This window comes from Mytilus trossulus, chromosome 9 (genome assembly GCF_036588685.1).
Source record: "Mytilus trossulus isolate FHL-02 chromosome 9, PNRI_Mtr1.1.1.hap1, whole genome shotgun sequence".
NCBI lineage: Eukaryota > Metazoa > Mollusca > Bivalvia > Mytilida > Mytilidae > Mytilus > Mytilus trossulus.
This window is the reverse complement of record NC_086381.1, coordinates 65,194,174-65,266,262: the sequence shown is the minus strand read 5'-3', so window position 1 is coordinate 65,266,262 and position 72,089 is coordinate 65,194,174. Positions and strand designations below refer to the sequence as shown.

At 31.4% G+C, this 72,089-nt stretch overlaps 3 protein-coding genes across 5 annotated transcripts; 1 reads left to right on the top strand and 2 right to left on the bottom strand.

Moving 5' to 3' along the window:
* Positions 1-12,635: 12,635 nt before the first annotated feature.
* On the bottom strand, positions 12,636-15,176 carry LOC134684857 (toll-like receptor 4). The gene is made up of 2 exons (XM_063544168.1): positions 14,612-15,176; positions 12,636-14,534 (listed from the first exon to the last, which is right to left on the bottom strand). Exons 1-2 carry the CDS (start codon positions 14,969-14,971, stop codon positions 12,648-12,650), a joined length of 2,247 nt encoding a protein of 748 aa, XP_063400238.1. The 5' UTR covers positions 14,972-15,176; the 3' UTR covers positions 12,636-12,647.
* A 7,294-nt stretch (positions 15,177-22,470) lies between these two features.
* On the bottom strand, positions 22,471-49,630 carry LOC134683250 (MOB kinase activator 3B-like). 3 transcript variants are annotated; one of them, XM_063542427.1, is made up of 7 exons: positions 49,525-49,614; positions 33,960-34,110; positions 31,968-32,061; positions 31,330-31,469; positions 29,259-29,374; positions 25,726-25,812; positions 22,471-24,572 (listed from the first exon to the last, which is right to left on the bottom strand). In XM_063542427.1, exons 1-7 carry the CDS (start codon positions 49,573-49,575, stop codon positions 24,543-24,545), a joined length of 669 nt encoding a protein of 222 aa, XP_063398497.1. In that variant the 5' UTR covers positions 49,576-49,614; the 3' UTR covers positions 22,471-24,542. The 3 variants fall into 3 exon arrangements, with proteins under 3 accessions (XP_063398497.1, XP_063398495.1, XP_063398496.1); XM_063542425.1 differs by lacking the exon at positions 33,960-34,110 and adding an exon at positions 34,281-34,431 and having other exon boundaries at positions 22,536-24,651; positions 49,525-49,630; XM_063542426.1 differs by lacking the exon at positions 33,960-34,110 and adding an exon at positions 34,281-34,431 and having other exon boundaries at positions 22,536-24,572; positions 49,525-49,630.
* Positions 49,631-49,896: 266 nt separating this feature from the next.
* On the top strand, positions 49,897-62,581 carry LOC134683249 (uridine 5'-monophosphate synthase-like). The gene is made up of 11 exons (XM_063542424.1): positions 49,897-50,070; positions 54,916-55,014; positions 56,106-56,267; positions 56,718-56,821; positions 57,877-58,015; positions 58,476-58,610; positions 59,322-59,455; positions 60,028-60,157; positions 60,711-60,795; positions 61,657-61,755; positions 62,370-62,581. The coding sequence occupies exons 1-11, from the start codon at positions 49,912-49,914 to the stop codon at positions 62,558-62,560; spliced, it is 1,437 nt and encodes a 478-aa protein (XP_063398494.1). The 5' UTR covers positions 49,897-49,911; the 3' UTR covers positions 62,561-62,581.
* Positions 62,582-72,089: the final 9,508 nt, after the last annotated feature.

Here is a 72,089-nt window from a genome sequence, read left to right as displayed (position 1 = left end):
TTCGCCAGTTCGGACACAGAACATTTAAAGTAGTTGACGATGATAGAAACATGTGATAATGATTACCGTCTGAAATGTTAGATGGTGATCCCTTCGGATAATGTTCATACACAATTTCAATCGAATAAAATATTTCAAATTATACTAGCATTCCCAGTTGACTTAACCAATTTCCAAATACATGCACATTTGATATTATAAGTGTAAATTATTCGTAGATGTTACTTTCAATCATTGATTATCAATTTGATTCCCTTCGCGTATGTAAATATATTTCCATGCAATAATCAAGGTTTAAATGGTAAAATTCATCGAAATAAATGACTTTCAATAACTGTTATTCAAAGGACTTATAAAGGTCGATTGACTTCCTGTCTTAGATATCGTACTTCACACAAATCAACAGATCCAATGACATCTAGCCACCTAACAATTTTGGTTGAGCTGACGTTGTGACTAATCTTTAGTCAATTCAATGATAATTAACTGGCTACTATAAAGCATTGACGTTAAATAGAAAAAATATTTCTAGTTAAAACACTATCAGTCTTATAATTATGCACTATACATTAAGAATGGAAAACAAGCTGATGAAGGCAATGGAATCCGGAAATTTCAAATTGGCAACCATTTTGATACAATGAGGACACGACGTGAACTTATCGTCTAACAAGGGTATTTCGCCACTGATGCTGGCGTGTAAATTTGAAGCACGCGAAGATGATATCAGCACAAAGCTTGATATAATTCAAACTACTGGAGAACAAAGCTAATATATATGCAACAGACAACGAAGGAAGAACAGCGCTAGTTTATGCCATGCATTCAAAATGTAAAGCAACAATCACAATGTTAAAAAAGCAAGGACTTGTGATAACAATAGATTCCAAGACGAAGAAGATCAGAGGTCGCAACAAAATGCTGTGGGATAGTTTTGATTTGGACGTGGAGTAACTCATATCGACATATAATGAGAATATGGAGACTTACTACTTTGTATCTGTCAGAAATGAGTTGGACAGAAAGTAAAGACTATAGTCACCGAATTGTTTTAAAACATTTCTAAACGTGAGTTAGTTGAGGCGTTTTAGTCCTTCACAACGACGCACTGGGAAGGATGGGAACAAAAGACATAGATTTCATGACAGTGAAATTATTTTAGTTTTTTTCATCAAGTATTTATCTGCACGAGTGGTGTATACACATTAGAAGTTGGAGGTACACAGGTTCTTTTAACGAAACAAGTCTTGATAAGATATACGTTTGAAGACTATAGATGCAGTGTGAGAAAGTAAAATGTCCCGAACTGTGAGACCGACAAACAAGTGATGAAAACAGTTTGTCTTTTTTTTTACCAATAAAATTATTCATTGAAATGTGATGAAATTGTTATTTTCTTTTCATATTATATTTGTTATCCTATCAATAATAATCCTTTTGCTTTTTTGTTTGTTTCTAGACGTTCAATATAGCTCAAGTTCTATCTAGATATTGCCCTTATTTAGTGTTTGAATTGTAATCAGATATCGCCATTACAAAAAAAATATGTTAAATATGTATGTAACAAAGGAAACATGATGTTTTGAACCTCGATATGATTTTGTCCAGCTTTTATATAACCAATAGTTACCATCATTTTGCCAAGTTTAGATTGTTGTAAATATATTTTCTGAGATAAAATGAAAAAAAAAAAAAACCCAAAAAGAAAAATCTGCATTGATTTTAAAAACGCCACAAGAGGATGCCTTGGTACAACAAAAAACACCAAAAACGAGACAAAAGATTAAAGACCAGAGGGAGTATTGGCGAGACAAAAAGAAAGAGCAGAGAAAAAACATCACAGCTCAAAAACGAAGGAGAGTTAATGAAAAAAGAAGATTAAATAATGCCGAAAAGAGAGTTAAAAAACTAACAACAAAAGAAAAAGAAAAGGAAGCAAGAACAATTTCCCCAGGGTACAATACCAAAGAGGCAGAAAAGAAAGCAGTATACCGCGCTAAACAATCTCTGCCATCTTCACCTAACAAGTTCGCAAGTGTTCTCGCTGGTATTGCCACATCGGCCACCCCAAGAAAAAGGGCAGCATTGCAAAATGATGGAATCATATTAACACCATCAAAACGACGACGACTGGAAATGTGTAGTCAATCCCTTGCAAAAATAACGGATGAAATTCAAAGTAAAAAATATAAAAGGTCGAAGTTGGCATTGAGTAGGAGACGCATTTTAGCATCAAGCATAGTTTGGTCCAGTAACACACACATGAGAAAAAACTATGGTATGTCGTGGGCTTTTGCATACAAATGTTCAAAACTTAAGGGAGTATGGACTGACAAGAAAAGAAGTGACGCCTTGGACGAAGATACAATAAAAAAAAAAGTGGAAGATTTTTTCAGGAAACCGTGTAATTCAAGATGCCTACCGGATAAAAAAACATGTGTCAAAGAAGACTATGGAACCAAAAAGAATAATGGAAGTGAGCATTGTAGATACATATGAAAAGTTTAGAGAACAGAATGCAGAATGCTACGGAAGCGTATTAGCGCCACACGTTTTTTTTTTTATTTTTCTTCCTATGTTTACGTTATAACGCAAACCTTTGCGTTATAACGCAAACATTTGCGTTATAACGCAAACCTTTGCGATATAACGCAAACCTTTTGCGTTATAATGCAAACCTTTGCGTTATAACGCAAACCTTTGCGATATAACGCAAACCTTTGCGATATAACGCAAACCTTTGCGATATAACGCAAACCTTTGCGATATAACGCAAACATTTGTTTTATCTTATTTCTTATTTAAGATTCAAAGGAAACAGTAGTTATTAATGGAGGAGGCTGGATATAATAAAATTTATCACCTTTGTAGTAATTGCAAAGTAAACTACTTGAATAATTAGATCATATCAATGACTAATAATGAGCATAATAATATAAGAAGATGTGGTATGAGTGCCAATAAGAAAACTCTCCATCTAAGTCACTATTCGTAAAAGTAAACCATCATAGGCCGAATTACGGTCTTCAACACGGAGCATTGGCTCACACTAAACAACAAACTATAAGGTCCCCAAAAACGATATCCAAGTTACTACTAGTATATATATTACAAAGAACATTGAGTAAATTGAGGTTATACCTAAGAAAAAAATCAACCCTGCTAATATAGCTATAACCGAATATAAATATACTTCCAAAGTAAGCTCTCGTTTGAGAACTGTGTAAAGTAGGTTACATTCAAACAAGCTACCCTTTGGCAATAAATGTATAGAATGAAGACGTTTCATTAATAAAATTATGTTCTCTCTATTCAAATTGCTACCCAAGCATCTTAAAAATACTTCATTATATTGAAATGAAAATTCAATGACTTTCTATCAAAGAATCTTGATCATAATCTGAGATTTAAAAAAAATGTTTCCTTATTAATAATTCATTTTAAAGCAGAAAGATCATTTTGTCTATTTGACTTGGAGGTTTCACAATTGTATGACATTATTTTTGATCTTTCAATTTTAATAGGACTATATACTATATCTTTTTTCTTGTTAAATTATATACTTTTCTGATGCACAAATCAGTCTTAATTTATGTATAATTGCACTTCAATTATTCCATTATTCCTATGAATATTTATTATAATGATTTAGCCTTGTATGTATGTTTCTTTTTTTTATCTACTAGTAAATCACATCCGAAATGAATGACAGACGGACATATATACAAAACTTAATGAATAATTGAAATAAAGATGTTTGCGTTAACGCAAACTTTTGCGATATAACGCAAACCTTTGCGTTATAACGCAAACCTTTGCGTTATAACGCAAACCTTTTGCGTTATAACGCAAACCTTTGCGATATAACGCAAACCTTTGCGTTATAACGCAAACCTTTGCGATATAACGCAAACCTTTGCGTTATAACGCAAACCTTTGCGTTATAACGCAAACCTTTGCGATATTACGCAAACCTTTGCGATATAACGCAAACCTTTGCGATATAACGCAAACCTTTGCGTTATAACGCAAACCTTTGCGATATAACGCAAACCTTTGCGATATAACGCAAACCTTTGCGTTATAACGCAAACCTTTGCGATATAACGCAAACCTTTGCGTTATAACGCAAACATCTTTATTTCAATTATTCATTAAGTTTTGTATATATGTCCGTCTGTCATTCATTTCGGATGTGATTTACTAGTAGATAAAAAAAAGAAACATACATACAAGGCTAAATCATTATAATAAATATTCATAGGAATAATGGAATAATTGAAGTGCAATTATACATAAATTAAGACTGATTTGTGCATCAGAAAAGTATATAATTTAACAAGAAAAAAGATATAGTATATAGTCCTATTAAAATTGAAAGATCAAAAATAATGTCATACAATTGTGAAACCTCCAAGTCAAATAGACAAAATGATCTTTCTGCTTTAAAATGAATTATTAATAAGGAAACATTTTTTTTAAATCTCAGAATATGATCAAGATTCTTTGATAGAAAGTCATTGCATTTTCATTTCAATATAATGAAGTATTTTTAAGATGCTTGGGTAGCAATTTGAATAGAGAGAACATAATTTTATTAATGAAACATCTTCATTCTATACATGTATTGCCAAAGGGTAGCTTGTTTGAATGTAAACTACTTTACACAGTTCTCAAACGAGAGCTTACTTTGGAAGTATATTTATATTCGGTTATAGCTATATTAGCAGGGTTGATTTTTTTCTTAGGTATAACCTCAATTTACTCAATTTTCTTTGTAATATATATACTAGTAGTAACTTGGATATCGTTTTTGGGGACCTTATAGTTTGTTGTTAAGTGTGAGCCCATGCTCCGTGTTGAAGACCGTAATTCGGCCTATGATGGTTTACTTTTACGAATAGTGACTTAGATGGAGAGTTTTCTTATTGGCACTCATACCACATCTTCTTATATTATTATGCTCATTATTAGTCATTGATATGATCTAATTATTCAAGTAGTTTACTTTGTAATTACTACAAAGGTGATAAATTTTATTATATCCAGCCTCCTCCATTAATAACTACTGTTTCCTTTGAATCTAAAATAAGAAATAAGATAAAACAAATGTTTGCGTTATATCGCAAAGGTTTGCGTTATAACGCAAAGGTTTGCGTTATATCGCAAAGGTTTGCGTTATATCGCAAAGGTTTGCGTTATAACGCAAAGGTTTGCGTTATACCGCAAAGGTTTGCGTAAGGTTTGCGTTATAACGCAAACATAGGAAGAAAAAAAAAATGTGTGGCGCTAATACGCTTCCGTAGAATGCAACATCAGTTTCAGTAAATTTTCTTCCCTTCGACCATGCAACTTTAAAACAATGAACAAGAATGCTTTCAACAATTGTTTGTGTGAATACTGCACAAACATTGAACTTAAAGTCAAAGCCATTGAAAAAGTAGTTGGAAACAGAAGCATTGTCAGGAATCGCAATGATATATCTGAAGAAACCCTTTGTTCAAAGGCGCTTAACTCACAGTTCTACCATAAAAATGTTTGGAAAGAAGGTGAGATAAATGTGGCCCTGAAAAATTTACAAAATCCCTAACTGATGTTTTAAACAAAAAAATCAACTACTCTACAGTGGCACAGATGGGAGAACCAAACTATAATAGACAGAGGGGTGAAAAGACAAGAAAGATGCTACAGATGAAAAAGGATAACGTTACTCTTTTCATGGCAGAATTTGCAGCCGAAATTGGTCCTTTTAGTGTTCATTTGCATAATGCAGCTTGGCAATACGAGCAATTCAGCATACTTATAAAGAATGTACCTGAGAAGTGGGTTGTTTTTTGCATGGATTTCGCCGAAAATTATACATGTTTGTATCAAGACGAGGCTCAGAGCGCGCACTGGAATCATGGCCAAGTTACCTTGTTTTCAATAGTAGCATACTACCATTGTCAATCGTGTTCAGCTAATATGAATGAAAGTTTGATTTTCATCACTCCAGATATGAAACATGATAGCCATGCTGTTCATTGTTTCAATACAATAACAAACGAGTATTTGAAAAGAACGAACATTGTCATCGACAGACAAATACACTTCTCAGATGGAGCTGCAAGTCAATTCAAATCTAAAACGCCTTTTGAGGATTTGAGAAAAGGATCAGACGACTTTGGATTCCACATCGAATAGCTCTTTTTTGGGTCGAGACATGGAAAAGGTCCATGCGATGGAGAATTTGGGGTTGTAAAAAGAACAGTAGCAAATGCTGTTAAATCTAGAAATACAATAGTTAAAACCGCAGAGGAATTTTATATGTATGCAAAGGGTGCTTTGACAAAACCAAAAGACACCGATGAAAAATGTTGCCACACACAACGTGCCTTTTTTCTTGTTGAGGAAAAAGACATTCAACGACAAAGACCAGACCGAATTAACGTCAAAGCTATTATAGATACAAGAAAGAAGCATGGTGTCCAATCTCTAGCTGACGGAACATTGGCAACACGTTTACTTAGCTGCGTTTGTAGAGAATGCACTACACACAATGGCACGTGTATTAACCTACAACATGTTGATGATTGGGAAAGCACATCAAAGAAAAATAAGAGTGTTCCCTTAAACAAAAGGGACGTTGGAAGCAAAAATACAGACAAGACCCAAAAGAGAAATATGATAAAAAAAAGATGAGAAACAAGGGATAGAATCCAAAAAAAAGAATGACAGCCTCCTTAGGTCTGCTAGTGTCGCCTGCTTTGGCAATGAAACTGCCCACAAAGAAATAAGAGCGCGTATCGTGGTGGAAATATGTTTGTATAAGCACCAATATGTTGATAACGAATACCTAAATAAAGGTGTTGATTTACCTCAAAAAGAAGCTAAGAATCTTGTAAAAACATATGCAATGTTTTCAGAAAAATACACACCCGGCGAAAAACTTACCAATGAAGTCATTAGCAGAATTTATGACACTGAAGTTTCTGAGATTGTCAAATGTGGCATATTTATGGGAATTTGGCAGTTATTTGCATTGTCATCATGTGCAAATACTAGTATGTATTCTGTATACCCAGATTTAGGAGCCCAATTACCAAGGCTTACACTCAACAGACAAATTTTGCCGAGAAATAACCTGATACAAATCTCAAGTAAAGAAACTCCTTTTGTCATCATGTGGAGCTCTACAAGAACCGATATGACCAGACAAAACTGGGTTCCAAATCACTTTGTTCCCCTAATACCTTCATATCATCTAAAAACTCCAGAAGTTGACATAGACTTTCTTGAGGATGGAGACGAAGCGTTCTCTTTGGATGACAGTGTTATGATGACACTATTGCAGACTGTTACCAAGTAAGTAGATTGCATTGCTGTTAGTTTGGAAAATGTCAAAAATGAATCAAAACACTCAATTATATCGTAAACTGCCTTTTATATTATTATATCAAACCAATGATTCAAAAAATGGCATGTTTCCTAACACACATGTACAGTCACTTAAATTGATACTATGCATTATAAGGGACGACATCAAAAGATCGATGTCGGATAAAAAACTTTATTCAAATAGTTTGGGGGTGGGGGGGGGGGGGGGGTAAAAATCGCTGCAAGTTTTATTTATCCGACATCGATTTTCGGAATGAAAAATACAAGTTCAAATTCGCCCCTAACATATACATGGGCTTTCAAACTAAATAAAAGTCGTCAAATCGTACCGGAAAACAATTTTATGGCCGAAAGTATAGGGACGATATTGACTCCATTTATCTATGTCGCTCAAACGCTTAATCGATCGTGAATTTTGAACGATATGAAATCATATACAGATCAACACAGATTGTTTTGGTTACACGGCATGGTGAGTTGACGGATTAAATAAGATTTGCTTATAAAATCATTGGTTTTATGCAACACAACATGGAAGAAAAAATAATAAAGAATCCTACAAATGATTATGAAAAACTTGTCAATAAACTTCAGCAAATAAATGTCCGAAAAATGTATTGCAAGTCGAAGCAAAAAATCACAGAAGAGGCTACTTCTCTGGAAAAGTATTTATAAAAATGACCGCCAGAAACTGGCGGAATTTCTAAACAAAGACATCATGAAGAGGTCAATAACTTCTTTCTTTCCTTTGGCAACACATTTTACATAAAGGAAAGGTTTTTGAATATGATCATTTCAAATACATTTTTGTGTATATATATATGTACACCCTGGAAAATATTCATATGATTAATATTACAGTAAAAATTCTCTTTTTTTAGAGGAACGACCTACTACCAGTTGAGGAAACACAAGCAGAATTCTCAGCACTTCACCACACAGAAGAAGAAGAAAGAGTGAAAGAACACTAAATAAAAACTAACATTTTTCTTTGAATTTTGTTTGAACAAAATAGAAATAAAATAAAAAGATTTAAAGTTTATATATGGATTGTTTATAATGAGATAACATAGTAAAATCTGACAGTGTTCTACAGACATTAAATAGAAATAACACAAACCCTATCACAGGCACTGCATTCATTTTGAATTGTGCTTTTTCCTCTCTCCGCTGTTGGCACAATATTTGTTTCAAAGCTATATATTATATGAAATATTGAGCTGTTTAAAGAGAAAAAACAGTGGACAGATGAAAAATGCAGAAATTATGATTTAGCCGTATCTTTCTCAATGCATAAATTAACACCCACACTTTTTTCCAACATTTTTAATAAAAGAGATGTTGAAGTCAATATACAAAACAAAAATACGTTGTTGAGGAGAAAACAACATCCGATACAAAAGGTATACTCTAAGCATATACGCCCTTTATTGGTCAATCAATTTTTCCCAAATTAAGTTAGGAGGGGGGTTGGGGGTGGGGGGGGTAAAACCCGTCATAAACTTCGTTATCTCAAATAGCATGAATAAAGGATAAAAAGTTCATTTAATTACTCATGTTTATAATCAGTTTTAAGATAGATATGTGGCGGCGTAGCATTTATATGTTCTTCTAAAGAAATATGGAATGAAACATGATCAGTCATTTATACATGATCTGTATAAAATAACATGAAATCCGTCAGAAAATCACCTGTCTTTTGTAATTTTTAAGTTTCGGCGCTCTTTTTCATACATTTCGTGACTTATATTAATTACCTAATCAAGGATGAATTTTACAGCAATAATTGCCGTTGATAGTTTCGGTGTCATGGTGTTATAGAACATTAATCTGTATAATAGAGTTTTACAATTCTTATCATTGATTCTGATGATATATGAATTTATAAGAAGCAGAAACTTCGGATTTAAAACATACATTACGGTTTAAATCGGGGGAGAGAGTGAGGATTCCTTTTAATTAGCCGGATTTAACTTACAACGTTGCATTTTGTTAAACTATTTTCTATAATTTCTGCATATAATTTCATACAGTCAAATACGGCTAATTCTTGTTTTTGCATTAAAGCCACCAACATAACTATATTAAAAACACAAAATACCAGATACACATCTTCAAGTTCTATAGAAGTAATTTTGAAGATATGTTCAATGTGAGAAGGCCGTCTAGAAACAGAAAAAAAATAATCAGAACATACAAATTCACTCAGGCTCAGAACATTTTAAACTAAATAAAGGCAACAGTAGTATGCCGTTAATCGAAACTCATAAATCGATAGAACTAAACCGTTATCCGGGTTACAAACTAAAACGCAGTACATTAAGAGGAGAATAACGGGGGGTCAGCGAAAAAACTATGTGAATTAAGTTTTTTATCCTTCATTGAACTTTTGATGTCGTCCCTTATATTACATAATTTCGATTAGATACTATTTTTCTTACAATAAATTTATTTTAATTTGAACAAGGGTTGAACAAAGGATCAATGATTTGTATTCACAATTGTGTAATGGTTCGTGTTCGATGATTCAATACTCCCATATATAGATGTATTGATAAATATATCAAGTGGTCATACGCCTAAAATTATATATTATCGATAAAACCCGTCATAAACTTCGTTATCTCAAATAGCATGAATAAAGGATAGAAAGTTCATTTAATTACTCATGTTTATAATCAGTTTTAAGATAGATATGTGGCGGCGTAGCATTTATATGTTCTTCTAAAGAAATATGGAATGAAACATGATCAGTCATTTATACATGATCTGTATAAAATAACATGAAATCCGTCAGAAAATCACCTGTCTTTTGTAATTTTTAAGTTTCGGCGCTCTTTTTCATACATTTCGTGACTTATATTAATTACCTAATCAAGGATGAATTTTACAGCAATAATTGCCGTTGATAGTTTCGGTGTCATGGTGTTATAGAACATTAATCTGTATAATAGAGTTTTACAATTCTTATCATTGATTCTGATGATATATGAATTTATAAGAAGCAGAAACTTCGGATTTAAAACATACATTACGGTTTAAATCGGGGGAGAGAGTGAGGATTCCTTTTAATTAGCCGGATTTAACTTACAACGTTGCATTTTGTTAAACTATTTTCTATAATTTCTGCATATAATTTCATACAGTCAAATACGGCTAATTCTTGTTTTTGCATTAAAGCCACCAACATAACTATATTAAAAACACAAAATACCAGATACACATCTTCAAGTTCTATAGAAGTAATTTTGAAGATATGTTCAATGTGAGAAGGCCGTCTAGAAACAGAAAAAAAATAATCAGAACATACAAATTCACTCAGGCTCAGAACATTTTAAACTAAATAAAGGCAACAGTAGTATGCCGTTAATCGAAACTCATAAATCGATAGAACTAAACCGTTATCCGGGTTACAAACTAAAACGCAGTACATTAAGAGGAGAATAACGACACAACAGAAACACAACATTAAAATGTAACACACACAAAAACGAACTAAGCATTAGACAAAATCCGATGAGAATAACAAATAAAACATGAAAACTAAATACATAAATTTAGGATAGAAAAGTATCGTGACACGGCTTATGGCAATGCGAATTCACACTCAAATATAAAAGGAAACAAACGACACAACAGAAACACAACGTTAACTTGTAACTCACACAAAAACGAACTATAATATAACAATAGCCATTTTTCTGACTTGGTACAGGAATTTTTTAAAGAAAAAAAAGGTGGGTTGAACCTGTTTTGTTTTTTTTAGGAAAATAACGACACAACAGAAACACAACATTAAAATGTAACACACACAGAAACGAACTAAGCATTAGGCAAAATCCGATAAGAATAACAAATAAAACATGAAAACAAAATACATGAATATGGAATAGAAAAGTACCGTGACACGGCTTATAGCAATGCGAGTTCACACTCAAATATAAGAAGAAACAAACGACACAACAGAAACACAACGCTAACCTGTAACTTACACAAAAACGAACTAGAATATAACAATGGCCATTTTTCTGACTTGGTACAGGAATTTTTAAAGGAAAAAAAGGTGGGTTGAACTTCTTTTTTTTTTGGAATGCCAAACCTCCTGCTTGTATGGCAATGTTAAATTTAACATTTAAATGATAACATAACATTACAAGACTACAATACAAATTAATAAATGCTTTACTAAATGATTCTTTAATAGAAACGTACACAAACACAAACTTTTTAAAAATTTAAAGATTTAAAAGTAAAAATATATAAAACAGAAAAACAAGTATTTTTGTATCATAAGTGTATCATGAAGAGTTTAATTTTCCATTAAACATATGAATCACGGACATCCAGTTTATTTATAAATCTCTAAAATTTATATTTTAACATTATATATGTGTGATAAAAGTCGACAAATATAAATTAATTTACTAACAAAAAAACCCAGCAGGCATGCAAAAAATTTACATTTTTATTATTTGAAGACAACATTGCATCTCTAATTTTATAAATTCAAAACAACATAAGGAATAAAGACCCCATTTACACCCTCTTTTTTATGCTTAATTGACATGTGTTTAGTTCGACCTTGTGTCATACAGCTTGACCGAAGAGTTGCATGTCCTCTACTCACCGGATTGGCCATGATAGGTGGGTCAAAATAGGAAAGTGGCTAAATAATTTCATGTCAAAAATCTGTTTGAATCATTTTTATTTTAAATTTTTATGTCAGAAAACTCTATCCTTTTGATAGTATAAGGTTCAAATTGCTGTGATGTTTAACAGCTGATAAACAGTTTAGAATATTTGTATACCAGTTTCATTCGACAAGACCCTCATTTCTCTTGGATATTCACAGAAAGTTTAGCATAACCTTGAATTCCTTTTTCAGTTTTGAACTGGGGACCGGTAACATGTCTGTTGGTGACTTTCTGCTGTTGTTTGTTCTATGGTCGGGTTGTTGTCTCTTTGACACATTCCCCATTTTTATTCTCAATTTTAAATCTACTTGTGCTAGAAGCTTTAACAGATACGGTTTACAGAAAACAGTGGGAAGGAAAAAAAGACAAACATTTAAAACAGCAAGTTATTCAAATACAATTTAACATGTACATTCTGAAGTTAAATAACAGACGGGCCACACAATATTATCTATCGTCCTTATAATGCAATCGGCCTATACCCGTACCAATAATATACGTATACATTCATTGGTAAACACAAGTGTACCTTTCTTACGTTAACATGTATGTTGCGTTAAATCCAAAACGAACTCATTAGCAAGATTGAATAGCTCTTTTTAGCTGTTCCCAAAAGACAACATCTCCATACTCATCATTTGGATACTCAATGTAAGATTGACACTGAACCAGTTCGAGTATTTGAAGTGGCAGATCGCAAGTTGAAATTTGCTTGTAAAATACTAGAAAAAGAATGTTTTCATAATCGCGCTCATATATACCCTCCATCCTTGCCATATTATATTCAAACATACACCAGTATGAGGCTAAATAATATGGAGACATTATGACCATTGTTTTTCGACTATTGTGAATTGCGGATGTGATATTTGTGGCGATATCATTCCCAGGTAAGAAGTTACGCTTGTGCAAACATAACTGAATTCCACCATCTTTCTCTAATTTTTTAACAAGAATATTGTGGACAAATGTTTGATCTTCGTCTGCGTATGACACGAAAACATCATACATATACACTCTCTCATCTTTATTGTCCGATTCCTTGTCGGTTTGATGCCATTTGACCTTGACCATGTAGTATAAATAACGTAGCTTCCATTTAAATCTGTAGCTGATTCCACCACAAAGAATAAAAATAAAAATCAATATTCCTGTCGTTATTCCAATTATAATCCCTTCATATGACATACATTCCTTTTGAAGCGTTTTGAAAATTTGTCTAGGGTTGTGAATGAAAATTTGTGTGTTGTTCGGCATTTTACATTCATATTTTTTCAAACCATGAAGATGGGTTGGTGTGTTTACCATCCATTTGACGAACGATATGGAATCGCAGTTGCAGAAAATGTTATTGCCACGAAGATCGATTGTAAAATTTACACTTGTTTTGGCAACCGAGTCCAATGCGTTCAAAGCATATTTACTGAGCTTCGATATGTGATTATTTCTTAAGTTCAAAAACACGAGTTTATTCATATGAGAAACTTTAAATGTGATATCCTTGATCATGTTTTCATTGAGGTCTAAATGTTTTAAATTGTGTTGCTTTTTAAAAAACAAATTTGGTATGTTCTTAATTTTGTTTTTAGACAGATTAATGTAAACGACGTTGTTCAGATTCTTCAATATTTCACCATTATTATCTTGCGCTATGACTTGCCCTAAATTGTTGTCATGTAATAGCAAGTTTTTTAACATACTGAAATCCTTACTGAAAAATAATTTTGAAACATTCGAACAAGTGTTCGATGATAGGTCTAAAGAAGTCAATTGTTTAACATTACGTATGGGTCCTGTCCACCTGTGTAAGGTATTGTCACTGAAACTAAGATTGTTCAGTTCATTTTTAGTAAACCTTACATAAGGTATTTCATATTTCAGTCTGCTTGATCTAAATAGAAATGTTCTCAATTTTGGTGGAACTGGAATTATTAATCTTTTTTTCATACTTTCAAAAAATGTAATCTTCTTATACAACCAGTTGCTTTGAGAATTAATTGTAACAGTATATTCTCGAGGAATGCACATCTCTAAGTAGGTTGTTAGCATGTTGTGAGTGGAATAAGTATGAGAAATATCAATAGAAGTGATATGTATCGTCTTTAAGTCATTCAAATATTGGCCAACAGAAAAAACGTTGTCCCTCAAGTCTACACTTTCAAGGGACTTAGGAAGATATCTTAATGCACCAGATTCGATGCTTTTGATTCGATTTCCAGCTGCTTCGAACCTGATAAGTGACGTATTTTGCAAATTCCTTATGTGAGAATATTTGAGTACTGAAGTCATTTCGAATATACCATAAATATAGTTAACTTTAAGAACTTTTATTGCTGATTGCATAATATCAGTGGTTATATTTTCAAGCGCTGGAAATCCCAAACATGTATTTAAAGAAACATCAAGTTCGGACATGTTTCTCATATTCGTAAGCGTTCCATTGTAAATGTATTGTATTTTGCACTTTGATATGATTAAATGAGTTATTTGAGGCAAGAACACGAATGTTTTCTTCGTAAGTATATTCATTTTGCAATTACCGGTGTATTCATTTTGCAATTACCGGTAACACCAGATAGATCTATAAATGTTAGGTTTTTCAAGCACACAAATTTTTCATCGAGAATTGCAATGTTGTCCGAAATGAAATCCATTGACAACGTTTCAAGTGATTGAAGTTTCGATAAATCTGGAACGAAAGAACTGTTGACATTTCTTTTCAAATTCAAGCTTTTCAGTTTCTCCAAGAAATAAAAGGCTGCTGATTCAAACGAAATGTGTTCATAATTCAAATCGTTGTTGCTGAGATCTAAAAAGAGTAAATTGTTTAGTCCTTTGAACGAGTTTTTCCTTATGTGTTTTATTCTATTAAAAGATAAATCTAAGGACTTCATGAACATGTTTTCCTCGAAAATGCCATCGTCTATTATACTGATGTTATTCGTTCGGAAAGATAATTCTACAAGAACGTTTGGTAGCCGAGGTATACGGTGCAGATTCGTATCAGAACAGTTTGCTATTAGAAGTTCTGAACCGGGATCTTTTCTACAAACACACAAAGTATCAAACTGGCATGTCTTAATTCCATTGCATCTTGAATTTTGGAAACATACTAGTATTACAAAAGTTGTAACTATGCTATGACACAGGTTGATGTGCCCTGCAAAGATAATGTAAACTTTCATTATTTTTTTTCTTTATAATTTCAGCTTTTTTATCTCAATTTTACCCATAGTATATCATTTTCCCAATTTTTAGAATACTGTGAAAGTACTTTTATTCGTCGGGTACCAATTTTTCGTGGATGACTTTATTTAAATTATAATCCTGGTACCTTTGATAACTATTTATCCACGAATTTAAATGTCCAATGAAATAAAACAACCATTGTCTAAATCAAGACATGGAAAGATACCCATGTATGTTTGACTACCAATATGATTTAGAGAATATATTGAATGACGCCAAATCTGATAATACTATAATAGTAGTTACAGGCCAAATGCACTATGTACTACAACTGCATGCAGAATTATATCCATTCAATCTTTAATAACCTAAACTGTACATCTTTTGATCTTTTAATTCTCATAAAAATATTTTTAATCCATGAAAGTCAGATTTCCGATATTGATATGCTAGTATGATAAAGTGTTTATTTTATATCCTAATAGCACTCGTACATATGGGAAGTAATAATTTCATGCTGGGATTGATTTTGATAAGAATTATTTTACAATTCAAGATATGTTTATCATGTTTATAGCATTTGTTTTATTTTACTGTTTTCTTTAGGTGACATGTTTATGGCCTGATTAACACATATGATAGTCTTTAATCTGTTGATCGCTTTATCTTGGAGTTAAATAGTGTTGTCACTACGATTTATACGGGTTAATGTATACTTAGCAATTTCTTTCAATCCAGACTAAATGTAACTGTAGTTTTTAAAGGCTTCAACTTTTCATTTTTTCTTTCCAGAAAATTTTAAATCCACGATTTAAAAACCCACGAAGAGGTATATTGCTCAAACCACGAAAATTGATACCCCGAATTAAAGTACTTTCACAATACCCGGTGAAGGAATGATTAAGGAAAACTTATATATATTTAATAGTATGTTTTATCTTAATTTAGTTTAATTCACCCTTCACGTTATTCGTGAAATAATATCAATTCCTGTGTTACTTAAGTTATCTAAATTAGATTAAGATAATATAAATTAGAATGAAACAAACAATGATATTTCTGCAATTTGCATTCACAAAAATTTCAGAGACAAAGATTCATTTCGAAATAGCACTGACTACTATCATATTGTAAAAAAAAAATTGGAAAAAAGTTTACAGCAAATCAATTTTTTTTACTGTGGATTCATTTATTTTCGTGCGTAACAATTTTCGTGGTATGAGGAAAACTTACATATTCGTGAATATTTAATTTCGTGGTTTTGGCAAAGTCTACACTCATTCCCGTACAAAATTTGTAATTCGTTGAACATTTGAATTCGTGGTTCTCCTGTACCCACAAAATCCACGAAAATTGGTATCCAACGAATATTAATGAATTCACAGTAACACAGAAAAAAAATGCATACCTGTATACATACCTATTTCAGTCAATTTTTAAGCATGAACTTGCTAGAAACAAAACAAATCTTCCGGATTTAAATTGTAAATGGTGTGGAAAGTTCAAATTGCGTCATTAAAAAGCACAGAACAAAATCAAAAGTCTAAAAATTGAGCGAATAAAAAATATAGTACTAAGTGTTTTGTACTTGATAATTATCATTGAAAATGATGAGTAATAGAACAAAATCGAAGATCAACAATATAAACGAAACTGAAAGTTCAAAATAACTCAGACGGAAGATTTGAAAATAGGTTGAATAACAACAGGAAACTTTTTTGAAAAAATATAAATGTATTATAACCATAAAACTTCAGTTTAAAAGATGGTTTTTCTTGAACCATGTGCATTTCGGATGTGTATAGTTTTAAAAAAAATTAAAAAGAAATTTGATTTTATTGATTTAAATGTTTGTTGGTGATGCAATTTACTTCAATTGAAAATGAAAAACTATTAATCGTAGGTAAAGTTCAAAGTTATACAAGGCTTCCTTAGCTGTTTATGATATATATATATAATAAATGAAATATAGTGAATAAAGGTGATCAAAGATACAACCAAAAGATTTAGTGCACGTTTCGTCAGCATACATCTCATTGGTTACGGTCGAATCTTTTTTAATTTAAAAAATGAAAAATATTGAAAATAATTGAAAATAATTATTCTAAAGGAGGATGCAGGAAATACCACTTGTTGGTCCCTTGAATTCGAAAATTTAAAAAAAAGTATTATAAATCTTCCAAATAACATCCAGCAGGTGTTCAATAGCTATCACTTTATTTATAGTTTTGAAATATATGTCTCAAATGTTTTTATTAAGGCTTCAAACTTCATCAAACTAGTTCCAAACCACCAAAACATCATAATTACATTTTTACACAAAACCAAATTAGGAGAATTTTGTTATCAAATCAGGTTTATAAACAAGTCAATGAGTATCTATTTATGGACAGCCCTTGTTCATATATATTTTGTCAAAACCTATGTGTGAAATTGTCAGTCATTTTTTTCAGCATATGTATGACATGATATTGACATTACAAATGACACTCCTTCACTAGAGATTATTTCAACCTGTTACTGTATCAAAAGTTAAAGAGAGGGGCGCTGAAAATAGTATATTGAAAACTGTACCGTACTGACTATAGACCTATTGACACTTTCTTGGACAAAACGTTCCCCGGCAGATCCATTGACCTTATGGTTGTAAAACTTTGAATACTACATTTTACTAGTTGGAGCTATAGTTTGGGTTACTTCTACTTTGTTTAGCCTATCAGCAATTTAACACTCTGTTATAATTATTTGAAAACTCAATACATCTAAATATTTTCCATTTAACAAATATATACTTAATAAACTTCATGTAAATCATTAAATAAAGAAATATGAAATTAATAATTCTAAACAAGCTCTAGGAATAACAATTACATAATAATTCTGTAACAGTAACAAAAAGACAACAACCAGACCAATGAAAGTCTGACTTTACTTTTATTGTCCCCTTGTTGAAAAGACCACTTTCATCAGGTCGGGCTATTTACATTTTGTCCTTCTGTCTGTAATACGTTTATTCATTCCTATTGGAAAAATTATGTTACAGGTCTTCAATTAAACTTGATTCAATGAGACATTTGTTATTTAGATATGGACAGTTGAAACTTATGTTTTTTATGTAACGAAAATTGCAAAGAACAGAGTTATGTTTTGATTAGAGTAAAACAGAGTATTTGAAACACTTTTACTCCTTTCGGAAAATGTCAGTTTTATCTAGTGCTGGACTTTTTTGGACAACACTTTGCAACTAAATTAAGAATAAGCAGTTATATAGATAACTTATGAAAATCATCCCTGCAGAGGTTAAATCTATTCGTGATGATTTATATATATATTACTTGCGTTCTATAAATATCGTGTAAAATGTTTTGTACGCCTTTTGTGACTTTAATTACTAGTTCTCTATGTTGAATATTAATTCTTCTTTGGCAATAGCCGGTTCATCGGCTGTTGGTTTTTTTACCTCTAGTTGTTCTTTTCCTTTGGTTGTTGTTTTTCTTCTATCTCTTCAACCTCTTTAAAAGGCGAACAGTGTTATAAATACGGTTTAATATATTTTAAGAAAAATATTTTTAGAAAAATATACAAATTGGCAATCTTTCTAGCTTGTGTATACACTTAGCAGTGCTCTTTTGTATATTTTATATAAGCTCCAAAATAATGCATGTTCATATTTGAAGCAGGACGGACCAGAACCATAAGTTGCACTTTCTAGAACTATATGATCAGAAAATTAAAATCAACGAAACATTTATAAAACTTTAAAATTTTAATAAAGTTATTAAATGTAATGGGGAACATTCGAGTTAAATTTAGATCTATATTTTTAAATTTAGATCTATATTTTTTCATTTAAATGCTCATTTTGTCTTTTTTTCTTCTTGCATGTGTCAGAATTCGTGTTTCAGAAAAAAATCTGAAAAAAAATTCGATGTGATATTTCATGTATTCACGCTAGTTTTTTCAAAGTAGAATTAAACTGAAAAATATATTAACCAAAATCAGTTTCATCAGCTTCAAAACAAAGAACATGGAAGGTCATGATGAACATCAAGGGAATATCAAATTAGTATTTTACCTTATAGTTTTTTGCTTTCTCCAATAAAAATATATGAAAATAGTTAGAGAATATCAGTTATTAATTAGCTTATAATTGTAGAATGCGCTATAAAAAATCAGTCCAAAATCAAAGAAAATGACTGCAATCAGAGAAAATCTTTCTGCCATGCGTACTCTGAGCAGATAGTGTCAATGCAAACATTCTTGTGATAGTTATTTGTCCACTGTTAATTAATAGGGACTTTTTTTTAGTTAGGGGGGTCAGACTTATGAAACATAATTTTTAGAGGGGGTCATTATGTGGTTCATAAAAATTATGACAAAACAAAACTTTTTGATGTGAAAATTTGAACCGACCCCCTCAACTGATAAATAATGACCATTCCCCAAATATGAAGTCGTTGTATCAGTTTACTGGCGTACTAAATTATAATCCTGGGACCTTCGATAACTATTTACTAGTTATAAAAAATAGTTGCAAAAGATACAAAATTTCAAACTCATAATGAAAAATTTAAGATTGTACTTAGGTGATCCAAGGTAAAATTATATAAATCAAGTATTCAGAATTGATACTTTGTACAGGAGGAGGATCAAAATAAGCCAAAAAAATTGATAGCTCATCGAGCTGATTTTCAAGATATTTGGTTTATAAAATATGGCGGGAAAAGGCTGACTCTGTCTTTTACCTTACATTTGCAATGATATTTTTGGGGTCTCAAATCAAAAGAAAGAAATTTGTAAGGGTTCTGCAGAACCCAGTGTCTCGCCTACTTTTGCTGCAAATCGCAGGCTCAACAAAAAATGAAGAAAAAAAATCAATAAAATTATTCCTCTTGATACTATCTTTTGATTGTAAGAAGCTTCTGTCCATTTTGGATTATAGCTTTTCGTCTTTTATATAAGTTTTGGGTTTCAAATACTTTGGCCACGAGCATCACTGAAGAGACATGTATTGTTGAAATGCACATCTGGTGAAGGAAAATTGGTACCGTTAATGTTATTACAATTATGTGTCAATTAAGCAATTTGGTCCTTCCTTTAGTGAGACAAATGTTCTTGTGATGGCATTAAATAGATAAGAATCATGCAGATATTTGTTTTATTTTATATAACATGAGCATAAATGATAATGAGATATCCTTTACAAATATAAATGTCTGGATGGAATAAGAAGTTAATGAAATAAATGTACAAATGTCCTATTTACAAATGTAAAAGACGATAAACTTAAACATTTTCTCCAATAAAACAATGCATGGTTATCTAGTCAAAATTAAAGATAGTATGTTATTCATTCAACACATAGTAAAACCTGAACAGATTTGAAACTTTTCTATAAACTTTCCCCTTTAAACATTTAGTACTTTTTTCATAAATTCTAAATAAAGAATAATTATAATTTTTGTTCATTTTTTATCCCTCTCATGATAGTTTTGTCATTGTCATTCACTAGCATTGGAATTGAACAACTATTCAATAGATATAGAAAGATGTGGTGTGAGTGCCAATGAGACAACTCTCCATCCAAATAACAATTTAAAAAGTAAACCATTATAGGTTAAAGTACGGCCTTCAACAAGGAGCCTTGGCTCACACCGAACAACAAGCATTTATTTAACCATCTCCCATAAATTTAGATATCCATGCATTGCATTTTCAGCACTATAAAATGTTAGCAATTTCAACTTCCCAAAACTTCAACACTCCTTATGCAATATCAAAAGTACTAGTACACAATGTGTGATTCAGTGAAAATTCACTCTGGCTGGTGTAGAGATTCAGTGAAAATTCACTCTGGCTGGTGTAGAGATTCAGTGAAAATTCACCCTGGCTGGTGTAGAGGGATTCACTTGTCAAATCCCTAGCAACCATAGTGGAATATCACCAGGAGAGTGATTTTTTTAATAAATCACATTGTGTGTACTGTATTTTCGTTATCATTCTGTTGTTCATTTTACATCTACCTATTAAAAGCAATTCCTAATCTATTTCAGTAATAAAAATTATTTTACATCTTTTTCTATTCTTAACTAGAAAAACTTCAAAAATTAAAATACTCTGACTTCTTGCCATGAAACTAAATAATTCAATTGTCTACTTTTAAAAAAAGAAATGAAGAAATTTATTATTGATTACTTTCAATTTTTTTATCTTTATATTAGTTTGTAAATCCAACTACATTTTTATATTACAAATCTGTTGAGTGCTACAATTTGTTTTTTTCCTTTTGTCTAAAAATTGTAATCTTTTTTTCTTTTTTTTCCTCATTTTTAGATCCTTCACCAATATTGCTTTAATACTTTATGCTATACCTCAGCTATTCTAACAAAATAGTATTATGTAAATATGTTTCAGTCCAATTTATTATAAGTTGGCTTTATTACAATTGGAAAACAAAAATGTACTTTTAATTTACCAATAATTTTTTTTTATAGGAAACAATACAAATGATATTTTATCAGGTACAAAAGATTTTTCTTTCTTGAACAAAAGTAAGAAATATTTCAATGGTCTAGATTAAATTATTTAATATATCAATATTCTCTGAATGCAATCTTTCAATTAAACAAATACCATAACATTCTCTATCTGAGTTATAAATTCAAGAAAAACAAATTAAGAAAAAAAGAAAAATTTACACCAGATATTATTAGAAAAAAGTTCTACAAGCCATTCAACAAAAAAAAAAATTAGTCTATATAACACAAAAAGATAACATAATAATGATGACTGTTTTGAAAATGGAAGTCAACTCCATTTTTCAAATCTTGTTAACATTAAATTCACACACCAAGTATAAAAATACATATGGAAGTTTGTTCATTTGATAAAAGAATGTCTTCAAATTTTATTGGATTCATTGTTTTATCATCAGTAATTGGTGGTATTTCAACAGCAGTGGCTTGTAAAACAATGCCAAAAAATCAATGAGATAAAAAGGTAAAACCATTTAAATTCAAAAAATTTCAGGAAATTATCATAATTTCACTCAAGACTGTTTTAAATCTTATATGTATGCATTTTTAGAACATAAGATAATACATTTTTTCTTCCTCTGAGAAAATATCTTGTTTATTAAGTCTATTCTTGTAAAATCTATGAAATTCTCACAACACGTTGATGCAAAAAATAGATCATCATAGAACACTGCATAGGATTGAGATCTCTAAATTAAATAAATTCAAAGATTAAAATACACATGAAATCATGGTTTCAAACTTTCTTATAATGTCAAAAGATTTTTTACATATACATTTGATACATTTGTCATTTTACTAAAAAATGTTTGACATGCATTTGTAATTACAATAGCAGGTCTTTAAGCAACATAAAAAACCTGAACCCAAAAAGCAGTAGCACTACCTACATTTTATTCCCTATTTGAGAAAACTAAAATAACTTAAAAAAGAAATATACCGGTAAATAAATTAATCTCATCTTAATGGCAAGGAATTAATCATGTATATGCAAGAGAAAATGTATGCTAAAGAACCATTCCTTTCTCACATAAAAAATATAAATTGAACAAAATTATATGATTCAGAGGAGAGATTTAGATATATTTGTTAGTGTTTCCTCTTTTAATTCCTACAAGTAAAGTATCAGAATAATTGTTTGTATAAATGTATAAGGACAAATACTGTAGTTGACAAATTAAGATTATGTGATCTATATTTGGGGTAAAAAAAAAACACTTGAAAATAAAAATGAAATGTATTTTTTATCAAAATGTGTATAAGTGACTTTTTTTTATCATGTCATAGATACATTTATTGTTTAAATTTTTAAACAAACTTGAATTCTTTCTTTTGTTCATATCCTTTATTCTACTGTTCACTTCACTAGTTTTTATAGCAAGGAATATGAATCATATATCAGTCTTTTGTTGCTCTCAATAATTTTTGAAAGTGAGTTTCAAACAAACAAAAAGAAATTACCCTATCATTTATTCCAACAGGACACATGATTACCCATTTATAAAATGTCAAGTTCATTTTAAATTTCTACTCTTTGGAAATTTAGTATCTAAATACTTCATTATGATTGATACAATTTTTTATCAATCATTTAAACTAAGTTTCTAAAAAATCTGGTTGAAACCATCGAAATAGAGATTCATATAGACATTAAATAATAACTTAAATCTATAAATAGCTTAATCATTAATAAATAAACTCATACATAGTACATGTAGTGTAGATTTCTTTCTTCTTTTAGAGACAATAAGAACATTGGGACATATAAACACATACAAACAATATAACACATGAAAAATTATGAAATATGCATATAAATTATACATGTGAACACTACATGAAACTCTTCATTGACAAAAAAAGATACTAGAAGGATATGCATGAATGATTTAAGACAGATTAAAAACTGGCACAAACTGGAAACAAAATGATAGCAGAACAAAATATTTTTTTTTTAAATTTCAAGTTAAATAACAGCAACAAAAATAATTTACATCAACAAATTTCTAAGAAAAAACATAACATAAAAAAGTTTTAAAAAGTTAAAAACTTAAGGATAATTAATCAATGAGTTTTTTAATAGTGTTTAATAGAATTTTGTACTTCAATATTTTATCAATTATCTCCCTTTGACCATACAGAGATATTTCCTATTGCAAATTCAATAAGCAAAAGTCATGAAATTGTCAAGATGATTTTTTTGCTAGAACATAAAATGTGTTAAAAAATAAACTTAAATACTGAACATGTCCATATTCTACCTTATACATATCTTTAAGTTTACAAGTTGCATGTCAAGGAGATATAAATACAGAAAATTACAATATTTCCCTGACTAGTCCTAATACGAGCATCTCTTCAACAAATGAACAGTTCAAACCAGACAATCATGTATGCTGCCTTTCAATTTTGAAACTCTATTTTTAGCACCCAAAAAATATTTACATAACTTCCCAGAATACTTTACTAAAAAAGTACTATAACTCAATTCAAAATTGAGAGATAAATTATTGAAAATAATCTAATGTAAATCTAAAAGAATTGTCCTATAATCTCCCTTTTTAAAATTGTTCCCAAGAATACAATAATTTCACAGATATCCCGTTTTAAAAATACAAAAAAAACCTTTTTTTTTTTACTCTCTTCTTTTTCTACATGATTGCCTGGTTCGATGCATCTTCATAATCAACGTAACATTATTATTGTTATTCTTAACAATCAATTATTAACAAACTGATAAAATCTGTTAGTGACATATCCTTGCCGTCATGTCTTTCTGTAAAGATAAAGGATGTAAAAGGCCATCAGAGGGAGGTTAATGACCATCAGAGGCACATCTTCTCGGTCATTTCTCGCTGAGAAGTAAACAACAATAATTTAATTTAATTTGTGATCAATTCGAAGTGTTGATCCATTACATGCCATGCCGTCAAGCAAGAATTGATGGTGTTACCTTGTGGTCAGCAGATTTGGTAAGTCATGTGCAATAGTTCTAAGCTCCCATAATGCATTAGAAAAGCCATTTCTATATGTCTCTAATTTTATATCAGTTGTAAAAAAACAATTTCAATATGTTTCTTATTTTATGTCAGATAAACCATAGAGTAATAAATATGTATTGTAAGAAATAGAGTAAGAGGTACACTGGTATTATATTTGTTTGTGAATATACAATACTGTTGATCTGAATTAGGTCATACACCACAAAAGAGTTCCAATACCAATATGTGCTGAGAGTTTAGAAAGCAGCGATTATACAACAGCAGAAAAAGTTTTCCTAATTGCTACAGTTTTTTGTGTCAAATTCATTAGTAATAATGTGAAGTGAATTATATATTGAAGATACTTGAAAAAAACCCATGTTTTATATAAAATTATAATGGTCTTTTTCTAGCTTAATACTGGTCCATTACTTACACATGAATTGTAAGATAATTTTTTGTATTTGTTTCAGAGTAACTGATAAGCACTTGAATAACACTTCAAAGGTGATCAAGAGCCTCACTTCAATTGGTTGTTGATGATTGCTGTATTGCATAATTTGCTTTCTGCTTAATGAAGAATATCGGAGCAGTGGTTTTTTTTTAATTAATAATTCAAAATTGATGTCATCTCATTGACCTTCATAGCTTACTACATCATGTACATGTATAATGCGCGAGTATTTCTCATTGATGAAGGTCATATGGTTACTTGTTAATTTTCACATCTTTGGCGCTCATTGTCCGTATAGTTAGCGGACTCATTGGCAATCATCATATACCTTATTTTTTATCCTCATTTTATAAAATATTGACAATCATTTATTTTCATAGCTTTGGCATATACATCTTACTTAAAGCAGGATTTCCTGTTTCAATATTTTTGAGTTTTTTTTTTTTATGCGTCATATACATTCGACCGATTTGCATAAAATGATGACTACTTACTAAAGGCTCCAGTTCCTTCTTATCTACTAAGCTGTATTCCACCACAAAGTAATAGAAATGTTTATAGCACGTGTTCACATGAGCTTCCTACAAAACATGCCGTATTGGATTAGTTATAACAGAAGAATTTTGTTAAAATGTCATAACTTCTTATCCATTTAAATAAATACTTTTCCTAAACGTTTTTTTCTTTGTCATGTTTGTATTAATTTTTAAGCCAATATTTTGAGTTTCTACTTTATGATGTTTAACCTGTTCAGAATGATTTTTAGAGAACAAGAGTGTTAAACTTTATTTTTTATGTGTTTCCTTATCATTCCTATTGAACTTTTTGATGGTACACATTGTTTTTGGTATTTTCATATGTATAACATCTGATAGTATGTATGTTGTGTGTGTTTTTCTCTTTGGGAATGTACCCTATTGGTATACAGGCCCTTAAGGGCATACGATACAGTTTTGATCCTGTATTTACAAGTTCGTGAAAATTTGCATATAGGCTATTTTTTACCTGATTAAATCAAATATGTAATAAAAAATATACCTTCATGTGCTACTTTTTGCGTAAAATGAGGTCGAAATTTTGTATGTTTGCTCGAAATTCAGATTTGTGGCCGTAATTTCTTTTTCGAAAGAAAGACATAACTTTTTTGTTATAAAAGATAAAAACAAATTGTTTTTTGTTAAATAATCGATAATTTCTGTATTTTACAAATATCTTTAAAAAATATGCATTTTTTTATTCAGAAATGACTCAAATTTATCAAATGTTCATGAATTGAGGAAAAAACGTAATTTTTTACTGCATGTTTATCACAATAAAAAAAAATCCTCTATTTACAGTTTTATAAAATTTGGGTCACATAATCTCCCTGCAAAATGAAACCAAATGCCGTTTTGAAAAATAGGGGTCCATGAACTCGTTTTCAAATTGAATCAGTTAGAATGATAAAAATCAGTCGAAAAACGCATCTTTTCCCGGTATGTCACAGTTTGACGTCGCGAAAATAACAAATTACGTTAGCAACGTCATTACCTTCCCTGTAACTGTATCGTATGCCCTTAAGTCTTCTATAGGATTTTGGTTACATATTTTAAAGTCAAATGAAAATGAGTCTTTATTATATAATGTTTATAAAGCTAACAAGCAGTTAAATGATGGATTTGCTTCAAAAGTTAAAATGCTACTTTCAAAATTAAATTTCACTCATGTTTGGGAAAATCAATGTACCTTCTCTAAAAAACGATTACTATTAGCGGTCGTGAAGAAGCTCAATGAAAATTACATTATATTTTGGAAAAATTGTCTCTTTAATGATAATTCAATAAATGGAAATAAACTAAGAACCTACAGAAAATTTAATGTTAAGTATGAACTAGAAAAGTACCTTTTATTGAATTTAGATAAAAATGTTACAAAAAATTATGCTAAAATAAGAATAAGTAATAGTATGTTGGCTGTTGAACGTGGAAGATACAACAAAACAGCTCTAGAAAATAGAATATGTCCTTTATGCCATAAAGAGTTGTAAGATGAATTTCATTTCATCATTACATGTTCAGAAATTAATAAAACTAGGATAAAAACGTTTAATGAAATTTCTAATATTGTCCCCTGTTTTAATTCCATGAGTGAAGAAAATAAATTTGATTTTATATTTTCCTGCGAAGAATGTGATATTTTACTTATCATTATTAACTACATAAGTGAAATGTATAATGAGAGAAACAATTATAATGTCAATATATGAACTGTGTAATGTATATTATAACATATTTTTTGATACATAAGCATAATATTTTAATACATAACTTTAAAGAGGAGGCATGCTGTCAAAAATAGTATTATAATTAATACTATTAATCTATGTTTTTGTTTTTCTTTCAATGCTACATGTTTGTAGTGTAACTGTTTATTGACTATCGTTTTGTAATTTAATATGCCTGTTTGTTTGTTTTTTTGTTGTGTATTTTAGTAACAATCCTATTGTTTGGATTTCAAACTAATAAAATTCTTATTCTTATTCTTTGATTTTGTTTAAACAACCATGCTGCATGTACAGGTCCTTAAAATTGTTTTTGTTTTTTAAAAAGAGCCAAAAGTGAAGAGAGTTATAAATACTATAGATTTACTATAGATTTGCTTTTTTTTTTTTTTTTTAGATTTTTGGTCACAAGACAGAAGATTTTATATACAGTTAACTCTCGTTGTCTCGAACTCGGTTGACTCGAAATTTCGGATGAATCGAAGTTTTCACGTGGTCCCGAACTTTGTTCCATATAAATGTATGTAATTCGACTCCTGATGAGTCGAAATTGGATGAGTCGAAATTTCGGTTGAGTCAAACTAAATTAACGATCCCAAGGTTAACAAAAGCATTCAAAATTCATAATTTATCTCGAACTAATACACATATGTCAAAACATGACCTCCGGCATTTAAATGGATTGAAGAGGTAATCTGACAATACACGTGTAATTATATTTCCAGTCACTGACCATTGTATTCATTTATGACATGCTATTTCCACGAGTGTTTACTGGAGATTATCTTTTATAGAATTTTTATAAATAATTAGTGATACATTGTAAATGTTCAAGAAAAAGAATTTAAAATGTTTACAAAACAATTAATTGTGATTTAAACTCATGAGCTTGGGTGTGTATAAAGTAAGGATTATGACTTCCGTTGATGATCACCTAAAAACTACGCAATCGGCATCTTTAATCTTGTTGTGTTTTCTTTTGAAAAGAAAGAGTGAGATAAAACAAAATGAAGAGAAATTTAAATTATCTAAAATCTCTTGTATCCGAGAATAAACCTTTTTGTCAACTATAAACTACCCGAATAACGAAACTATCGATTAGAAATTACTAACTCGGATAAAAGCCATAGCAAAAAAAATGTAACTGAAACAATTGAATAAGTACAAATAATGTTATTATAATAATGAAAGACCATGACATACAAATACATAGATCGATCTGATACCAGAATATCGATCCCCTTCCCATATTCAATCGGATTTATTTTAGCTTTACCAAGCTAAGCAAGAGTTGTGTCCCTTGTTCTGTCAATCTTCCGGTTTTTGTTTGAGTCGAACTACGTGTATCTCGAAATATTTCTCTGGTCCGGCTGACTTCGAGATAACGAGAGTCGACTGTATTTACAAAGCCTGAATCATAAGCATTTTGAAAAATTGCTATGAAGGTGGTCTCATTGGGAGTTCTAGAACCCAGATCCCACTTATTGTTTTGTCAGATTTCTGTATGTATCCTGCTTATAATATAATATTATTTATTTATTTGTTGTAATTTCATGTGTTCTGCGTGTGCCTAACTTGTTTGGTATTTTCACACACAATAATTTGACTTTCATGTGTCATTCTTACAAAATATCTTCTAATCTAGCATCATGCTAAGCCCAATTCAAATATGAAAACAGTGACATTGAGACAGTATCTGTTTGAGATGACCTTTAACATATCTCCAAAAAAGAGAGCAGCACAAGGGAAATAATCCCATATACTTACAGCACCTAAGGCAACTAATGTATCAAAATGATGTATATACACATGTACAAAAACTCTGTATAGTCGGGTCAGTAATTTCTTTACCACTTGTAAGTAATTCTTTGGGAATGGTACTCCTGTAAGAGAAGAATATAAAACAAATCATTTTTTGTTATTCAGTGTTGATAGAAAATCTTTGATATTATTTTATCACATGTTTGTTTATTCACAATAAAAACTCACATGAGGCTAGGAACAGTATTTCTGTGTTAACTAAGCTAAGGAGCCCAACAACATAAACTGGGAAAATATTTTAATCTCAATCAAATGGTAAACAAGGGACATAACTCACCAACTTTAACAGTGAATATATTTTAGTCAAGAGTTTGATACTTCACTCGAACAAAAATTTCTAAGTAAACAACGGAAAGTAATTTAAAAACTATTTCAGGGAATAATTTTTCATCACCAATAAGTGACTCCATCCAACAATGTCCAATTGGTATTTTTGTGGTAAACAAGAGAACATAATTTACTAAGATGCTACCTCATCAGTATTTATGTTGGTAATAATACCTATCAAATTTTTCAAGGAATATGTTTTTATCAATATCAGTAATCCCATCTAATCAATATTATTCTGGTAAACAAAGGGAAATAACGCTCCAGCTTAAACCGTGAATATGTTTTCATCATTAGTTTGAAGCATCCATAGTTTTGAGGTATTTATGTAATTAACCAACTTTTTCTGGGAATATCTTAATAAATAATCAGCAACTTCATCTGATGGATAACAATTTGGTAAACAAGGGATATAACTCAGCATAGTTCAGAGTGAATAAGTTCTCATCATTAGTTTAATGCTCCATTGGAACAGTATTTCTGTGGTAAACAAAAAACATATCTCGTCAATCGTCTAAAATCAGTGTATCCATCCAGCTGATTATTGCAGTGTAGGACAGTCGGGCCAGCCTTTGGCTGGCCCGAAATTTTTTTTTGGGCCAGTTAAAAAATTACTTCACAGGCCCAAAATGCCAATTGGTAGCCCAATTATTTTACCCAAATTTTTTTCCGTGTTGAGTCATAAAAAATGAAAAAAAAACCATGAAACCTCACTGTCTAGTGCCTATAATATAGATCAATATAGGGTTTTGAAGAGGAAAAGGTGACCTCTCATTCCATGAGAGTAGCGAGAAGTGAAGTTCAATTACCGGTTTCGGTTGCATAGTGATGTAGTACGTGCTCATCATTGGAAGATTTTGTTGTTCCGTTTAAAATTTAACATGTACAGTTTGCTGCGAAATTTATATATTAAAATTAGTACTGATAATTTCCGCGATATTCTATCCGGTCAGTCATTTCAAAGTTTGTATTTCAGTACAAAATGTCAGTGCAAAACAAAATCAAAAGACATTTGATAAACGTAATATTTTCTTATCACTTGTTTCTGTCCTTGGGGGTTCCGTGAAAATATTTTGACAGCTTCTCATTTGTATCCGTGATTGGAGTTCTTTTCATAATTCCCTTGTACTTGTTTGGTTTAGTTGGTTTTCCGAGATTTTATTGTCAAGGACTATCATTATCATTTATAAAACACAATTTGTTTAGCGACCACCATTGCCAGTAAAGCCTCATTTGACCCACTAAACAAGCAATATCACACACGACGTGTTTGTCATCCGCCATGTTAATATTCTATTGCATTTATTCTTCTTATATATGTATATCCTTCCAATTATGGAACACCTCCTCAACTTGTACGTTTCAACGATGTGACCAGAGGATATCCGAAAATGATTGTTCCGAAGTTGGGATGTTTTATTTATAGGAGTAATTACGATTTTGAGAATAATAATGCACTCGCCCAATGATTTATTTTTGGGTCAGTAACTATCTATCTTTTTACAGTTTCTAATCGCCCAAGCAAGGTTTTGGTCGCATTTGGCGACCAGGCGACCGGCTGTGTCCTACACTGTATTGTGAGATTAGGAAAGGAATTAACTCACCAATTTCTGTAAGAAATAAATGATCATTGTTAGTTAGAAACTCCATCAGATTGATTTTTAAATGGTGACCAAGGGACATAACTCACCAACTTTTACTGGGAATATATTTTCATCATTAATCTGGGATTCTACCCAGTCCATCAACAATGATATATATTTAGGAGCTGGTAATGCTGTTGGTTTTTTGTATTTCACACTGTCTGTGTCACACCACTGATATTCATATCTGAAACGAAATAAATCATGAATTTTAAATAAAATTTGAATTTTGTTTAATCCATGATAGGGTAAAATCAGTTTGATGGATATGAGAGACTTATTTTTTTTATATATATTGTAAATTAAGAAAGTGTTGAATGCATTTATTGTTGTTATATTACCATTTTGAGAAAGCTGCAAACAGACATGCATGTATCAAATATCACTTATCGGAATGTGAATTCTAATTATCTGGAAACTCACCTTGTCACATTATTCCCATTAACAAACACCATGCAATTATTTCTGTATTTCATAATACAGATACTCTGCAAAATTGACAATACAAAATTCAGATTTAAACATATTTATGTTTACGACTTAAACAAAACTCAAAAAGACTGAATGACTATAATTTGTTTTTGGTGCAAAGGGAGATAACTTACAAATGTAAGTTGGTATTGACACTAAAGGGAGATAACTTACAAATGTAAGTTGGTATTGACTCTAAAGGGAGATAACTTACCTAGGACCACCAGACATTGTGGTACATGTTTCTTCAGTGCAGTATTCACATATAGTACCATATAACAGGTTAATTCTGTTGAAAAAATCTACAACTGTAAAATAAGAGAAGGCATTATTATTCTAGAAAAAGTCATATACATCATGTACATAATTAATTAATCGGCATGTTGATCAATAGTTTAGCCTTATCATTAATACAATAAGGATAAGTTACCTGTTGTGTTCACTAACTGACTTTCAGGAGTATGTTGCGCAGTACATGAGTCTTGAATCAGAAAAATACCCAAATAAACATGAAAATAAAATGTTGCAAAATAGCCAATTTTGAATCTTCTATATAAAATTCTGTATCTTTCAGCTAATATAAACTCCCCACCCCTTTCCCAACCATTCTGTCCGTAGCTAAGATGAAATGAATGTCACAAAAAATATAAAAAATATGTAAAACTACTAACTGATAGATACATGTAGAACAAACATGACAAAATTAAGTCTAAGTCTAATAACAAGATCATGTTTTACAAAACTAAGTATGCTACAACATTAACACAATATTTGGTATTCAGACATTGTCAAAGGATTTCTGGATCATGGTGTAACAATAAAAGCATGTGTAAACTTATTCCTGTAGATTCTTTCATTTTTTCGTGGGTGCCAATTGTCATGGTTTTGGCAAGGTCTGCATATTTGTACTTTATTGATTATATATTAAAATTTGTAGTTTACAAATACCTAATTAATGGTAAGAAAATTGGTATCTCACAAATTATTAAAATGAATCCATGGTCATGACAGTATATCTCTAATTCTGTGATGAGTGAATGCATTTAAAAAAGTTCTGATGAGTTTTACAATTCTTGATAAATTTTCAGTATTTCAAAAGGTGTGATACAGGCGCTAGGGATCATACAACTTGCACTCAAAATAAATATTTCCTAATGGGCGATTGAACTAGGTTCAGTGATTTCTATGGTTCTGTTTTTCTTGCTACAAATTCAATAACCCCATTTACCTTTCAATAAAAAAAAATATTAATACATTATAAATGTTATAAACATGATAAAGAAAGTTAAACATTTGTTAAAATCAGATTGTTAATTAACAATTGATTATTAGTTGACAGCATCTGTTCTAAACTCTCAAAGATATTATATACTAACTGCTAACTTAATTTGGCTTTAACAATATGATCATGATAGTTGGTGATTTTACCATGGTAACAATGTTAATAGCAATCTCAACTGAAGAATTATCATGATTATTTACCCAAATAAGGTAAAATAAGCCTGAAATTACTAGGAAATTTGGTAATCAATTTGCAAGGAATGAAAAGATAAACATCACTTCGTTAAAAATAGTTTGTTTGTCAACATTTAGAAAACAACTTCCCCATACCTCAGAAATCACTTCCCCATGTATAGTTGTACAATGAAGGTTAATTCTCTGATTGGTGACAAAAGGATAAATAACATCTCATGCTAAAAATTGGATGTGAATAAATTCAATGTTTTATTTATTTTTTTCATTTTCATATAACAATACATTCATGTGTGCATGTGCAATCTATAAGCCTAGTTTATTCTAAATCTAACAGTCTGTGTACTCGAACATTAAATGATATATATATACATTTTTAGTTGTACACTTAAAAAAAACAAAAAAAAACAATATCATGATACATGTACAAATGTGTGTGCATGATGTGCATTCAAGGTGTTCAACAATAAAATTTACATGCCAGTTTCTGATGTCTACGTACACATGCAAGTTTACTACATGTATTTAGCAGTTTGTCCGACACCAATTAAGAGTATACATCAAAAGCTCGTTAAAAAGTTTACTGAAGCGTATGTATGCAGAGGTCAGACTTGAATCATTCTGATCGCATATTTTAATTTTCAATCCAAGATACACAATGATCAGTCTGATGGATTGTGGCCATTCCAATACAAGCACTACTTTGATGCGGAATGTAGTTTTTTGTACCCACCATGAACAGCCAACCAGTCATTTAAATCCTCGTTAGACGGTAGCTTAACAACTTCCCTCAAATCAATTCCAGAATTAAGAGAAGCATTTGCTTGCTTATGTAAATTATACTTTAAGCTACCAGGATCAAACCGCTTCTTGGGCTTAAAAGTCTGCAAAGAAATGAATTATACATTTTTGTATAAATACGTATATAATGATATATGAAGCTACAGATGTTTGTATCGGTATAAACATGCAAGCTGTCAGACTCCACTGCCATAGATGTAGTTTTGAAATCTGAAATGGAAGTGGTTTATACATGTATAATTATTGTACCAACCATGCACGGCAATCCAATCATTTAAATCTTCTTGTGGCGGCAACCTGACAACCTCCTTCAGATCTATACCGGAGCTCAGTGATGCATTGGCCTGCTTATGGAGGTTAAATTTGAGAGTACCCTGTTCAAACTTCTTCTTTGGTTTAAATGTCTAAAACATACATGCACATTAAAATATATAATAAAATACATCATTTGAATAAAAAATATACATATTAAGAAAAGTTCTTTAGAATCTGTATCATGCATGTCATGTGACGTTGATGTGTATGCTGGTACTTACAAGAAAGTTATAATTAATTAAGATACCGGGGTACATGTATTTCAATAATCTTCATTATAATCATGATAATCAAAATAAATTTACAACAGTTTCAATTCATCACATTAAGTCAAGCATTGTTTGCATTGCACATGTTGCAGTCACATTTCTTTAGGTCATTACTAGTGTGACTTTTAAACAAATCTTTTTTTTTTAAATTGTATTCTTTCATGTGTCTTTTTTATAATATCATGAATACAATCTCGACTTAGTTACAAAACAAGTTTGGTAAAATTTGGCGCAGTAGTTTCAGAGGAGAAGATTTTTGTAAAAGTTTACGGACGACGGACGACGGACGACGGACGACGGACGCAGGACGACGGACGACGGACGCCAAGTGATGAGAAAAGCTCACTTGACCTTTCAGGTCAGGTGAGCTAAAAATGTATAATGGTTTCATAATCAATCAGATATACATGTACATTGTAACATGTACAGTACATAATCTACTAAACAAGGATCTGACTCTTGTAATATACATGTACATGTAATTATGGAACTTTTGACAACTTGTTTGACAAAAAATGTTTCATAGCTTTCAAAAATAGAAAAAAATGTAAACATAATTTGACATCTAACATTGTCCAACAACAATTCCAATGCCCAAACTTTAAAATCGCTTGTTATCATACTTGAAACTTTTAAACACTTTTAAGTTGTAAGCAGTCTTCACGACGAATTCTTAAATCTACAGGCCCAGAGCTCAATTTTTGAAAATTTTTAGTTAGATTCTGTTGGCCTGTAGATATGATTTTTACAGGCCCGAGAGCAATTTTACTAGCCTGGGCTGCCAGGGCTGCCAGGGCTGCCACTCAGCGTGAAGACTGTGTAAGTGAGTGATTATAACATCAAAGTCAAGGATTATCATACATTCATAAGAAAAGTTAAAATGAATAAATTTACAATAACTCCTCCATGTTGTCCTCTCAGTAAAATACTGCAATTTTTTTTATCTTAAAATCACTGCTCCATATTCAGGGAAAAAACTTAAAGGGAGCCCAGTCGCCCATGGCTCCTAGATTTTGAGCTCGGCCCCTAAACTTTCAGATAAAGTTAAGTTGAACATATAGAAAATAATTATGAAATATCTGGTCTGGGCTCCCAGTTTGAAATTCCCAAGTTTAGTCCCTGATATTAATAATTATCATGATTATATATAAAAGTATAGGGCCAGCTAAAAATTCAGCTACTTTAAATCTTTCAATTTGTTTCAATGTGTCCAAAAAAGGAAAGATTTAAAGTCATATTATTGGTAATAGATACATGTATATAGATATAGGAAAATGTGGCATGAGTCATGTGAGTGCCAATGAGACAACTCTCCATCCAATTTACAGGATTTATAAAAACATTGAAAGTAAACCATTATAGGTCAAGGCAGGCATTCAACATGGAGCATTAGCTCACACCAGACAGTAATCTAAAAAAAGCCCCCCAAAAACTAACTGTTAAACCATTCAAACGGGGAAACCAACGGACTAATCTAAATAAAAACGAGAAACACGTACGAACTACAAATGTATATAAACAGAGGACAACCAATGTAAAAAATGTACCTCAAATGTCTGTACATGTTTCAGATACATGATACATGTATATACATTGTACATTAATCTAGATCTTTATAAGCATGTTATATAATATACAGGAAAGACTTCACCGTATTATATATAAATCTTAAATAAACAATTTACAATGTCAAGTATTCCAAGGCCATCTATATTATCAGTATTGCAGTATAAGGATAAGATGTACAATTGATTGACAAGTACTTTGTGACAACAGGGTATGTCTTTTCTATGTCATGTGATAGATTACAAGAATTGGGACTAAAGCTGATAAAATACAAGTGCATTATACAATGTAATATCCTTATTGGAATTTTGCCATACACATGATACAACCAGTTGTTGTTAATTTTACTTCAGAAAAGATAATATGATTATCATGATTATTTATGTGTTCCATTAACATGATTATTTAATGATAATAAAACATACATTTGTACATTAACATGCATGTATCGAAGTAAATGTATATCAAGTCCATATATACATCTGTACATGTAGTACATGTACATTGTGTACATGTATATTTTGTATACATGTATGTATCTTGCATGTCTTGGTCATTACATGTATGCAATTAGTGTCCATTCGATTCAATGTTCTTATATTTTCCTCACAAAGCCATTTCTTTACTTACAATGTACATTATACATATACATGACATATGCATGTGTATATTTGACCAAATGGTATTTAATGATTATTATAATAATAAATGAGCATAAAATGTTAAGCATTTGGGTGTACACTGCCAAAAAATGTGTGTTGATATTAACACAATTATCTGAATTATGTCCTAATGACAAATAAATATTCACAAATTAATTACAACTAGAATTAAATAAAAATTCTTTTCTGTCCATGTAAATACTGAAAGACCATTTTAAAACCTACTAGCATGACTTGAAACATAGTAATCAATGCAAGCAACCAAATTAATTTACTTGTACATCATGTTGTACATGTATGGCAGTAAGATTTGTTTTTCTGGCATTTTTTCTCAGTAGACAGACAACAATCATGAAAATAATAAATGTTTCTAACTGATCAAGAATTTTCAAATAGCACTATGGAAAATAACATACATCATGTGCATGTAGCACTGGTTTTCCAAAAGATATAGCACCATGTCCCCTATACATTCTATTATAATATCATCCAAGATAGTACCATGGTATCAGGATGCTTAAATGATAAAAAGGCCCTGGTGAGATTAATGCTGATCTTATACTTAAAGTTTAAGCACAAAATAGGATTGAAACCAAAATTAAAAGAATGATACTTATAGAAGTGATTTTTGGGAATGACATGCTTGAGGAGTATCATGACTCATGATACTCCTCAAGCATGTCAAGTCATGCAAGTGGTCAATACTCATGCTGGTAAAGTGTATATTTAAATACCAAGGTTATCTTATATTTTATTAAACTATTTATTGAAAAAGAAACATTTTAAATTGAAATGATCATGATGATAAAAGAAAATAAATTAATTTCGAACTTTCCTTTTTCAGTCACGGGACTTACATGTACTTAAACAAGTGATTTTCTCAATCATGATTCATGAGTATTGATTCATACCTGCCAACTGTCACTTTTTGCTGGGGATTTCCCCCATAGAGGCTCCCAAATTGAAATTTTGAAAGAGAAATTTTGTCAACAATTTTAAACATACATGCACTGGTAGACCTATTTGGCAAATGACCGCGATTTTTGTAAAATATTCGGTGTTTTTTGGCCAATCCCCGCGGAACGGATAATAAATAGAGGTTCATCGTAGATTTTCCGTTTTACAGAATATTTTGCGGTTCTCCGGAGATTTTCCGTGTCTCAGGGAATTATCCGTTTGTCCGATAAAACGGGTGTGTATTGAGTCATTGATAGAACCAGTGATGCGTGAGCGACGGTTATTAAAAGGTCGGTTGTATAATCCGTTATGCGTGAGCGACGTTCAATCATTAATTGATCGTTGTATTATCCGTTAAGTGTGATCAGGGACGGTTGTATTGAGGTACAGATTGTAATATATGTAGAAGTTTACAGAACTATCATTAATCGATTGAGATATACGGAATTTTCAAAAATTTATCACATAAAAATATAATGTTTCTGTAAATTTAGAGAGAAACAGATTATATATTTCTCGGGGTTAAAGGTTTACTTTTATGATTGAAAAATACATGTGTATGTCTGAGGCCGAAGATCATTTAAACTTCATTGGCAAATAGGAATTTTTAAAACGATCTTGATCACCTGCTGATCCATTAATCTTTCAGAATGAAATGCACATTTATACCTCTTGGGTTGAAGGCATATATTAGCAACATTAACAATATGCTACGATGAGATAATGACAAGTTGCGAATTTTAGTCCGAATGTGTATATATATGAACATTCATCTTTATAATTAATCAGTTCATCTGTCATTTGTTTTATTAAATTACTTTTCAATTGTGGTATAAATACAATTTTATCATTGTGTAAGACGATTTGAGAATAATGCTTTCATCGTAAATACTTCAGAAATTATAATTGATTCAAGAACCGTTTATTGGAACAAAAATAAAATGAACGGCCTATAGGAAGTTCTAACCTTAGTTGATATCAGGGGTCAATTGGTATAGCATTATGTAACGTAATACAACGATCGTCGATGCATAATATGCATATGTATGTATATAGTATGCATGCAACTGGATTTCGACAACTCGTGGGTTGTCTTTTAGACAAAGAAGTTCCATTTTAAAGATATGAAAGTACGTCAATGCACGTCTTGTAAACTAATCTGTTACTTTTTGAAATATAAATAAGTTATATTTAAAAGATTGGATGGTTATTTCACACGTATTAAAGTTCTTCTGTCATCATTACTGTTTTTCAATTATTTTTTGAGAGTTCGATCTTAAAACTAAGTTCGTCCTGACATATATGGAATATTTGCCACTGGAAGTTAAACAACCAACAATCAAACATCTTATTACAAAATTTAAAATATGCCTGAGCGATAATATTCTTTTAAATTTTAATGTGAAAGACAGTTTCTCCATTTATAAGAAGGCACTTCCAGGTCTAAATTTAAGTGTATCTACATTCCGGGACTGAGATTTATTTACTATACTAGCAAAAAGAAAGAAAAGAAAAGAAATGATGATACGTTTTTTTTTTTAATAATTAAATAATTAACGTTCAAAATATATGTAATTAACTTGATCTAAAACTTGACCTCGCTCATGATAGAGAATGTTAAAAATCAATTGTGTCGACTGCACGGGATTTTCCAACGGCGGGAAATACCCTGTAACTATAAACACAGGTGATGTTATATACTGACCGATTGTGGAATGTCAATTCAGGGTTAAAGTTATGTGTAATGATTGACATTATTGTGCGCTTGAAAGTTGAGGCTCTAGTAGGTTCATTTCAATTGATAATCGAAAATCTAAAATCATTTTTTTTTCAAATCAACGATGAAGTTTTGGATATTATGGAAGGGATTTTTTTAAGGACAACGGAGGTACCTTAAAAGTCTATAGGAAAATATACAAATAAAATAATATAAAACAATTTCGAAGGTCACAACTTGTATCTTATAAATCAATGATAAAGCGACTTCATCAGTATTAACAGTTATAAGATTGCAATCAGATGACTTTTAATTTTGTTTGTGTTTCAGGACTGGGAGTGTATAAGATTACCTTATATTACATTGTATTTACAAATGTTTGTTTATATTGCTTGACCCTTATGGGTGTAATTTTGCAATAAAGATTAAAAATATATACTTAGGATGTTCCATTCTCAGCATTGTTTCTGGTCTGTCTGTTCGTTTGTTCGTTCGTCCGTCTGTCCCGCGTCAGGTTGAAGTTTTTGGTCGAGGTAGTGTTTGATGAAGTTGATATCCAATCAACAATGATCAATTTTAAACTTAGTACACATGTTCACAATGATATGATCTTTCTAAATTTAATGCCAAATTAGAATTACCTCATTTCCTCAGTCCACTCAGGGACTTTCTATACTAAGTAAAGAAAGTCCCAGGTCTGTTAAACATAGAAAATGATAGTGCGGATTGGGCATCCGTGTATACTAGAGACACATTCTTTTTTTTAATTTATTAAACTTGTTTTCAGTGGCAGATCCAGATTTTTTTATACATAAGGAGAGGGGAGACTAACTGATAATTTCATGAGAGGACCAGCTCCAGTCATTCCTAAGTGATTCCCTATATAATCAATATTTATTTTTCAACAAAAGGGGGCGGACACCGTGTCATTCCCCCTTTATAGCCGACTGAGAAACTCAAAGGGCTGTCTAGGCAGTCAATGTCGTCAAAAACTTCTATGTGTTGTATAGCCAGTCATTGAGTCAGTGTCGTTAAAAACTTCCATGTATATCAATCAATCAAATCAAGACTATTAAAAACTCCCATCAACCCCATTCCCCACTAAATCCGGCTCTAGCTGGTTCTATTAATTTCATTACTTCTTCAGCATACTAGTATCGGGAGCATGTGAGTATGGTAGCACTCCGTAGATAGGTCTGTAGTTTTGCATGTATGACACTAACAGTTGGCCTAACGTATTAGAAGGCCAGGGTTGGAAGGTTATTAAACATTCTGTGGCTCAATTGTAACTATATTTTCTGTGAAGTGCTACCTAAGCCGTGGCCTGGTGAACCCTACCCATTTTTTCAAAGGATTTTCCAATAGCACATCGAAACACTTCCAGCATTCTATATTTTTTTCACAAAAAAAATTGTACCTCAGCATAATACAGGTCATGAGGTACATTTGTTTGAGGAGGGGGTTTCAATTACTGTTTAATTTCCTGTTACTATGAATTTTCTGGATTTTTTTTCTCATCAGATTTGCCCTGTTGTCTTTTCTTTTAACTCCGTGTAAACCCTCACACGCGATGTTTACAGAATTATTTGCTTGAAAAATTAAATTTGTTGTATTACCGCTTTTTTATCAAAATAATATTTAGTTAGCTTTATGAGCGCCTTTTCAAAGTCCATGCAAGCATTGAACATTGCAAACACATATAGATATTTTCAAATGAATTAGAAAATATCTTCCCAAATCGACAGAACGTACAGAGAGATATTTGCCACTGGTCTTTACCCAGTTAACGATTCACTCTTAAATGCATTTCTCAAAAAAACGATGGGAAACAGAAAAAAAACAGACTATATCTTTTGGATAAACAGCCAAGGACATTTCCAGACATGAATATAACTGCATGGACCATCGCTTACAAGTTTTGTGACAGAACAGACTTACAACTTTACTATAGTACATGTACATGTAGTGCTTAGAACTGTCTCATAATTTTACTCCAGTTTACATAGTGCATTCTTTTATGTTTTATCATAACTCGTATGGTTTTATGATAACTGATTTCTGAGGAATATGTTTAATACTGCAAACTTTATGTATAAAATGTATTTGTGTATAACACGGAGAAGCTATCAGAAGGTACATTACTCCCATTTTGTTTGGGTTTGAACCATCGATGTTTACAGCAATATCAAAGAATAAGATGATGATGGTAGAAAGAACTATGGGCGTCATGTGGCAAATATTACATGCATATCGGACCATGAGTTGTCAATCTGTATGACAAGATTTCCAATACAACCATATTATTGAGAAGGAATGTTTACATGCTATTCTCTCGTACTAGTATTACAGGGTTCTTGTGTCGTACACCTTAGACACACATCTTTTTAACGATTTTAAAAAAAAGACAGAACCAATTTAATGTCATATATCCCAATTTTTTAATATAACTATAAAATACCCCTATTTAGCGGACAAGCAGTTTATTCTTTTTTCTGTTATTGAATATTGAATACCAAGAAGGAAAATAAATCCCGAAATTAATTTGAAACTTTGATACTCAATAGTTTTCCAGCAAAATATTCACATCCCTTGGGGATAATTAGTGTTTGTCCAGTGGCATATATAACATGCATGTCGGAACAGGAAATTTGGCATAATGTACTTTCAGAACCATGTTCACATCATTGTACATTAGGCAGCAACCATTTAATTTTCGGGGGGGGGGGGGGGGGGGCTATGTTTTTTTTTTTTTCGGTACAAACTTTTTTTTTCGCCTGTGACGAAAAACAAACTATTTTTTTCGCGACAAGTCGAAAACAATTTTTTCTTTCAATTTTAGCATTACATATAGTGGCAGCTGAGGGTGTAACAAGCAATTTATATAATTTTGAATTGCAATTATCTATAGTTCCGTAACTTTCTATCAAGGCGTATACAAGAATGGTCGATAAGTGCGTATATTTTTGTTAAATCAATATTTCTTGTATGTTTCAAACTGTCCTTCACTTTTGAGAACGAGTACTTACATTTCCCCAAATTTACCCTTTGAAAAAATGTGAAAACGGATTTTTATTTTATCAAATCTTTTTTTTTTTGGAATTATTTAGATTTTTATAAATAATATTCTTTACACCAGAAATGTAATTTATAAACAAGCTTATGCGTTTAGTAATGACTAGTATATCGGACACGCAAGACAGAGATTTATACTATACACCTGATAGTTCAAAATGGAAAGTTTCAAGTTATCGGTCGTATACACTGATCAATACCCTTAGAAGTGAAGCGATGCATGAACTTGCAAGTCCGACATGAAATCGCTTGAATACCTGAACGTGTCACCTCACAATACATTTGGGAGTAATACCTTTAGCCATGCTGGTGTTCAGACAAGGGAAGGTACGAATTTTATTACATAAAAGAATTATGAACAAATTAGATTCGAAAACAATTTTCACGGAACACTTATTTACGCTCATTTATGAATTTGAACTATGACTTTTTCAACAATTCCCATATAAACAGTTAAAAACGACAGACCTTGGTTACCACGGTATAGCTGACTTATATTAAACCAAATTTCAGAAATCCTTGTATTGTAGTTCCTGAGAAAAATTTTCAACTTGGCTATCATGTGTAAAATCAATCAAGTGTTCGGTAAACAGGAAGTTGTTGAGTGATTTATCTGAAAACGCATCAAGTTCCAAGTATAACTGACTTATATTAAGCCTGAAACCAAATTTCAGAAATCCTGGTAGTGTAGTTCCTGACAAAAAATGTGACGAAAAATATTCATGGGACGGACTGACTGACAGACCGACGGACGGATGGACTGACGGACTGACGGAAGGACAGACAGAGGTAAAACAGTATACCCCCCTTTTTTTCAAAGCGGGGGTATAAGTAAATATCTTACAATGCAAAGCTAGTTATTTGCGATGTGCGATGATGCGTAGCTGCATGGTAGATTACTACGTGAATTAGATCATTTTGATTATCTTTGAATTCACTAACACGTGGCTGTTGACACATTACACAATATACTTAAAATACCTGGGGCAATTTACACTTCTGGTTTATTGTCCCTTTAACCAGCCAGTGTATCTGTGTATGATGTATTTATCTACTGTGCAAGGGTTGTGTAGCCAGTCAAGGTAGTTAAATGTATCTCTAGCTCCATTGACAGACTCCCATAATATATTCGAAAGCGGATCCCGAATTTTGAAAAAAAAAGAATGTGGAAGGACGTAAAGACAAGATTACAAATTGGACTTGTGTACATGCAACATTCAATCTATTTCTTGTGTGACAGTTTACTGACTGTCAAACCCGTGTTCAATTTATTATTTTGATATGGTTCCATCATTCGAAAATAAGTTATTAAAATCTCAGTTGGCTAAAAAAAACTACTGGAGTTTACCCACAGAGTGCAACAAACACAGGTCACGGAAATGGTCTCTACTACTTCAAACTTTGGCAATCTAAAATAAAATCTTATTAGTCAATTTCATAGTATCACAATTTCATGTAAGAGCAGAAGATAGTGCCTTGAAGATAGCTGAGTATAAAAATAAATATTTTTTTAAGCAAGATATATGTAGGGAGCTCTATTTTAACCAACCCGCGCATGAACAGATTCATTTATTCTTGTATTTACTTCCTGAATGACACGACTCTAGAAATGTTTGCCACTGGACATCAATTTAAAAATTAAATAGAATCAGACAGTCATGCTCGAGCAAATAACATTGAGAACGGAACTTTATAGCAAGATATATACTATAGTGTATACAGATTGTATTTGAACACACACGAGGGTCTTGAATATTGTCTTATAGTTGTAAGTAATTTTTCTGTAGTCTTCATATTTTTCCCCATTATTCTATATTCTTTGTTTTCTTGGTGTCTATTTTATTTACTTTTTTGGCCCTTTGTTGTGCACTTTTTGTTCATATATATTCTCTCTTCTTCTATATAAATCCTATTCAAACCCTTATAAACATACACCATCAAAATGTTCAACTCAAAACCCCAGTTGACTTGTCATCCATGGAGTTTTTCTCAACCGTTGAGAATATAACAAATGCTAAATGAGTCCGTTTAAAAAAAAGGTGTGGTGTGATTGCCAATGAGAAAACTCTGGATAAGAGACCATATGCCACAGAAATTAACAACTATACATGTAGGTCACCGTACGGCCTTCAACAATGAGCACAGCCCATACTGCATAGTCGTCTATAAAAGGAGAAAAAGTCTAGGAGTCCATTACTGATATTACATATGTATATGATTAATGTATCACGTATACGTCTGATGCTTAATTGTTGGCTCTGCTGGAAGGCAAAATATTTAGCTCTTTACTGACTAGTATTTAACAACTGAAACTAGATAAGTTATGAAAATCAAGGAATCTATACATGATATAACAGCAAATTTGAACGGAACCAAAACGCAAATTAGTAAAATAATAAGTATTCAACTTGCATTTCAGCATTTTAATATTGGTAATTATTAATGATGTAATGCGTAAATAAGTTATCCTACACAGTGGAACAAATGGGAAGCCATAGTACGTTAATGTCTGGATTAATCTTCTGCAAAAACAATGTCATTTTGTTTATTTTATCTGGTTAAATCTTCTGACATCAGACTCGGACTTCTTTAGAACTGAATTTTAAATGTGCGTATTGTTATGCGTTTACTTTTCTACATTGGCTAGAGGTAAAGGGGGGGTTGAGATCTCATAAACATGTTTAACCCCGCCGCATTTTCCCGCCTGTCCCAAGTCAGGAGCCTCTGGCCTTTGTTAGTCTTGTATTATTCTAATTTTAGTTTCTTGTGTACAATTTGGAAATTAGTATGGCGTTCATTATCACTGAACTAGTATATATTTGTTTAGGGGCCAGCTGAAGGACGCCTTCGGGTGCGGGAGTTTCTCGCTACATTGAAGACCCGTTGGTGACCTTCTGCTGCTGTTTTTCTATGGTAGGGTTGCTATCTCTTTGACACATTCTCCATTTCCATTTTCAATTTTATTTCAATAAATTGACTTAGGGAGCTACCATTTGATTTTTATGGGGGGGCTAGGATGAAAAATTTTGTCCTGCTTTTTTTTTGTCTGTAATTTCTGTCCTGCCTTTTTATTTTTCAGTCTATTCGGTCCTGCCTTTTTTTTTCTTAGCTTATCCTGACTTTTTTACAACAATTGTCATCCTGCCTTTTTTTTTTGCCAAGTTACTCATCCTGCCTTTTTTTTTAACTCAAAATCCTGTCCTGCCTTTTTTTTCAAATTTCATCCTAGCCCCCCTCCCCCCCCCCCATAAAAATCAAATGGTAGCTCCCTTAAATAAAATTTAAGCAAGTTAAACTGTAAGCTTGCCGCCGTTGATACCCCTGCCGAAATATTTCGGTTCACAGGAAGTTGTTGAGAAATGAATCTGAAAACGCACCACACGGTACAACCCTGTAACCAAATTGATAGATACAAAAAAGATAGATACACAAACAAATTTACTTAAATAAATGTTTAATTTACATGTAATGTATGACGTACTTAAAATCATCTTTGTGTAAAGAAACGTTTGAATTGGCTGATCTTTTTGTAAAGCATGCTATTTTGACGGTTACGGATTCAGACTCATTAAAGATGCATTTCTTTCTAACACAAACGATGCAAACGGCTAAGCTCGCACATGTTTTGATCATTTCTTTCAAACATACGTTTGCAAAGTTTACATAAACTTTGACAAACTATGCAAACGCTAAAAATGCTTCTGCAGTTTGTCGTTTGTTAGTACAAACGCTCCATTTGTTTCCGACTTCAACCTGATTAAACGAAGTATTTGTTTCTACGTTTGTAAAAAAGTCTGATTACCAACAACATGTGCATGCATTATTGAAAATTCAAACAGGGTCATTAAAGATTTATCAAACGATGTATTTGTTTCTACTCGTGTATCGTTTAGAAAACAGTAACACACGCGACACAACGTTTACAAAATTCTTGTTAGAAAGAAATGCGGCCTAAGAAAAATCTTATTAGAATCACAAGAAGTTCTGATAGGTCGTAAAATAAACTTCCCATCACTTTATTCTTTTCACATGTCAATTTTAAAAAAAATAAATTCGCAACGATGTCATAATTGAAAGCACGAGGAAGGCTGACCAAAATGTTCAACTTGCGGCTAGTGATTGACAGGTATGATTATATCTTGGGGCTCTTGTGGGGAGCGTGGTGTCGGACGGAAAAAAGATTTCCAGTATTCATATATATATAAATGTCGATCTGATGTGGAAAATTGGGAGTTTTTTTTTTAATAGCACAAAGAAAAAGACGTTAGAAGAGTAACAATGTGTAACTATAAACGAATTACTCGTTTATAATCTACGAGACTGATCAGATCGAAGTTTGATAAAAAAAAAAAAGAAAAAAAAAAAAGCATTCAATATCAAACCTTGGAATAAACATGTTCAATGTATACCTGCAAATATGTCTGAATAAATTATATTGTGTATTTAAATTATCTCCATTGAATACAATACAATTTATTAAATGTATCTATGATATCCTCCATAAATAAATATCTGTACAGGTAAAGTTAAATTCGGATCAACAGATTGATTTATGACCTTCCGCTTGTCCATGTTGTATTGCAAAAATATCACAGCAGGTGTTACTCACACTAGACAAGTGTCAAATCAGTATGACATTATGTCGGGTTACGGCATCTGCAGTAATTAAGACCCTGTTTTTACTGTTTTTACAGTAACTGATTTATCTTAACATGACAACAAAGAAGAATTTTGTAAGGTGAACATATTTGTAGTATTGCAAAGTTACCACGTGCATTTTCCTGTTCATTGGTCACATTTAAATAGATTATTCTTTATTGAACTAAACTTTAATATCAAAACCACCGATTTTTATTTCTCGACTGAAAATGGTAATAAGACGGTTATTTTTATCTGACTGTAAACAGTGTATATAATCACAACGATCTATTAATAACCGCTGCTCACAGATAACGGATTATACAACGATCTATTAATAACCGTCGCTCACGCATCACTGGTTCTATCACTGACTCAATACACACCAGTTTAATCGGACAAACGGATAATTCCCTGAGACACGGAAAATCTCCGGAGAACCGCAAAATATTCTATAAAACGGAAAATTTACGATAAACCTCTATTTTTTATCCGTTCCGCGGAGATTTGCCAAAAATCGCGGTCATTTGCCAAATAGGTCTACCAGTGATGTAACTAGAGACTCTAAAGAGCCTGTGTCGCTCACCTTGGTCTATGTGAATATTAAACAAAGGTCAAGCAGATTGATTCAAGACAAATGTGTTTTGATGATGGTGATGTGTTTGTAAATCTTATTTTACTAAACAGTCTTGCTGCTTACATTTATCTCTATCCATAATGAACTTGGCCCAGTAGTTTCAGTGGAAAATGTTAATAAAAATTTACAAATTTTATGAAAATTGTTAAAAATTGACTATAAAGGACAATAACTCCTTAGGGGGTCAATTGACCATTTCGATCATGTTGACTTATTTGAAAATCTTACTTTGCTGAACATAATTGCTGTTTACAGTTTATCTCTATCTATATATAATAATATTCAAGATAATAACCAAAAACAGCAAAATTTCCGTAAAATTACAAATTCAGGGGCAGCAACCCAACAATGGGTTGTCAGATTCATCTGAAAATTAGAGGGCAGATAGATCTTGATCTGATAAACAATTTTACACCATGTCAGATTTGCTCTAAATGTTTTGGTTTTTGAATTATAATCCAAAAACTGCATTCTACCCCTATGTTCTATTTTTTAGTTGTGGCGGCCATTTTGATTTGATGGCCGGGTCTCCAGACACATTTTTAAAACTAGATACCCCAAAGATGATTGTTGCCAATTTGGATTAATTTGGCCCAGTAGTTTCAGAGGAGAAGATTTTTGTAAAAGTTAACAATGACGACGGACGCCAGATGATGACGGACGCAAATTGATGGGCAAAGCTCACTTGGCCCTTTGGGCCAGGTGAGCTAAAAATGAATTTTTCAATGATATTAGGCTTATAAAAGGGTAAAGAAGCCCAAAAACAACATCAAAATGTATATACATGTAAAGGCCCCCTTGAAGTTTTTTTAGGACTATGGCAGCCATCTTGCAGGACAAACCCCATGGGCATTTTGAAAAGTTGGCAGGTATGTTGATTGTTTTTTTGTTGTTTGTTTGCTTGATGATATTTTTTTTCCTTGGTGGTGGTGGTTGGGGGAGGGGGGGAATAATGGTAATCTTGCCACTGTAATGCATTCATGGCATTGTACAATTGTAAGTTCATATACTGATCAATAATGAGCATCTTCCTTCTAATCTCCCTCAATTTATATTTATATTCTCTGCACATGGCGATAAAGTATGATAAATGGCTTTTTTTTATAAATAAAGCAAAATTTCACACATTAAATACTAGGAAAATGAAAGTAAAACTAATCCATTATTTAGAAGTGAAAAGGAGTAAGCCTAGGTAATAAACACCCAATAGTCTATGCAATATGTGCCAAGATACCGATTTGAAAACATTGCTCAAACTGTAATATCTAATATGTGTGAAAGGGGTGTTAACTAGTTTAGTATACAATTTGGAGAACAGGAAATTCCATACTTCCTTGTTTAAGGAGGTACTTTAAATAATGTCAATAAACTGTTACAGCTATTCTGAAATTTAATACAGTATGCACATTAAAAAAAGAAACGATTGTGAATTAAAACTTAAAACGTTTAAAAGCTATAATGTGTCGCTCCATGGATGATCATGTAATTTCTATGTTTGGCAATAAAATTATCAATGACAACAGGACCCGTTTGTAAGGCAAGTAAAGAAGTGGATTTATTCACCATTACTGGAGTTGGGTATAACGTATTTGATAAAGATACGTTTTAAAAATAATTTGTTGGTATGAGCATACGTTCTAATGTTACATGGTTGTTTAGATTACCTTTACTTTGTCTCTAGAAAAGAACTGTGCAAATCCATATCTTCCAGCCATGTTTTCATTTATCTACGCATGCGAAACCGGAAGCTGAAGTGATGCTGAGGGTACACTTTTTTGTATCAAAAAGTACGCTGATAGGTTCAAACTATATTATTTTAAAGATTGGGAATTAATTCAAACGTAAAAAGTGAGCCTTTTATAAAAACGTTGATTTTAAAATCTTAATATAATATCATATAAAGAATGAAAACAAAATTGCTCTTTTTCATTTATAGACCAGTTAAGGCCGTTGTTTGTTTTTTTCATCACATATTTTCGGTTATCAGATTTTCCATTCAAAGTATGTTCGGAAAATAATTAGTTTCGGATGTTATCAATAAAAAGTGTAAAATGGCGGGTGCTGCAAACGTGGGAGAGAAGCTTTACAATTTAATATTGGAACTGCACAAAAAAGAAGCTGTAAAGTTTGGGAATTTTACTCTGAAAAGTGGAATCCAGTCACCTGTTTATTTCGATCTTCGTGTCATTGTGTCATATCCAAAATTAATGGTAATAAACAACGACAGACTAGCTTACAGTTACAAGTGTTATCTTCAGCTATTTATAGATAACTTATTTACCTGTTTACATGCAATGTCAGGTTAAGAATGTTTAGAATGCAATAAGTTTGAACTTATTTAGGACGATCTGGTTATTACAATACCCAATACAGTCACATAATATTATTTTCTGTTGCTATTGCTTAGTGAACTTTTTTCGGGTCGATCCGGCCCAAGTCGATCCTTCCCACGTCAATCCGGCCCATATGTAAAGTAGATCGGCCCCCAATGAAAATATATTCATAAGGATTTTAAAAAAAGACATAAATCATGTATATATATATATTGATTGTAATTCATAAATGTTTATGATTTTAATTATAATGTAAAAGGTGTACGGTTAAAAAAATAACAAAAAAGACATTTGAAAAATATTTTCTTTACATGAGTTTAAAACAACAAGGTTGATCATGTTTTATTACAAGTTTTTAAGATTTTTGGGTAAAATTATATTAAAACGTATATAAACATGATAAAGAATTCAGACATCAACATTAATCAGCAGTAATTAGCATTTTCTTTCAATTGACTTTGATCAGTCAGGGGACTTACTTATACAAGTGATTTTCTAAATCACTGATTCAAGTTACATTATTTCCATAAAGGTTGGAAGTTAGAGTTGTCTTTCTTTAATAATCACCAATTTAAGTAGTACAAATTAATCACTAGGAGAAGTGATTTAATTTTAGTGTAGCTTTAAATATAGATTACTAATGATCCAGGACTAATTATGTTTCTAAACTTATCAGAACCAACATCTGTGTTGTCTAGGATGACCAGGTCATTTCAGGTGATGACCTTGTACTGAATCTAGGATAATGACATAAAAATCACTTGTTTAAGTATCAGACCTCAATTTCCTTCCCAAAAATCACTTCTTTAAGTATCGTTCTTTTAATAACCCCCACTAATTTCAACACCTCCGAACAGTGAATTTTTTATTGGGAACCGTAGAATTTTATTTCATAATCTGAAAGATGAAACCTTGAACTTCACCATGTTCACAGGAAAAATACTCCAACTGCTGTGAAAAATCTTTTAAGAAAGTATCAGTTCATTATGTAAATCCATTATTATAGCATTTTTTCAACTAAAATAGAATTTCAGGTAAATGATAGCATCAAAGGCATAAACCTTGCTACTTAAAAGAAGCAAAAAATTCATATTTATTAATTTTACTAATTAAAAGATATTATTTAATGTATTTAAACCTATGTGTTTAAAATTTTGAAAAATTTACAAAATCCCAATTTGTGACAAAACCTTGAATTTGCTACACAAATAAGTGATAAAAAAGTCCCCTGACTGGTGATCCTAACAACAAATCTTTCATCTTGTGTAATAACAAATAGTTAACTTACACAACAGATCAAGCTGATCCCTAAGCTGATACATACAAACTTTGTTTTTCTTATAAGTTCTTAAAATTTCGGATACATAATAACATATGTGTTATCATGGTTATAGCAGTCTCAGTCTACACACAAATTTTCAAAATATTGTCAACTTTAAAGTCATAAGAAACGAGTGACCGGTGAAAAATAATGTTCTTCCAATTCTTGAACCAATGCATACAAACATCATAAACTTAGTCTTCTGTGCTCGAATTTATCATTTTTTTCGTGCAAATTTCGTATAATTGTCATTTTTTTTTTCAATCGGTCAGTGTTGTTGTGAAAATATGGAAGGTAATTAAAGTTCGTGTTTTGAAGCCGAAGTTTAACGATTGTCACCTGTTTGTCAACAATTGACGAAAAATAAACAAAAATGCATGGAAATTGAGCACGTGTTTAACATGTAAATTCAGATAATAGTTTATTTTAAGGACATCCATGCGTATTGTGGTCACTGGATTTTTACGAGATGGGTTACACTGAGGTCACCGTGCATACGGAAAATATGTCGGGGGAATTGCTTGCTGGAAGGAAGCTATTCAAATAAAGTAAACTTCTTCTAAATATGAATAAATTAAAGAATTGTCTTCAGAAAAAAGTATATGTACATAAGTTTTATAATGAAAATTATCCATTGAGTTATAAAAATCATATGCATTAATTTTTTTTTATTTGAGGTTTCTTATGACTTTAAGAAAAAAATATATTGACTATATTCAATATTACAAAAAAAAAACAAGTGTTATAAAGACCTTGTTGCTTACGTAACTTTAATTAATCAGGATTTGATTGAATTAAGTGATTACAAGTGGCATTACCTCAGTTCACAATCATCAGACAATTGTTGAAAAAAAATTATGGGCCAGATCGAATTGGGCCGGTCGACTTTGGGCCGGAGTGACTTGGGGCCGGAATGACAGGATACCGTGAACTTTCATTTAATTATAACTGTATAACTCATATCAGGAGACTAAACTCTTTCCAATACATATCCTATGTTGCAATGAGGGTAGTGATAGTGTGTAGCGTCATTTTTGGCTACTGTTAGCCATGTTAGCATCAAATTGGTTCAAATTTTATTTATTGTTGATGAGTATGTGGTAATAGAATATTTTAATTGTATTTGTATGTGTGTTTCGTCAAAATGATTTGTCAGAGGTCTTAAATAATGGGCCATTCCAGTTAATATCAGATAATGGGGGATGGATGGTCCTTTCTGAGGGGTGTAAATTTATACATCTTAGGGGTGAAATTTTGTTTTTTTTCATCTGACAGGTACACTTTTACGCAACAATTTCTGAGGGTCTTGCAACAGTAAATAATTTAAAATAATTAAATCTTAGGGGTTACAAAAAATACCTATTTCATATCTAAGGGGTGCTTTGGAATGTAGATAGTTTCGAATTATGCATTACCTGGTATTGGATTTAAAATTCTGATGGGTACAATCCTTGCAGTAAAAATTCTGATAGGTCAATTTCCCCCATGAAAGCCCATCCACCCAATATGAACAGAAACTCTACATCTGATAGGTCTTAATTTATAGATCTGATAGGTAGTTTTTCATGATGTTTTTTTCTGATAGGTATGAACAATAATCTCCCCATCCATCCCCATTCATCAAAATCAGTCAATGTTTTTATTGATTAACAGAAAGTGAACATTTTATCGTCATCAGCAAGTAATTACATGTTACTAGTATGCATAAATCTTTAAAAGTATGGCACATGCAACTAGACTTACATGTAGGTTTAACCATGAAACAAGTGTCCTTAAAATAAATGTTTTTCCCCATGGTCATACACCAAAAATTATTGTTAACGTCATTTCGCAAGAATTTTTACTGTCATTCATCATGAAGGTACCCCCATTACGACTCTCTACAATGCTAGTCTAAATAACTATGACTTTTGCTTTGATGTGTTACTGTGATAGCAAAAACAAAATAGCCTTTTAAGACATCATAATTACTTAGACTAGTTGAAATCCATGTGTTATTTCCTCACAGTATTATAACCATAAATGATGTTTCCACTGATTGACATCAGGTCAACTGGTGCATTTTATACAAAGATTTTTTTTTAAAGTTGCAAGCTACATACATGTACATGCAGTCACGGACAATACAATGGCTTAAACTATCATTCATGACAATGATGACCATGTCAGATTTAAAAAAAAAAAAAAATTTCAGAGTTTGCAATCTTCACCATTTTCACAATAGACATGATAAACAATTATAGATACAACATTAATTGTACAATAAAAATCAGATTTATGTGTGATTGCATTCAAATTGATGACAGCATTGTAAACTATACAGTACTCAAATGTGTATCGAATTTTGAGGATCATATAGTGGATAAATTATCACTTTCCAAATGGTTATTAATTATGGTGTCATTTATATTTATAAGAAAAAAGAGGTGTTCATACCTGCCAACTTTTCAAAATGGCCATGGGGGTTTTGCGTGCAAGATGGCTGTCATGATTCTTAAAAACCTTCAAGGGGGCCTTCAAATTCATTTTAATGTTGTTTTTTGGCTTCTTCATACTTTTATAAGCCTGAAATCATTGTAAAATTAATTGTTTTGTTTAAATTGTGGACAAAATTGCTCTTTCAAAATTTCAATTTGGGAGACTCCATGGGGGAAATCCCCCGCAAATAGTGACAGTTGGCAGGTATAATTTCAAACGGTTGAAACCATACAACTTCTTCTGGTCCTTTTTATATGTTGTACAAATGTTGTAGTAAATCTTCTTTAATATTCCTTTTTCAAAGACTAAGATTGCAAGATGATCCCACAGCCGATGGCCTGCTGAAGAGAATGAGAAGCTTTAAGTTTAATGGCAGCTCTTAGTCACATTCTTCCAATTTTGGCAGCTCTTAGTAACATTCTTCTAATTTTGGCTTCAGTTAGTAAAGCTTTCTAAAAAAATACTATCAATTTTAGCTCCATTCAACCAGCTCTTGTTTCCCAATCCTGTTATTATTGTGTATTTTGTATAGATGATGAATAAATATGTTTAAACTAACCAGCTCTTGATCATACTATGGATGATCTTGACGATCTACAACCAAAAGATTTGAATGATCCTTTCACAACAGATATCTGAGTACATAGTTGTTTTTTTTATGGAATTCTGGTCTTTTTACCAATAAAAAAATCAAGCTTGTGGGAAAAATATCCAAAAAGTGTTAAAATCACTTCAATAATTTTAACTTCTCAAATTACTTGCTTCAGTGATTTTGAAAAGTCTGTGTGAAAATTAAAAAAATTTCACAGCCAAAATCACTTCTTTAAGTACCACCCCTGACTGCTTGCAGGTACTTGTAATTACTTATGTAATTTCCATATTTGATATATATATATACTAAAAATGATTGATTTTTTTCACAGAAAATAGTTGCAGAGCTGATGTGGGACTTGGTAGAGAAAGAAAACTGTCATTTTGAATCGATTTGTGGTGTGCCATACACAGCATTACCAATAGCAACAGTAAGTTCAGTTTGATTGATTGATTGTACACTGTTTAACGTCCAATGGCAAATATTTCATGCATGTTCAGGACAATAGAGGTTCAGTTTAAAAGTTTTGTCTCTTGTCTCACAGGAGACGTCACAAGGAAAATCAGGGCTTCCATCCTGTCTTATTAACCCTCTCACCTGTACAATTTTAGCCATTTTTTTATGAAACTTATATCATGGGTTTATATTGCCTATGTTGTAGGCAAGTTCAAAAATCAGTGTGGATGAAATATTCACCTTGGAAAATTAATAATGTTTGGAAAATGATTCGTTAGCACTCGCTTTTGTACAATTATTCAAAACAAAATTTGTTGTGCAATGTCTGTCTCAAAAAATTAACAAAGAAAGAACTGCAAATATGGACAAAGAAATATATCTCTATTCAACTTTAACTTAATTCAATTCCTGAATGTGTTATATTGCATTTAAATGTTTTTATAAAACTATAGCCATCTTTACCCTTTACTGCGTAAAAGCACTTTGATAACCTTATTTTATCTATCTTGTGTGTATATGTATAACTTTTTTTAATTAAAAAAAAAGGTAGTATGACTTGCATTTTTGTTGAGCCTTTGACTTTAGTCGAAAAAGCGAGACTAAGCGATTCTACATTCCGTTGGCGTCGGCGGTGGCATCCACTAATATTCACTCTGTGGTTAAAGTTTTTGAAATTTTAAACTTTCTTAAACTATACTGGATTTCTACCAAACTTGGACAGAAACTTGTTTATGATAAAATAGTACAAAAAATGTACCTAGAAGTAAATTTTGTAAAAAAAATAAATCCATTTTTTCTGTATTTTACTTTTAAATGGACTTAGATTTCCTTCCAGTTATCATTACATGCAATCTGCAGTTAGTTTTTAAAACATTTATTAGATTCATAAACTATCCTAGAATTTTACCAAACTTGGACAGAAGCTTCTTACAATCAAAAGATAGTATCAAGAGGAAGATTTTTATTGTTTTTTTCCTCATTTTTGTTGAGCCTGTGATTTACAGAAAAAGTAGGGGAGACACTGGGTTCAGCGGAACCCTTACAAATTTTTTATATTCTACTTAGGTTTTGTCAGTAGATCACAATTATCCTATGTTGATCAGACGTAAAGAAGCAAAGGAATATGGGACAAAAAAGATGATTGAAGGTCATTACAAACCAGGAGAAGTTTGTCTCATTGTTGAAGATGTGGTTACAAGTGGAACATCTGTTCTAGAAACTGTGCAGGTATGGCAGAAAATTAACTTTAATTAAGAAGAGTGAAAGAATTCTTTTAGGGGATGTCAGGATTAGGCCTTGTTTAAATGAGAACTTGGGATTTTCACCTCCAATTTTCACCTCCTGGGACTAGTCAGAGAATTAGTGTCAGGTCCAATTTTCAGAATCTTGGATACCATTCTTTATTTTTCATGAATTGGGAATTAAGCTTGATTTTACTTGAATTTGGGATATAAACCCTCCAATCCTCTCATAAAAATTTAAATCATACACAATGTAAATATTTTATGCCCCATTTTTAATTCTATTTTTATTATTTCTTTGAGTTGTCTTCCCTTTATTAATGGAAATGCTCATGACTATGACATACAATTTAGTACATGTGAAATTCTTCAAAACCTGAACTTGTTAGAAATTCTTGGTCTAATCTTTGTACCGAAATTTTCATTTTATTTTCAGACATTAGAAGATGTGAACATTAAAGTAACTGATGCTGTGGTTCTGATGGATAGAGAACAAGGGGCAAAGACGACCCTGAAAAAAAAAGGTATCAATGTACACAGGTGAGTAACATCAAATAGATGGAGGTCTAACTTCATGGGTATTTTAACTCCGGCAAAAGGGCCTTTTATACTTTTGAATGGAATTGTGAGGAATCCTTGCAATAGCTCAGATGTCTGAAGTAGTGCTCAATTAAAAAGATGAAAATTGCAATTTGTGCTATTTAAGCTTAAGGATGTTATTAGGCGAGGTTATGTAAAAATTAAGAAATCAAAATTGATACTATAAGCTGGTAGAGTACCAATTAAGGATAAGATAAGCTAAAAATATTGATAGGTCATGGACCTCCTTTTCCAGTTACTTGAGATTTAAAATATGGCAGGAAAAGGCTGACTCAGACTTTTACCTTATATTTGCATTGGTATTTTTTGGGTCTCAAACCAAAAGAAAGAAAATCAAGAATCTTCTAAAATTTTGGTAAATAACCATTCATGCCATTCATGAGCTATTAAGTCTTATATGAAAAAATAAATGGGTGTAATGGGGCAAAATATTTTACATTGTATAATATGGAAAAACACCAAGGAGTCCGAACATTTGACACATTTTCCAAAACCTCACCTAAGTACATCCTTAAGATATATATATATGACTTTTATTTCTAAAGGCTTTCACGATTTTAATTTGTACAAAAAAAGATAACCGGTTGGAAATATTGTTTATAAATATAAATGATAGATTTTTAAAAGTTATTTTTTTTTCTGAACTAAAAGTCTGATTTAGAACTTGACATATTATTTAGATACTTATCAGTTTTCCTCAGACTTAATTTGATCTCTGATCTTTGGGAAGTTTGGTATTTTTGGGTAGCTGTCTCATCAATATGTTGTATTAACACCAGAAGTAGTTTGCCCAGGATTGTTTGTTTGTTTATATTATAAAATGCAAGTTTGTCATACAACTGTTATCATAATTGAATTGTATTTTCTTAGCTATAGCAACTATGATACTGTTGATATTTTTCAGTGTTTGCACAACAAGTTTATTAACAACTTGAATCATACTTGAATTGTATTTTCTTAGCAATAGTAACTATGATACTGTTTATATTTTTCAGTGTTTGCACATTAAGTCAAGTACTGGATGTATTAAGCTCAGCAGGTAAATTGGACCAGGATACAGTCAACAGAACAAAACAGTTCATACAACAGAACAGATTTGACGTCCCGAATGGTAGTGATTCAAGTCTGAAGAAGGTTTGTAAGTGTTAAGTGAAACCAAAAATAAAAGAATAAGGGAAGAAAATTAATGACACCAAATATTCTGACTTCCATAAAATATTGAGAATTGAAATGGAAAATGTGTCAAAGAGACAAGAACCTGACCAAAGAGCGGAAAACAGAATTTTAGAATTTCTAATATTTTGAGAAGTTTAAGCTCTCTCTGCTACATGGAAAAAGTATGAACATGTGATGAATCACAAAATAATTTTATAACTATATCTATTTCTACTTTCTCAGTAGCATGTTCACACCTGCAAGACACCTTTTTGGTTGACATTACATCATCATGACTAACATAGAAACAAATGATTTTAGCATTGGCAAGTATGATCTTTAAACATTAACATTGATTAATGAAAAATATATAATTGGCATTGAAATTATTGTAACCTTGTAAGGCTGAATGTTCACAATTATTTTTTTTTTTTTTTAGAAATCCCAGACTTATAAAGAGAGATCATCTACCTGTACCCATCCTTTAGTACAACAACTTTACAACATTATGCACCTGAAGAAATCCAACCTGGCTTTGTCTGTTGATCTACAGAACTCACAGCAAATATTACAGGTATAATTAAAATTGCTAGACATCTATATGCAGTTCTAACAAACTGCTGTAAAAATAAGTAGATATGATTTTCTCAACTATCAACCAGAGACCAAATGAAATGAGCGAAAGCAAAAACATTTCACTCTAAGACCTTTGAAAAATTAACAAACCCTAACCATGCTAACTGTATAGTCAGCTATAAAAGGCACTGACATGACAATATGTTTAATAATGGAGAGAAAACCAATATCCTGTTTTATGTCAGAAAAGCAAAAATAAACATTTTATATGACCGACAGAGAGTACATAATTTTAGTTACTCTTATGCTTTTGATATTTTTATTGGGTATGTTATATATTTTGATTGTTATTTTTAAGTTTATAATAAATTATATAATTGTTTGAACAGTTAAACATGTAAATCTATATTATCTATACAAATTCAGAAATTATTGGAAGGCTTTTGTGTAAGTGAATAACTGAGCATCTGAGTATCCCTATAGTAGGAACTAGCATTCTGATATTTGATAGATACATCTGTATGCAGCTTTTCCCCAAGTTGCAATAAATGATTCAGTTTTTTGTCAATTCTTCACAAATTGTGAAAATAAAGGCACACAACAATTTCTGAATTTACAATACTTGCCGGTAATTGTAAACTATAATAGAACAGCACAAAGAGATCAACTTTAAAAGTACTTTAGACATAAAAATCACTATTTTTTTCAGACAGTTGACAAGTTAGGCCCTCACCTCTGTATAGTCAAGACACATGTAGACATCATAGAAGACTTTTCACCACAGTTCACCACATCACTCAAAGATTTAGCAGCCAAACATAACTTCTTAATATTTGAAGATAGGTATGTTTATCTGTACTGTGTACAAAAATATTTAAACAACTTTTTTTTTTGACAACATGATGCAGTCAGCTGTCAGACCATACAGTGAACCAATGATATATCAATTAAAATGGCCACTGGATGTTATATAAAGTAACCAACATAAATCAATCTATTAACAACATGTACTTGCATTGTTCAGAGCAGAATTCATACAACATCTAAACATCAAAAATACAGAGGGACGCCTTCAGGTGCGGGAATTTCTCGCTGCATTGAAAACCTGTTGGTGACCTTCTGCTGGTTTTTTTTTCTATGGTCGGGTTGTTGTCTCTTTGACATATTCCCCATTTCTATTCTCAATTTTAACATCTCCTGGATTGGCTATTGAATACACTGTGTAGATTCCAGTTGTGCAATAATACAGATGTTGCCAGTAATTGATTTTGTTCTGATGAATTTTGTTATTAGCTGAAAATGAGAGAAGTTAAATGATTGGAATATCATTAAACAATTTGTGAAAGTGTTTACTATCACTTGACTTTCAGAAAAAAAAAGTTATATGTTTTTTAATCATATTAATGTTATTGCAGAAAATTTGGCGACATTGGAAAAACAGTGAAAAGTCAGTATGAAGGAGGCATATACAAAATATCCTCTTGGGCTGATATTGTCAATGCTCACCCTGTGCCTGGGGATGGGGTAATAAAAGGTTTAAAAGAGGTTAGTATTACTTATTATTTATGAGGTTTCTCATTGACAGAAGTGTATGAAATGTTTAATGAAGTAATAGGTTGTCTAAATAACCTGTACAATTAAAAGCATAAGTGTTGGGTCATTTGTCTTTTGTTAAAAACAAATTATATGTTATATCCAGATGTCGTTTCGATATTTTGCTCCATTTGGAAGTGTGTTCACCTCACTTGATGCTGTTGACTGAGTATTCAAATCAAAGCCTTTAAATAGATTTTATAAACTACAAAACGTAATCGGTTATCAGTGAATTAAACTTATTTTAACAATCATGAAGCGTTCTAGAATCATTTACAAGCAGTTTCAGATTCTGTTTGATGATGGAGAACCAATTTTCCCATGAAAATACCGCAAAAGATTGCACAGAATTTGAAATTACTGGAGTTTCATTAGACCTTTTCTAACAGTTACAATTTTTTTTTTTTACCTAAGATGTGGTGGGGAGAAGGGGGTGCGGACTATGTACCAGTGCACCTATACAAGCCTTTCTACAGTAAATAACACTATCTTCTGAAAATTTCAGGCTGTTACAGGAACAAATAAAGGTTGTTTATTAGTGGCAGAAATGAGTTCAGCAGGAAGTCTTGCCAAAAATGAATACACAAAAGGTAAATGTTGTCTTTTTAATTTGTACATAAGTTATTTTTTGAGGCAAGCTTGTATAAAATGTAGAACTATAAAGATTTGATCTGATTCTGACATCTTCAAGAGTTGTTAACAGCAGGTTTTTAGTATTAAAATTTGACAATAACGTAAAGAAGGCAGGAACTTTTCAAACTTTCATGTGGAAATATATATTGGTTGCATTAACTAGTTATTGGTCTTCTCACTGTCTGTATCACTCTGTTACCTATTAATAGAATTGTATGTTACCTATTAATAGAATTGTATGTTACCTATTAATAGAATTGTATGTTACCTATTAAAAGAATTGTATGTTACCTATTAATAGAATTGCATATCACAGCTTTGTGTTGGCTTATATGTGGACCTGGCCTTGATAGCTTTGACCCAGACATATTAGTGCCGTCATAATGTGTGAACCCAGAATGACAAGCTTGATCCATACTTGTCAAGTCATCTTCCAATTTGCTGGTGAAACAAAGAATGCACTTGTTTATATTATGCAAAATACGCCAATACAATCTGATAAATCAATTATCTGGTTGTCCATGTTGTCTGCATTGTTATATTGTAAAATATCAGCTGCTCAACACAACATGAAGCTTTTTGAACTTGTTTTCTGCCCTCACTTGACGAAAAGCTGATGTTTTACCAAATCAATATGCATACAATCTAATAATTGGTATGTATTGGTTTGAACTTTATTCTATAATGGGTTTCTTTTATAAATTGTGACTTGGATGGAGAGTTGTCACATTGGCACCCATACGGCATGGTCCTATATATATTTATTGTTTATTTTTAAATGCAGTGTATTTAAAATGATCTGTTTGAATTAATTGTAGGTGCTAAAAAGATGGCTGAAGACCACAAAGATTTTGTGATAGGATTTATTTGCCAGTCAAGATTGATAGATGATTACAACTTTGTACACATGACACCAGGTAATATCTGTTAATGGAAAAAAAATCTTAAATTGGGCAATGAAAAAAAAATGTATGTGTCCAGAGTTTTCTGTCTGACTTTAATTAAGGATGCCAGCCTTAATTATTTTTTTTAATTTTTGCAAAAAAAAACTTTTGCCAACATAACATCTGATGTTACTACTTACTTATTTTATCAAAATATGCAACAAATAAATATGCGTTACTTATTGCATTGACAAAGTAGAAAAGAAGAAAGATCCTGTTAATAGGTATTTAAAATACATGAACCTATCATTCAGCAAAAATAAGAAAATTTCCTAAATTGTGATATATATAGATGTAAACCAACAAATCCTAATCTTTTTAGGAAAAAAACCTGAACTACATTATTTTGACCTAAAAGATATTTTTGTGAAGATGTACAATACTAAAGTTGCAACCAGTGTATCATGCATCCTCATTAGAGGTCTCAAATAAGTAGTCCTTTTAGAAATTTTGACAACAAATGATTCACTTCTTTAAACAGTTAGGTTGTAGTATGTTGCTGTTGGTTGGATGAAAAGGGGGATGGGGTAGAAAGAAAAAATGTACCGCTAAAAATATTTCAGGTTTTTTTCATATTTTAATTCTAGGAGTTAAGTTATCAGAAGGTGGTGATTCATTAGGACAACAATACAGAACACCTGAGGAAGCCATTTTGAAAAGAGGAGCAGACGTTATTATAGTAGGAAGTGGTATCCTAGCAACAGATGATCCAGTCCAAGCAGCCATTCAGTATAAGGAAGCTGGATACAAAGCATACGAAGAGTCATTGAAAAACTAAAGATTATGGCATTGTGTTATAAACATTTATTTGTGGCATTTTTTGGTGCACTGTGGTGCTATTTATATTCAGGATGATTAATTATTTTCATCAGTTTAATGAAATTTGCCTCTAACTTGCATTTTTTAATTACATTCAAATTATACAGTATGTAACCAGAAGTCAACTGTTGTGGCATTAAATATAAACAGATTATTAATATTTTCCTTTTTCATTTATTTGCCCTTTAATCTCATATGAACTATTGAGATCCATTGTCATTTTTGACTATTATTTGTCATTGCTTTTCATCATGCACTAGTCACACACTCGAAAGTTTGCCTATTATCTTTAAAATTGAAATGGATGGACAGAAGTACTAAAATAATGACTATATGACTGATATCAAGTCCTTACAAGATTTAAGGTCATTAAGTTATGATGTTTTACTAGTTATGCCCCCTCTACAGGGGAGAGGGCTTTAAGTGTTACCCTTGACTATCAGTATGTATGTCTACAGATATGATGAATTCTTATTATTTAAAGTAATTGAACAATCTCTAAAAGAATTTTAACACTATTAAATGTTAAAATGTACACATGAAATCTCTAATAACCAAATACAATATTTGGATGTAACAATATTTAAAGGAAACCGATCTGAAACAACAGATATTAGCTATTATATCGCAAACCAACAGACATTTACTAATACTGAGAGAAATTGTCTGTTCACTCATCCTAAGAATTCAAGGGATTTGAAATAACAAGGTTCATAAGATCGTATTGTAACAGAGATGATGTTGACACACACAGAGAACTATTCAAACAAAAACTTACACAAAGGATTCATGAAAATTGAAATTCTTCCATTGATAGATAATAAAAGCACTGAGAAAACAGACAGAATACATTATGTTATATATAACAAGGAAAACACAAAACTGTTCACCACTAGTTCCAGCAACAAAATTTAATCCAAACTTTAATTATGGCCCTGCAACAAAGTTGTTGGTGCCATATAGTTTTGCCCTTGTCCGAAATTCCGTCATTCTGTCATTCCCCAACAAACCATTATACAGAGTTTTTTTCTAACCGCCTTCAGATATTGGCCTAATCTTTGGTATGTTGGTTAACCATGATGAGTTACAGATCAAGTTTAAGTTTCATTCCGCTCCAATAATTTTTGCCGAAATTATGGACTTTGGACTCTGATAAATTGTTGAAAATCAGTTATTCAGACTTTTTTCTAAACTCTTTCAGATATTGGCCTGATTTTTGGTATGTGAGTTACTCATAATGAGCTACAGATCAAGTTTAAGTTTTGTTCCGCTCTGCTAATTTTTGCCGAAATTAAGGGTTTTCAACTTTGAAAATTGTTGAAAATCACAGATTACAGACTTATACGTATCCAGATTATAAGCTGATTTTTTATATGTAAGACTAACATCATGTTTGTGTCTACATGTGTTATTGAAATTGCAGATTTTTCAACTTTTTGAGACGATTTGTGTTGCTTTGACATCTAGTTTTTTATATTTTTTTTTGTTTTTTTTGTATTTATTATTTCATTTCTTAACGATTGGGAGGAAGAATAAGTATAGCAGACACCAATCAATCAACACATTAGCTGTGCCTTTTGCAAGGACAATTGTAGATGAAAACAGATTTGAATGACAAAAACCGATCTAAATTTATGAAACCCCAAAATAAGTCGAATCCTTATATCAATTGTGTCCCTTTACATGTTTTTATTATTTTTGCCTAATGAAAACAATAACAAATAACAAAAAAACTAGTAACAGCAAATGTTTTCACCTAGACAATAGTTGTATGTTTCAATATAAGTTAGTGCCCCTCAATAAAGATTATGTTTATGTACTACTTGCTTCATTTTTTCGTTGATAGAAAACAATGTAGCCCCTTATAGGAACTACATTATTTCATGTTAAAGAATTGAGAAAAATGAGAAAAGAAATGTTAACATGTATGCTTAGAATTCAAATATATAGAATTTCAAAACTGTTTGATACAATTATCAGTTGAAACTTATAATTACACACCACTAAAGGATGCTGAATAATAAATTGCTTCCTACACGTCCATGGCAAAAAAGATCTATGAATAAGCCTTACTCATTAACATATCTAACAAACTCACAGTAATGCTTTTTGTGGCATGTTTGTAGATCTTTTTTACATTTCTATACAATCATACAGCATTTATATACAAAAGTTATATTGCATATTACACAAAAATAACACAAGACAACGGCTTAAGGTACAATGCTATATATCATCAGTACAATTATCTAAGATTAAATGCAGTGACACCTTCAGTTCCTTTCACCAGAATATTGTACTTTCAAAATTGTTTCTCAAAATCATTTCTCATACATCTCAAACCACACAAATAGGTAAAAGTAAGATGATGTATTTATGTGTATTAAAATAGTCTGATAAGATCAATGTGTGTAGTTCTTGCATTGATGACAATTATCTAATAGAACACTGATTCTGTCAAATTTCTCTTAAGTGTTTTGTGATGTACAAAAGCTTTTATTATATAACTGTAGTTATGAGGTTAAAAAATCGTTATTTGATAGTATGTTTGACACCCAAGCTGTAAATTGAAGCCATCTAATTAAACAATTTCTTTGATTTACAGAAAACATTACAATCTTCAGTTACACAAACACGCAATTTATGTTAAGAAAAAGTAAAATATCAAAAAAATATATTTCTGATAGATTAACAACCTATTCAAATATTTTCAAGTTTGAAAAGGTGACCCATTCCAGCGGTTATTCCTGTCACCTTTAATATGAAGAGTGACCCAAACAAGCCCATTTTACTGCAGTCGACTCAAGGTCAAGGAGAACAGACCAATAACAACTTTAACATATATATATATATATAACTCGTCTAAACATCAACCCAACAATGTTAGACCCGTTAATTTGCTTTCGCAAATTTTTTGTTCTTCCCTCGCCGGGATTCGAACCCATGCTACTGCGATATCGTGACACCAAATCGTCTGCACTGTAGCCGTCCCGTTAGACCACACGAACACCTGGGCTTCATAAAAATGAAGCTTTCGCTGGCCATGTGTTACGTTTCCACGTCAGTTTTATTCTAGCGGCGTTCTACAGTACATGATATATAAGGCATGCAGATGTTATATATATATATCCAGTGACCAACTCCATTGGGTATTGAACATCAGAAGCAGCAATAATGTTCACGGATTGATCAATGATGGAACTCATTACTGTGTGGAGTAAAAGTAATTATCTACGCCGTGCACATATAACCTTGGGTTCGACTACACAGTCCTACAGATGAGCCATTGATTCTACCGGCAGAACTGAAATCGTGTATAACGGCATGCGATTTTCTCCGATACGTCTAAGTGCTCTAGGATTTCGTACTCTGAACTTAGTCGCAGACAACTAAATTGCCGTAATTTCAGAAAGGACAGTAAACATCAAACATTAAAAGCTTAAAGGTCTTAAAGTTTTAGTGTCGTGTACATGTTCAAGAGGACATGCCCATATAACCGGTAATGACGAAGTTGAGATTTTTGCAAAGACAGGGAAGCAAAAATAAATCGCAATTTGAGAATAATTCTTAACACTACGGGACGTTATGCAGTTCATAAGAGTATAGCAAGTGAAGGACAGAGAAGAAAGTAGAGAGACAGGGACATGTTAAATGAGGATGTTAAATTAGATGTATGCCTTTTTGTGCTTCTTCGTTACATTTTTTGTTTTATAGTGATTAAGATGATAACACAAAGTTGACTGTTGTACCCCTATTTTTGACATTTTTACTTATTGTGTCTTTTTGTTTTGTTCACACATCGTGGACAATGTAATACAAGTCATACAAGTGCGAGGTTTAGCTAGCTATAAAACCAGTTTCAATCCACCATTTTCTACATAAGAAAATGCCTTTACCAAGTCAGGAATATGACTGTTGTTATCCATTCGTTTGATGTGTTTAAACTATTGATTTTGCCATTTGATTTGGGACTTTCTTTTATGAATTTTCCTCGGAGTTCAGTATTTTTGTGTTTTTACTTTTTTTAATAAAAATAAATTGACGAAACACTCAGTTTAGGTATGATTCCCCAACTAAAATACATTTAGGGGATAACTATATTGTATTTTAATCCTGGCCTTCGTTAAATTAGATTTCACTGTTGCAAATTGAGTTTACCTAGCGACGCGTTGCGGGTGTACTTTTCTTGGTGGTATTTTTTTTTATCGTAGTAGGGATGACAAGGGAAGTATAATGCATAATTGCATCTGTTTGGAAAAGTTTAATGTAGCATAACATAAGCAATACTAATTCATGCTGTAACAACTCTGTATGATAGCTTGTTGTTTGTCAGATTTTTTTTAATTATTATTTTAAGTCAGTTATGTTGTATGTTCTATGTTTGTGGATTATGCTTTTACAGTTTTTGGCTACTTGGTCCCACTAATTGTCACATAAACCTGTTAGGTATGTTTAGATATTTTGTTAATATAACGGAACTATATACAACTGTCAAATAAATGAGATGTTAAGCTAGCTACAAAACCAGGTTTATAACCCAACTTTGCTTTACGACTATGTCTATATCAACTCATGAACATGGCTGTTGTTTTTTCATTTGTTCCGTCGAATAATAGCGTATTACTTTGTCAGTGTTGCCTTTAATATCGATATTTTTGTTATATTTTTTGCCTATACTATTTTTTTACATCGTCATATATGACATTAGACAACTTATAAATATATGTATATCTATATACATTTATAAGAGCCTCACATTTCAATATGATTCTAATACAAGCATATGACCAATAACATTGCAATTGGATACACATGATCTTTGTGTGGAATACCAGTTATATATTGTTGATGTGAAAACCGGATGGTGTTAGCTTAACGTCCGCTAAAACACGACAAAGATCACAAAAGACTTGTAAATCGATTTCATACATTTTCAAAGGATAAAAAAATTAATTGATATCTACAGAGACATATAATACAATATTTTTTTTATATGTATCTGTTGATACATTATAACCTTTTTGTTTTAATGTGAACTTTCTGTTCGGAATATATTTTACAAACCCCTCGTATAGTATTAAAGTGTTCCCTTAAAGGTCATTAGACTAATATGCAGAACTGAGGTGAGGTGTATCTATAAAAAGCCGTATCGATCTTTACACTTTATCAATCTTGGTTTTTCATTTTCTAAAATTAGATGATTATTTTGTGTAGGATTTGGATGCTTCATGTATGTATTTTAAAGATTTTAAGTTTTACTTTTTTCTATCGTTTATATAAAGTTTTAAATTTGAAAATTATTTGTATGAATCTTAATTGTAATGTATAATAAATACCACAATATCTTAGTACATATACGCGTCAATTTAAAATATGTTTTGTAAGAGAGTATCAAAATAACTTCGTTCCTGGGTAATAACGGATTGTTGTATTTCATTTTGTAGAGCTAAAACGTGTGTGGCATTCTAATACATTAAAATGAAGGTATACTCATTGGGTTATATTCTATAAAACGATGTTATACTTTTAAGTGTTACTTGCTAGTTTCCACAATAATACATTATATTTACAACAAATTGTTACAGAAATAGACAAAAAATCAGTTTAAATGTTCTGATCGAAACACAAAACGGTGGACGGGATATACTTGTAGGACGAAGGCGATATATAGGGAAAGGACAGTAAAACTCATAACACAAGTTGAAAATAAAGCTTTTAATGTTCTCCTGCATTACTTTGAATCGTTCAATATCAATTTCGACATCAGTTGTCCGCGCGAAACGTTTCAGGTTGTTCTTAAACGCTGTGTTGTTTTCATAAAGGGACACAATACCACTACAAGCATTTAAATAAACTTCACCTACTAACCCCTTATGAAATATACACGATCTCAATGAAGTTGGTTTTAACAAATGATATGTATATGATGAGTCTTATAAATATGTAGACGAAATTCGCGTCTAACCTTATTAAATTTTAATAGAAATGTATCGGAGGTAAGATAACGAATAATGTGTCTCATTTCCTTAGTTTATAGTTAATCATGTTGTTGGTTAAATTTCTGTTCTGAATACATTTTATGATAACCTTGTAGTATTTAAGCTAGTATACTATTGAATTCGTTATAACTACAAGGTCATTTGACGAATATAGATTTGTTCAGTTAGATAACGTGGGTGTAACTTTAAAAAGTCCCAACGATCTTTTATCAATCTAGGTTTTGCACTTTCTAAAAATATTTTTTTTAAAAGGGCACTTACTGTCAAAATCATGTTCACCGATTTGACTCAAATTCTCATACTTGATTTATAACATAAACTAAAACACATTTCCATATTATAATAATGCTTACACAAACACGTAATTATACATAAACAACGACCTCGTGTAAATGGAATTTTCTATGTCGGTTTGATTGAATGTTAAAGGTTTAAAAATAAGTAAATTGTCGATTTAACCTGTATAAGAATATTTTTTTGTTGTTGAATCAAATCAGTCAATCAAACGATTACCATTTGTTACATTTTTAATGCTGACATTCTTTTCTTTTTTTTTTTAAATATATGAAAACGCATACATCAAGCATTATATATATAACTAAAAGGTTAAATTGAAGTTCACATGAATACGGATTCAAAGAGGTCAAATTATTCACTTGCAAGCGAAAAATTCATCATCGATCTTTCTTGGCTTATTTTGACAAAATTGGTCCATACCGACTGCTAATCATTAAACTATTTCACTTTCATTCAATAATGATTGACATCGTGAAGTGATGTCTGTTAGTATAGAGAAAGACCTCATAACTTTTAATTTCTTCGTAGGTGACCATTAATTCAAAGAAATGAAAAGAAAAATGTATCTCGCCAATTTAGAATATAACTGTCAAAGAGGGCAGTATTATTTGGGAATTAATAGTTATTACCTTTTGTTCATCTTCATTTCTTCAGACGTTTTGCCCTTGGGATATTTCCATGGATATTTTCTTTGAACGAATTCACGAATAATATATTTTTAAAGGACGCAAAGTGAAGACTTATGAGAATTAAAACTTTCGTTAACGGTTGATACATGTACAGGACTATCAACACAATGTTTTTTTTTGCGAGTCGGAAATACATCGTAAGCAATATTAATAAATTCATCAACAATATTCTCGGACAACGATGCACAGTACATCTACATTTATATTTGAATTAAAAAAAAACACCTTTTGTATTCATTACTTCTAATAATTAATTCCACCAAGGGTATCACCAGCCCAATAGTCTGCACTTCTGTCATTACATTTTATTATTGATATGGTCATATTTATAATTGTACTGTTTACAAAACGTTTTCATTTTTGAAATACTAAGTTTTTTTCAACCTCAGGAATATAGTGCCTTAGTAGTATTTGCCAAAACTCGGAATGTTGGTGCTCAATGCTCTTCAACTTCGTACTATATTTGGCCTTTTTAGCTTTTTTGGATTCGAGCGTCACTGATAACGAAACGCGCGTCTGGCGTAAATACAAAATTTAATACTGGTATCTATGATGAGTTTATTTTCTATTTATTTTCTCTGCATTTCTGTTTGAATTTTTGTCACTTACCTTTGTGTCTCATTTCTTTTCTGTAAATTTGCAAAATATTTTTTACTGTTTCGAATTCTTTTGTAATATCGAACTTATTTTATGTACTAATAAAATTAAAAAACGAAAATGAGTGAAACATCAGTTAAATATTTCTTTAATGTAAACCGTTTATGAGATTACCTCCTTGTTATGTAGTATTTCATTTCAAAGATCTAAATATGCGTTGCATCTTTATTGTTACTTATTTTATTTTTCATAATGGTTATGTGTTCAGAACAAATAATTCAAGATACTGAAATGGTTGGAATGGCCTTTAGGGTCTAGCTAAATGTTCGGATTAAGAAAAAAACCCAAATAGTGCTAAGCAATACACGAGACAGACGAAAAATACCAAAAAGTACTTCAAACTGGAAGGTCAAAATAAAATTACAACTGCATGGCAAAAAAAAAAAAAAGACCAGAAAAGACAAAAACCGTAGATGGTATAAAACAAAAAATTAAAAACTAAGCAACACGAACCACATCAAAAACCAGAGATGTTCTCAATTCTGGGGTTGATCGCAGGTGCTCTAGAAGTATCAGCAGATCATGCTCCACATTTAGCAACTGTCGTGTTGCTCATGTAGCCGGACACCCGGTTAAATGTGTACTTGGATAGGTATTATTCGGTGTAACTTGTAATGCATTTATATATATAACTGTATATTTACCTATTTAGCGTTATATCTGAATTTTTTTCATTTCTGTTCTCGTACTATGAACAACAAAAAATATTTGTTTTATAAAACAATTTCCGTACTCAATGACTGTACACATTTCTTCAAAAATGTTTTTATTTAACGTGCATGACGTGTGTACCTTCTTTTATTTGGCGGCATGTAGTCCAATGTTTTTGTCGTTTTTCTAATAGTGTTAAATATTTCAACCCTTATTTTATTTATCTTGTATTTATGTCTTTTAAGCCTTTTCAATTGTTATTTTCATTCTATATTGTGATGTTACACTATTGTTTCAGCTGAGAGTGAAGATTGATTCCAATTTAAACGTTTAAACCCGATGCATTTGTTTGAACCTGTCCTAAGTTCAAACGCCAACCTGATGTTCAATGGTTGGCGTTTGTTGATGTGGTTCATAAGTGTTTCAGATTTCCCTCTTTATATATACAGATAAATACATAATACTGTTGGTTTTCCTTTTTTGTTTTACACTAGTGCTATTTGTCTCTTTATAACTTGCTGTTTTACCCGTGAGTCAATGCTCCGAGTTGAGACTGTAATTTATCATTTTTAAATGGTTTACTTTTAAAAATAGTGACTTGGATGGAAAGTTGTCTTATTAGCACTCATGTCACATCTTCTTAAAAAAATGAATATCGATTTCATTTTCTGTTTTTTAATTAGGTAATCTTCTATTTTTATCTCAGATTTTGTTTAGCTATATATTTTACTTTGGAAAATCTTAAAGCAAGCTTAAGACAGTTTATTTATTTTTGTACTACAGGTTTCATGTACTGGCTGTTTAATCTTCATGTTAAACACATTTAAGGAATAATTCAAGCTATATTAATTATTACAATTTTTTTAGCTAGAAAGAATCTAATTCTTTCAGGGTAAATAAATTTTGAAAAAATATATACAAACAATTAGAATCATCATTATTATTTACACTCTGCGTATACGATATTAAAATAATAAATACTGTGAATTGTAGTTGGATCAAAGAATCAGTAGAGAATAAGCTATCTATGATTTCACTAACATAATTTGGTGTCTTAGATGAGATAATTATAGATTATCGTTGATCATCTCAACGTGATTGATTTTCTCGCTTGAGCTGGTACAGCTAAAGTGAGAAAAGCAATCGAGTTGAGATGACCAATGATAATCCGTTTATCGCTATTTTACCTATGACG

Bases quoted from the DNA above. Each gene is read 5' to 3' on its own strand.
- LOC134684857 (XM_063544168.1), bottom strand. From the start codon at position 14,971: ATGTTCATGAAGTCCTTAGATTTATCTTTTAATAGAATAAAACACATA. The intron at 14,535-14,611 runs GTAATTGCAAAA...ATCATATCAAAG, and splicing joins ATTGCAAAATGAATACACCG to TGCAAAATACAATACATTTA.
- LOC134683250 (XM_063542425.1), bottom strand. From the start codon at position 49,575: ATGGCTGGAAGATATGGATTTGCACAGTTCTTTTCTAGAGACAAAGTA. The intron at 31,470-31,967 runs GTAAGTTATCTC...ATTTCGTTTCAG, and splicing joins ACAATGTCTGGTGGTCCTAG to ATATGAATATCAGTGGTGTG. The intron at 29,375-31,329 runs GTGAGTTATGTC...CTTCTCTTACAG, and splicing joins TATATTCCCAGTAAAAGTTG to GAGTACCATTCCCAAAGAAT.
- LOC134683249 (XM_063542424.1), top strand. From the start codon at position 49,912: ATGGCGGGTGCTGCAAACGTGGGAGAGAAGCTTTACAATTTAATATTG. The intron at 50,071-54,915 runs GTAATAAACAAC...TTTTTTTCACAG, and splicing joins TGTCATATCCAAAATTAATG to AAAATAGTTGCAGAGCTGAT. The intron at 55,015-56,105 runs GTAAGTTCAGTT...TATTCTACTTAG, and splicing joins CAGCATTACCAATAGCAACA to GTTTTGTCAGTAGATCACAA.